The 72,089-nt window shown below is 39.6% G+C and overlaps 1 long non-coding RNA gene across 1 annotated transcript; it reads left to right on the top strand.

The window, feature by feature from the left end:
* Positions 1–3,867: 3,867 nt before the first annotated feature.
* LOC146551897 (uncharacterized) lies at positions 3,868–34,838 on the top strand. Its single transcript, XR_014889862.1, has 3 exons — positions 3,868–4,098; positions 24,474–24,588; positions 32,857–34,838. It is a non-coding gene; the product is annotated as an uncharacterized LOC146551897 (long non-coding RNA).
* Positions 34,839–72,089: the final 37,251 nt, after the last annotated feature.

The raw sequence follows: 72,089 nt of genomic DNA on the forward strand, positions 1-72,089 counted from the left end.
AGGTTCATGTTTTCTTGTCTGTTATTTCTAGTCGATTCCTGCGATCACTAGGCTTGTATTTTATCTTTAGTTTGTATCCTTCTTAGTCTTTTGTCCTTTTATTCTCCATTCTGGTTTCTGTTGGTGTTTAGAGTTTCAAGCATCCACATTAAACTTTTGTGTTCAACTCTGCAATAGCTGTTTTTCTGTTATGTTACTTCATGTTTTATTTTGAAAGTCATTTGTTTGAGAGCCTTGTTTTTAAGCTTACTCTCCCATTGCCCCTTATCGAATCTTGTTCAGCTGCATGCAGTTCCCCAGGCGTTTCCACTCGGTTCTCATTAACTAGTTTCTAACCCATGTTCTGTAGATCTGCATATTTTTCCAGTTTCTTTCTAGCAGTCCTACAAATTTTGCCTAAAATTTGTGAAAAAGGCATATCCAAAATAAATTGCATGCTGCTCTTGAACCATTTGGAGTATATGCATGGTTTTGGTCTCTTTTGAAAGGAGACAATCTGTAGTTTGTTCCTGAGGTGTCAGAATCACTTTATGTCATACTGCTATTGAGTAATAGAACTTTGAACACACTAAAAAAGAGAGAAAAAAAATCCGCCCAAGTTTTTTTTTGTAAGGAATGCATGCAGATGCCTACCTTGTGAGGTATTAGCTGGAAAACACAACAGGATCAAAGCATGAAGCCTTACCAAGCCACAATTCAAATTTGATAACAATATCTTAGAAAATGAGTGTTCTATGCAAGTTTATTTAGGTCTATGTATAGGCGCTACCCAAAAAAGGCCACTTGGAGACTCCAAATGGCCCTTTGTAACAATCAACACATAAAAGGCTGTAATTCTTGAATGCTTTTATGTACAGTCCTAATTTTGGTCTCTAATTAAAGGTTACACTCAGAGCTATTCTTACATCCAGATTTATTTTCAATACTTTACAAAATTACAGGAGCATAAACATTATACAGTGTTTTTTTTTCAATTTCGAAACAAATGTAAAGGGAAAAAAAAAGTATTATGGCATTAAAACTCACTATATATACACATTATGTATATGCATCTGTGGGTGTATAAATATATATATAGTTTTTCACACAAATGTATTTTTACAATTATATTTTTTAGAGATCATTGGCATCATGCCAGTCTTTATAACAATCTCGACTTGGCAAAAAGCACAAAGGCACATCACAGGAGGAGCACTTTACTGGTGTCTTTGCCTGGCAGTGTCTGCACCTCAGACGACCTGTGGTGCTGTGTCCACTGATATGCACAGGCTTGTGATGTGCTCTGTTTGGAGAGGGTGATGGTGCGGGCGATGGAGCAAGGCTGCCAGCTGCCGCTGCCAGCTCCTCAATAAGTGTCTCCCGAAAAGCCTTTTGGTGCATGGGTACCTCTCCTTTACCCTTTGTGATGCTCTTGTGAAGCAGGAAGGCATTCACAACAGCAATGTCCAGAAAATGATAAAAAAAATGTCTTATACCACCTCTGAGTCTTGTGGATGACTTTATAGTAGTTTATCAAGGCATCGGAGTGGTCCACCCCACCCATGCACCTGCATTGACAGAAAAAACAAGAACAAACAGAATTGAATAACAAGAACAAACAAAATTGGATTTCCAAAAAACAAAATAAATAACATAATAGTTATATAGATTGTTGAATATAAAATACATACCGATTATACTCCTTCACTGCTGGTGGAACAGAGATGTCTTTCAGCACCCAGTGTCCATCTGCATCTCTAACTCTCCTTTGAACAGTGTCCCCAGCATGGGCTGTGTGGAGGGTTGAGCACAGGAACACATCCCTTGTGTCTCGCCACTGAACGAAGAGAAGGGAGTCCTTTCGGATCCATCTTATGCTGCCACGGGGAGATTTAGAGTCCAGGCAATTTTTTTTGGTTTTTGGAAATCCAATTCTATTTGTTCGTATTGTTCCACATGCCCAGATCCTCTTCTGAAGGAGGTCACAGAAAAGGGAGGGACTACTATAAAAATTATCTACAAAAAGTTTGTATCCTGTGCCAAGCAACCGTGTATCGATAAGCTCCATCACGGATTCATAACTTAGTCCCTTGCCACTGTTTCCCTGCAGCTTCCCTTCATACACGAAAAAGTCCCATGTATATCCGTTGCTCGAATCTGCCAAAACAAAAAGTTTGTATCCCCAGCGAACAGGCTTATTTTTCATGTATTGCTTTATTCCAATACGTGCTTTGGAGGCAACCATTCGCTCGTGAATGGAAATTTCTTGGCCAGGGTTATAGTTTATTTTACAGACCTCCCTCATCTCCGTGTATAATGGTTTTATTTTGCAGAGACGGTCAAAATCTGCCGTACCTCTTCTCTGCTCATTAGCAGCATTGTCCTCCAAACTGCTTAGGTGAAGGGAGCGGCAGATCCTTTGAAACTTCTTACCAGACATTATTTTTTTAGGGAATGGAAGGCTGTACAGTTTACTACCTCGCCAGTAATCAGTGATTGCAGGGAGTTTGACCAGACCCATATAAATCACCATGGCCATAAAAGCATACATGTCCTGTAAAGTCAAGTCAATCCATGGGTTAGAGGGCTTGTGGCATGTTGATCCAAAGTCATTTGTGTTTTTAATTATTGTCAGCAACATGGAGTTTGTGAAATAAAGTTGAAAAAGCTGTAAAAGTGTGTATGAAGCTGTAGGTATGATCTGTGGTCCCGGTGATTTGATGGGCCTGAAGGTGGGCTGTGGTGGTATTATGTCTGGAGCATCTGTATCATTCCATCCCTCTTCAGATGTACTGGCTGGCATCTCAGCTTGACTGCTGCCAGTTCTCCCTCTTCCTCTTCCTCTCCCCCTCCCTCTTGGCCTTCTGCTTCCAGAAACTCTTTGGAAAGTGGAAGGATGTGGCTCCTCTTCTGACGAAATGCTGTCATCGTGTTCCTCTGTACTTGTCTTTTTACTGGCTGGCTCCCATAGTTCATCTGATTCTGATGATTGTCTGTGATATACAAAAAAACAACAACGATATAAGTTAGCAGGAACACCTCAAAACACACACTATATATATATATATATATATATATATATATATATATATATATATATATATATATATATATACACACACACACACACATTATATAAAGACACACGACGTGAGTTAGTAAGAACACAATCAAAACACAAAGATGCACACACACAAACAAACAATATAAACACAGCAGGAGTTAGTAAAAACGCATCAAACACACAGAGGAGCAGGCGCGCGCACACACACACACAAAGGCACACATACAAACAGTAATATCATTGTATGATATAATAAACACTTACATGTCGAGAGTAGCGTCTCCTCCATCCAAAAAAATATCCTCTGCTACCGAGTCAACAAAGGAAACATCACTGTCTTCTTCGGAAATATCTTCCTCCGACTGATCACTGTCACGCCGAGTGCATTGTTCGAGGACTTCTTCCAGTGAGAAGTAAGTTTTCCTCTTTGCCATTTTGTACTTACAAAGCTCCTTTGGTCGCAAGTTCTCTCAAAATGCTGTATGAACACAGACGCTGTCGTCGCTATGAAAGTTTACGCAAAAGCGCACGAGTGACAAAAACCTTTTGCGCATGCAAATTAAAGGTGGAAAACAAGTGTCCTCCCCCTTAAGCTGCATATCAATCTTCTTTAAAGATCATTGGCTATCTGATACGCCAATCATTTTGACACTCTGCCACAATTGGAAGAAGTTACTGCCCATCAAAGGGGGGCTGGCCAGACCGCTGACCACCAGCTGTGTTTGGCTATCGCTGCTTGTTCACACCTGTGTGAAGCACCCATTGGTTCAAATGAGGTGTCAATCGAAAGTGCAGAGGTCAGCGGCCATTTTGAGATCAAAATACCCGGAATATTTACATGTCAAGAGCTGCTAATGCTTCAGGAAGCACCGAAAATAGGATTATTCGCCGGCTACTTTGAAACAATACTATTACATTCAGTGGATGTTTATCAACATATAAATGTCTCAGAGACTAAATATTGGACTGATTTGGATTGCCTGGACTCTTGGCAGTCTAACTACACCGTTTTTGTTGGAATATTATGAACCAGTGGACTAACAGGTGCTTTATATGTGAGTACAGACCTTATTGTTATTGTTTTTTTTCGATGTTGGCAGCCTGACATAAACACTAATTGTACCTGCTATGTTGATTCTATCTTGAAATGCTTTACATCGTTCGAATCACGAGAATCTCAGCTTTCCAAATATATATAACATGTTTAGCTTCTTTTTTGATAAGTTTTTGTACGTAACCAATTAGTCCCCTAAACCATCCAATGTACCGTGGGCGGTACGTCCGACTGCTAACAGGTTAAAGAAGATTTTTAACTTCTCTATGAATTCCCTGTTTAGATTTTTATGGACTTCAGATCCCCACCTAAATAAAGTTTTTTAAAAATAGGCTGTTAAGTTCTACAAGAGAACCTGCTCTAACATCTGAACCATGGTCAACTCAATTTACATGTACAAAAATGGCCCTAAAAAGAGCTAGTGATACATTACCTTGTGCGAAACCTTCACCTTAACATACATGACATTGCCAAAGTGAAAATGTCATTTCAGAATGCTTAAGAATATCCCTTAACTCTATAACACGTGTAAGCACTGCCATAGCCATTTGTGCTCCCAGCCTGTTCCATGCATCCAGCATGTGTGATTCCTTTAATATTTAATATATATTTTTTTCATATTTATAATTTTACCCAGTTCCTCTTTTACAAAAGACATTCTTGCAGTTTAACTGTATCTAAATTAGATTCAAAGCTAGTCAGTGGAAGACAGCTGATTGGCCATCAACAAAGTATAAAATTCAGTTGGCCTGTAAAACGATAATGAAGGGATCATTAGCCCAACTGAATTAGAAACTAGTATGCATGCTGGCTCAAATATAAGACACTTTTTTCTATAATCTGGAACAATTTCAGTTTGACAGATGACAGTGTTTAATTGTTTATGTTACAGAAACAAAACAGGGAAACACAAGCAAAGCTTCAAAAGAAACAGGTGCTCTGCCCTCCTGCTCACTGGTGATGATGGCAGTATCATAATAATGTAAATGACTTGTATATGTCACCTTGACATATACAGAGATATGTTTCCTCTATCTTACTGCCATCTGTCTTCATTATTGCCTTTTTCCTCACTTGTTCCTTCTCTTAATTTGAAGTTGACATTACAAAACTTCTCTGGATGTTGGAATTAGAATTACCAGGAAGAGCGATGGGATGGAGAGGGAGCATTGTTTCTGATCTATTTCCAGTGTCAACTCTTCTCTCTGTTCTTCAGATGAGCCCACCTACCCCTCTCTTTTAAAAGTCGGTCATCAAGCAGCTTAAAAGGAGATTTTGAACCTTTGATGTGAGGAAACAAAAGACTGACTTTGTTCTGCCGAGAACCTTTCATGTCCCTGAAATTAACTAGATGTCGAAAGTGAGAGATGGAGAGAAGGCAGAAAGGGAGAGATGGTGCAAAAAGAAAGACTCAGATGAAGGAGACAAGTCTGCCAGGTTTATCATTTGCCAAGTTTATATGATTAGTTAGAAGCTTGGGAGAAAAGGTTTTTGAACTTGTCCACAGAATTTGGCAGTTTATGTGAAAATGCCAAAAAATTGGGGATGTTTTCTTATTTCTGGATTTGTACCAGTTCTAATATGCTTGCTAGTTTGTTTTTGTACCAACAGTTCAAACCCCTCAACCTTTTGTTGTTTATGATGAAGACAGAAAACAGCAGAAAGTTTTATAATTTTATTTGGTTGTTGTTTACTTTTCTCTGTAGGACTGCCATTTTTCATCTTCACATTACTGTTTGCCTTTAGGAACATCCCGTCTCAGAGCGATGCTGAAAATCATTCCATGCTGTCTTTTTGTTAAACAAAAAGTTAAATTAGTTAAATTAAATTAACTCTTAAGCTCCCATAAATTTTATCAGTAGATCCAATCCAAAATGTAACAGAACAGAATAATGAAACAGACAACAAGGATACAGTGGAGGGAAATAATTGCTTGCTGAATTTCTAAGTTGTCTCACTTACAAAGAAATGAATAGTCAAATTTTTAAGGGTAGCTTCATTTTAATGGAAATATATTAACAAAATATTAACAAAAAATAAATTAAATCCAGAAAAATTGTTAGTTAATATCAGTTGATATTCTGTCTTTCATTAAAATTAAACTACCATAAAACATGAGAGACTGATTATTTGTTACTTACAAAATCATCAGGGAGATTTATTTTTCTTCAATGTTTTATTTATTTATTTATTTTTGCATATAACCACTTTGCTGGTTTTCTGGAGTTTATTGCCTACTGAAGCGTATCTTCAATCAACATACGAACATTATCTGTGCAAGGATGAATGCTGCTGAAGTGAAACACAAATGTTACAATGGTTTTGAAGTCTTTTGACATTTGGCACCATCTGTGAGTGGAAATTTCTTGAACAGGTATTGAACAGCAGAAATTATTTAACTGTATTTACATGCCTACAAATGCTTGTCTTTTGAATATTTTTGGCACAGTTACCCACAGTCTCTTTAAATAGCCCGTTTCCCTTTAAACTCTGAGGGGCCGTAACTTTGGCTTCTATTGGCCAATTTGCATGATTGACCCCTCTTTTTAATAATTTAAGCCAATAGAATCACACGAACATAACCTTGTTTACATTAGTTCCACTAGTTGGAAGGTACAAAGTGAGAAAGTGCTGCTAAATTTATGTCACTCCCTCCTCCAGTCACGTGTCCACTACTGGGCTGAAAATGTCGAGATTTGGAAGCTTTTGTGGATACCATACATGCCTGTATTTACATAAAAGACCTGACTTCAAATGGTGAAACTGCATTTTGCCCCCAGTATAGGGGGTACCCGGCTTCTATCTAAATGGCACCAGATGGTGATAGCTATGGTTACAAAAAGACTTTATAAGTACATCTCTGTTAACATATTATTGTAAAAGAGCACTTTGATCTCAGAATGCATGCTTACTTGTGGGCCATAGAAATTTAAAAACTGGAATAGGAGAGTATTCAAGTATCAGGGTTCAGGAGACAGACACTGTCTCAAGTTATACAGCTGGGATCAGCTCTAGCGTATGCTGCTAAAAGCAAGCCACAATGCAGAATGGCTCTGTGGGAATAAAAATAAAATTAAAGCAAGCAAACAAACAAAAAACACCAACAAAGTGCATCCACTCTACCCCAAAAAGAACAGTGTTTTAACTTTAAGCACCTTTTATTAGATCTGAGATGCTGGCGAGTGATCATAAAATAAAATTGTATTCATGAAATGTCAAGATTTGATTAAAAATCTCTGAAAACTTTATTTAAGGAAAGTCAATCTTATTGATTGTAAAAAAAAAAAAAAAAAAAAAAAAAAAAAGCCCTTTTTTAGCTCAGTGCAAGAACGTGTGTTGATGTTGGTACATGTAGTGCAGGGTTTCCTGTTTTCTTCCTGTAATTGCCTTCCTTACATTTGCTGTGAAATTTTTTCATTTATTTCCTCACTGATTAATTGTTTCAGCAAATGAGACAAAAATTAAAGTGCAATAGGTGTCCAGAAATATTAACATGAAAATTTTGTTAGCAAAGATCTTCCTGTTGTTTTCCCATTATGTATATTTTCTCCATACCCTCATTTTTCACGGTCTGTCTTCTCCTTCTCTTGCCTCTTTGTGCGCTTTGTTATTGGCAACACAACAGAATAACTTTGCATGTGGTACAAGTCAGAGTTATATTTGAACATATCCTCCCGTGCAATCAAACACACATGCAAACAGACACTTTTATAATTGCATGCCATTTATGTGACATTTCTGTAATTGCATCGTGCAACGTGTTTTGTCTCACTGTTCCTCCATTGGACACATCATAAAAACATGTGTGGTCTCTGATATAAAGACACATGTGTATGCGTTTTCTGTTCCCGTGTGTGTGTGTGTGTGTGTGTGCGCGCGCGTGTAATGACATTGACACAAGGACAGAGCCAGTAGGTGATTTATCACAGATGCTTCTATTTCTCTCTTAATGTTCATTTCACAGTTAATTTGCCTCACAAATCAGAAAACCACAAAAGAAAATGAACAGGGATTTCCAGTGTCCCAATGAAACAAAATACGTACATGGCATCTTTCAAGTCCAGAAATAAAAGATAAAATGGAGGATTTACAAAACACAGTGTCTGGAAACGTCACATAACATGCCGGTAACTGAAATGTCTTCTAGAATATAAGATGACTTGAACAAAATGTTATTGTCCCTCGTGCACAAACATTGCTTCCTTGCATGTGTTTTTAAAATTGATGCCAGTGTCCCCTTTTTCTATATCAATAGCAGGTTGGATGTCAAGTTGGCAGTGTAATTTTTCTATTAGAGGTTTAGAGCAGTCATTTAAAATAACATAGGCTGACCTGTCGCTGCAAAGATGAATTTATGCTGAAATGCTTATACCCGTGGTGACTGACTAATTAAAACATCTCATATTGTAGTGGAAAGTGTGGACTCAAAATGCAGACTCGGATGATGGCTTCAATCAACAAGAATAAGACTTTATTTTGGTGTAGAAGTCCAATGAGCTCACAGGCAGCCATACAGGAAACAAACAAACACTAATACAACACAACTAGAAACAATACAAAGGCTTTAACAGCTGAGGAAATACAACCATAAAAATATCAAAGTAAAACAGGAAATATAATGAAAAAACCCAAAAAGAGATGAATTCTACGTTTATTTTCCGAAAAGCAGAGAACTACATTTATTACTATAAAACCTAAAGATTAAACACAATACCAAACACACAACATTGTAACTTGTGGAAAGTACGCGTAGGTAAAAAATTGTAAGTAATCTCAATGTTATAAATGATAAATACGTTTTATGTAGTAGCAACATAAAAGACATGAAAGATTATTTTTGTAAGGTATAAAAATCAGGTATAATGCAACCTCAGTTCAACAACAACCTAATTGACAAAATTCAGAAGCACCGTGTGAAAAACCAAGTACATCTCATGATTCAGTACCTTCTAGAATCACCTTTAAACAACAGCAACTCCAAGTGATTTGAATTGTATTCTGTATGACTCACTCTCACATCGTTGCTTCAGTTCAGTGATGTTTGAAAGCGTTCAGTAATGCTCAGCTCTCTTAAGGTCCGGCCGCAGCATCACGGATGAGTCAGGTTCAGGACTGGACTTTTACTGAGCTGTTGCCAGATCTTGATCCTGTTGTTTTTCAGGGATTCTGATGTGCTTAAGATCTTGAGTTGTTTTTTGTTGTTGTTGGATAACCTAATTTTGACCAGCCTCACTCATTTGAATAATGTGGTGGTGGTTCTTGTTCTTGTCATTTCATCATCATCATCATCTCTGGGTGTACACCTATTTTTAAGACCTGTAGGGACTAGCCATTTGTTTGGAAGTAAAATCTTAGCATTTAAATACGTTGTTCTGCCTTTTTACCATGACTGTACACTTATGTGGGGGAACAAGCTGACTTTAATCCCAACCCATAGGCCTCTAGCTTTTAGAAAACAAACAGCTCTGAACAAATTACAACTGGCATGTTATTTGTTTGAATAATTGGAATACAAACCATACGATGCATCTGTTTAAGGATTAAACAATGTTCAATTCATGTTTCTTATGATGCATTTCTTCATCTGTAATGTTGATTCCAAAATTCCTCCTCCTCAAGTAGTTTGAGGTCATGATTATTTGTTCATCACGGCTCGTTAGTTTTCATTTTTTGCTTTGCTATGAGTGCGACGCTGAAAAGGCTGCTGAGCATGCCGGGGGTGACACAGAAAACATTATAGTGCAGGATTGTCTCTCCCTGGCGTATAAGTCACAGACTGTTCTACAGCAGTGTGAAGATTTTCTATCCTATATTTAAGCTGTATCTCATTAACACTCTGTTAATGTAATTCTTCTTGAAGCGGATAATGAACTGTCCCTATCACACCCTGACTTTGAAGATTAAGCTCACTCTCTCCATTTCAAACCTGCAGTCATGGTGGAGATTTGTGTGGATGAGGATCTGTCCATATGAAGACACGTGAAGTTTCTCCCCTGGGACTTTAAGTGGCTGTTTCTGTATCGGGTCATGGATGATAAATCATCTCTGCTCTGGCTCTGTGTGACAAGGCCAGTGCAGAGTGCAGCATGGTGAAGTACACTGTTATCGTGATTACTGATGCTGCAAACCCTGCGACAGCGTAGCGTTAGATTTTAAAAATGGACATGTTTGTTCTGCCCAAAAGTACAATGAATAATTGCATGTATGTGACAGCAGTGCGTGAAAATGAGAAGCGACCTCATCAGGAAGGTGGACAAACTCAGTTATGAGACCCAGTGTGTCACACTGGGTCCAATTTTAATGAATTGCTACATTTTAAGGAGCTGTTAGTTCTGTTCATATCAAATATATATGAGTGCAATTAAACCTGCTGCTTGTATCAGTTCTAAACTATAAATCACTGTCAAATGTTTATTTTCCATTACCAAGGATAACTTAAGTTAAAAAAAAAAAAAAAAAAAAAAAGAATAAAAAAAAAAAAAAAAAAATGGTTGACATGATTAATGGTTTGGATTGTTCACCAGTGGTAGTCTGTTTATTTTTATTGATTTAGAATAAACTTAAAAACTTGTATTCACTTTAATATATTGGCACTTTTGTCATTAAATTTCTATCATTTATTTAAATGACAGTTTTATGGAAAATATTCAACAGCCGTCCTACTTTATTCCATAAATTAACAGCTATAAAGCGATCCAGCAGAGTTCAAGTTTGGGATTTAGTATATATTACAAAGTGAAAGTTAGCAGATATAATGCTCTCAGTAATGGTATTTGACTGTTTCACAGTTGAGATTTCTCGTGATGAACTGTCATGCCAGCTCAATCTTATAGCAAAACTTGTCATATCATGAAAATGCAAGTTGTTTGTGTTTATGGACACAATCCAATGATTCCAACCTGCAAATGTGGACTTTTAAGCGATAAAGTGGAAGGTGTGTCACTCAGTACCTACATTGCATTTTTCCATTTTGGCTAATAGACATGGCCAGGATGGCCTGGGGAAGGTTGTGCAATTGTGATTGAGTACATCTGTGAAGGTTCTCAGTCATCCAGGTCAACGTAGTCTAAGTGTAGCGAGGAATGCCCAGACCTCTACATTGGAGAGACCAAACAGCCACTTCACAAGTGGATGGCACAACATAGAAGAGCCACCTCCACAGGACAAGACTCAGCAGTCCATCTGCATCTAAAGGACAAAGGTCACTCTTTCAAAGATGCCAATGTTCACTTTTTGGACAGAGAAGATGGATGGTTTGAAAGAGGAGTGAAAGAAGCCATTTAGGTCCACTGTGAGCGACCATCTTTGAACAGAGGCGGTGGCTTACGACACCAACTGTCTACCATCTATAATCCACTTTTGAGATCCCCTCCCAGACGCCTTAACGTCCATTCACACCTGGGTCATCTGACCTCAGGAAATCACATGATAGGGTGGGGCCAGGTTTCACAATGAGCTCACCCGAAACCCTGGCTGATTGTGACCCATACCCGTTTTCACACCTAAATCTGGGACTCTCCACCATTTGAACCTTAGAACTGAAGAAGCTTCTCGGATGAGAGGTGAAACATCTTCAAGCAACTGTATGTCACCATCATGTCAATACCAACGAAAGTCTCGGAAATGATTCCAAAACATTATCGACTCTATACCAAGAATTAAAGCAGTTCTAAAGCAGAAGATGTTCCAACTCATTACTAGAAACGTGTACTTAATGAAGTGGTCAGTGACTGTAAATGAGTACATCAAAGAGGGGTAAGATGAAAAATTAAGTTCAGGAACATGCAATGTGTGAAAATTGACGTCCAGAAAAACAAATCAATAAATGAAAAGTTGTGACTATTTCACAAAGTGCTGAGACTGTTGAGCGTGCACAAAAGAAAGAGCAGATGATTAGACCAGCTGGAAGTTTTCCTAGATTCGTATCACTCTTCATTTTCCAGAGTCTCTAGAACAGAGGAAAGGTTTTCCACAGAAATGTTATTTGTGGCTGTAAGGCAGGGAGTTGTGCCTGTCTGTATGTGTTCCACTCCAGGAAAAGGAAAATAAAGTGAGGGGGATAAATAATCTTGTTTCGATAAAATCAAAAGAAACAGATCAACAAAGCCAGAGTGCTGGTTCTTAAAAAAAAAAGAAAAAGTTAAAATCACAGAATTACCAAAATAAAATTAATACTCCCCCGTTAGCTGGAGAACATAACTACTGCCTAGCAGCTCAACACAGCGCTGAAGCTGGCCCACTGGGGCTGGTTGACTCCTCTCCTCAGCTTTTCTACTCAGTGCTGATTACTGAGTGGAGTCAGCTGTGCACTGTCTCCACAGGAGAAATGAGGTGGCAGCTGAGTTAGGAAAACCAGGACACACCCATGCAGAAAAACACAGTAGGCCTGCTAGGGCTGAAACAATGTGCATGTGCACAAGGAGCCACATCCATGATTTCTTAGAATCAAGGATTGATGGATAACACTGTATGAAAGCTACTCCTCTGCAGATATGTGTAGGCTCGCTTTATGACAAGTAAACCAGTGGGTCTCTCATTACACGGTTAAAACTTCAGACTCAGTGTCTTCGAGAGCAGCTGGTGATTATAGTCCTTGTCTTGCTCTGCAGCCTCAGTGTGTGTGGCACACTGGCACATGAAGCTCTCCGTCTGCTTTCATGGTAGCCACATCAGGTAGACAAACACCAGGATTCTCCTTTAATTAGAAATGATTGAAGATCGATTATCCTAATATAAAAACGCACTGATGTCTATTAACTTATACATTAATTATCAAGACTTGACATAAAAAACCAAGACTCTGATGCCACAGTTGATTGGTGATAACAGAGACATGTTCTTCACAAACCTTGAGAAAGTGATTGATGGATTTTATCTAATTTTCCATGACTGAATGGAATAACTTTGAAATACTGAATAACAAGGAACACAATGAACACAGGAAATGTGCTCTGCTTGGGTTAGGGCACTGCTGCAGAAAGAAATGAGATAAATCTGTGTGAGTTACATAAATTTATCCTTGAGCTGGAGAGTTCATTAATCAAAGGAAGCAGACTCTTGTAGGAGTTAAAGCAGAGAGGATGAGGATGTGGCTGTCTGTCTTTGTTTCCTCCCATCCTTTCTCCCTTTTAATCTGAAAATGTGCACCACAGTTCTCTTCAGTAAAGACTATTAAAAATAGAGCTATAAACAAATAAAACAAGAAAAAGGATGCTGCTGCCTTCACTTACATGCAGTCACTGCGCAGGTTGTTAGCATTACACAACCTATACAGGGTGGGCCATTTATATACACTCAACAAAAATATAAACGCAACACCTTTGTTACTGCTCCCATTCCCCATGGGATGGACGTAGAGACCTAAAATTCATTCCAGATACACAATATAACCATCCCTCCCAAACAGTGGTCACAAATCAGTCCAAATGTGTGGTAGTGGGCACATCTGCTATATTGAGATAATCCATCCCACCTCACAGGTGTGCCACATCAGGATGCTGATCTGACATCATGAGTAGTGCACAGGTGTACCTCAGACTGCCCACAACAAAAGACCACCCTGGAATGTGCAGTTTTTTGCGCTATTGGGGGTCTGGGGACCCAGAACCGGTCAGTATCTGGTGTGACCACCATTTGCCTCATGCAGTGCAACACATCGTCGCATGGAGTCTATCAGATTGTCAATTGTGGCCTGTGGAATGTTGGTCCACTCCACTTCAATGGCTGTGCGAGGTTGTTGGATATTCGTGGGAACTGGTACACGCTGTCGTATACGCCGGTCAAGCACATCCCGAACATGCTCAATGGGTGACATGTCCGGTGAGTATGCTGGCCATGCAAGAACTGGGACATTCTCAGCTGCCATCTGCCCTGAACAATGTGAACCATGATTCATCCGTGAAGCGCACACCTCTCCAACGTGCCAGACGCCATCGAATGTGAGCATTTGCCCACACAAGTCTGTTACGGCGACGAGCTGGAGTCAGGTCAAGACCCCGATGAGGACGACGGGCATGCAGTTCAGTTCCTGTGCTCAGATAGCCGATTCTGAGAACTCACGACTGCATCGCTCAGTGATGTTATTCTGAGTGAACTTCTTTTAGTCCATGTACTATTTCAGCAGCATATAAATTAGTGTCTAATTCCCCTCTTTAAGTTCCTGAAACTTCTTCTATTTTTTCAACTGCAATTTTGTGAAAAATATGGTTCAGGGCCCAGAACTGGCCAGTTAAACATGTCACTAGCCTCCAAAAGTAACCCTCTGCCTCCCCTGCAAAAAAAGCAATAAAAGGTTTAGCAGTGTTTCTAAACGTGCTAAAGGACGCACACCTATGTTTTCTTAAAAACATGAATAAATCATACTTTGTGACAATTAGTCATATTGTCAGCTGTAATTTTGATGGACTGAGTTTTCTGCTCAGCAGCCTCAGCTAACAGTGTAGCAGCACATGAACCATTTCTCAGATAGTTACACCCAACAAAGATTGTTTCAAATCTTTAAAAACAAACTCTTCTTTGTAACTCTGTTTTGCATGCTTCTGTGTCAAAGAGCCGGAAGGAAGGATAAAAGCAGATAACTGAAAATTAGCATTCTAAATGGGTAATCTGACGCTTCAACCACAGAGAAAAGAGAAACTAGAAATCAACCCTTCTTGACTAAGTGAATTTACTTCCTGTTTAGAGCTGCAGATCAATTGGGCACATCAATCACTGGCCCAAAAACCCAAAAATCTGATCTGGTGAAGTTTTTTGTGGTAAACAGCTCTACACAGCATAGTTGTATTTAAGTACATGTGACAGGCACATAATCAGTTTTCAGGTTCTGGAGGTAAGCTGTATGTGCAGCCCTTTCTGTGCCACGGAAAACCAGCTTTGCACTGAGTTAGTCAGCATGTGATGCCAGTTTGCAGACTTGCCAACTTTAAGGCTTAAGATACAAAACCTCAAAGCGAAGTCACTTTAAACTTATGAAACCAGAGAGTTTTAAATCCTCCAGGGATTCTCTCGCAACTTCCTGGAACTTAACCTGAATGTTAATAATCCTCATTATTATGCACAACAAGACCACCTCCATTTCACTTTTTGCAGAATCCTATTTTGACAGGATCCTGGTCTGTTTTACATGCATGTTAATGATTTAGGTTTGAGGATTTCTGGAGCTCAGACAGGATAACAATCCCAAGAACAATCCAATTTTGAATCAGAAACAGAAGAGTTTAGTCAATACAAGAGCTGTGTAGACACAGCAGGTCAATAATCATTTGAGTTTACTGGATTTACTGAACAAACCACAGGCAACATGGGTACACAGCACCTTTGATGCATATTGTTGCCTAACAAAGAAATGACTTGAAAATATTTAGAGTAAACAATATTGAATATGAGGTCATACTTGGCTCGATATTAGCTATATTTTCATTTTTGACAAAAACCATGTGGGGAATGGGTATTTGCTGCAGAAGCACCCAAAACTATGTTTGTTTGTCTGAAAGCATTTAGATGACCTGTTTGATTTTTCAGTCCAGTTCCAACAACACTGGTAAACAAATTTAAATGAGCTAATTTTAGATGTGCAGTTAGTGAAGGGTATGGCAAATCAGCAGTGTAATGTTGACAGTTCATTTCACAAACAGTGCCATTTTCCTCTCAGTATAATAAGAACTATACCCCGGAGGTATGCTCTGGCGCTGAAGGATAAAACAGACTCAACTGTACTGTCACTTTCCCTAATTTAGGAAACGTGTACCTCGAGGGCTAAAGCTGGTAAGCTGTGGAGGTACAGTAGGGGTAAAAGACATTATTATACAGTGACAGAAACCTAGTAGGTTTTTTTTTTAGCTCTCATAGGTGAATTGTTCTAAAAGCACTGAAAGGGTGCCTGAGGTAATTATATTTTGAGATTAAATTGTTTTGCTAAAGGACTATTGGCAACATTTTGTGGAGAAATAATTGTGTGCTTGCTCTAATTGGAGCGCCTCAGAGCACATCAAGCACAAGAATCCCTAATCAGCAAGCTCCAAGTTAAATGTCATTGTCTCAGTAAAGGGCAGTAGTACTAGGATTTATATCAACCAGCATGCTGGGCTGTTAATATGGAGCCTAGTTATATTGTGTGTTGTGTTTTTCTTCTTCCTTGGAATAGACTTGGACTAGACACTCAACCCAAGTTTTAAGACTAGGTCTTCTCACATAACTTCACACAACTTTTGACTACTAGCGTTGTACACAAGCACTAAGGTTGGTAATTTATGACGTGCAACAACACAAAGATGATGGTCTGCAAAGCTGTGCATATGCTGGTGCGTTTACTTGCTCAAGTGAAATCTCTTGCTAGAGGATGATCTTTTGCATTTTTGTTGTTGTGGCTATTTTGATACAGAAAGGAAAGTTATGAATCACATGTGAAGTAAAGAAAAGGATGTGTGTAAATAGTTAACGAATGACTGACTTCTGTTCAGCTCCTTCACTTTCTGGGTCCTGCTAATGCTCATGCTGCCACTCTGTCTAGATGAGGGCGCTTGAACACGAGTTACTGTTAATTAGGAACAGATGTGCTTTTCCATAAATTAAGCCATCCTTCTCTCTTCCTGCAGTCTCACTGGTCACACACAGATTCAGAATCCTGGAGCAGTGACAGGTACAACTCACTATAAGTCTGACTTTGCTTTGCAGCATCGTGTCCCTTGCTGGGTTTGACTGTTTCACAAAACACCCGCCACTTAGTTCATTTTATTATGAATTGATTTGCCAATAATTACATAGTCAATCAGTTATTTATGAAGTCTTAGTGAAATGTTGAAATTTTGTGAGAAGTTGAAATACTCATTAAAATGTTCTACAGGTTAAAGTGGCCTTATTTGTGACAAACAACTTAAAAATAAAAGATAATTGGAATGGCTCTATGACTATAATTTATACTACATGGTGGTAGCCTGGCACAATAAGTTATGTTAATTTCCTTGTAAACTAATACTTTTTGTTAGTAGTGCTATGGCACATAGGAACATTCTGCTGGTCACAGAAAAAACACATCTTATCAGTTGAGAGGATATTACTGTATGTGGTCACATACTGCACACAACCCTCAAGTCTTTAACTTTCATGTTGTGCTTGAAACCTGCACAAACTCTTCCAGTTTGGGAGTTACAGCTCCTAATTCTCCTTTTACCCCGGGACACTTTGGACTTTACCTTCCACATCTGTTGTATCTTCAGCCCCTGGTACTTTTCTATTTTCTATTGCTCCTTTTTCCCGATGTTGCAATCAGCTGGTATCGCTACATCTATAACAACTGAGGTCTTCTGTTCCTTGTCAGCTACTACTTTGTCTGGTTGGTTTCCCAGCAGCTGTGTCTCTCACAGACCCTGGACCGGATAAGCAGAAGAAAATGGATGGATAACCACAGAATGAAGAAATTAGAGTGGTGGCAGCTGTAGCCTCAAAATCATTAAATGGTTTAAACACATGCAAAAAAATACTCGATCTACAGTTTCTATTGAGTAAAACTAGACATTTGCCCATTGCCATTTGCAGAATGAGACTGCATTAATGAACCAGCGTTAATTAAACTGAGCCTTGCTGATTGATCCTGAACATACATGATTTCACAATTTAAAAATTGTCCTGTCATGTCATTATTATGGTCATTTAATGGTCTAAATAGTACGGTTTGATGACATATTGCAACATATCAGCTTGGTTTCCAGATCACATCTCTTTGCGTTATTTTACTCTTTTGTTTCGTGTTTAAGTTTTTAATTGGAATGCACTTGGACACTCATTCCATTGTTGCTAATGTTGAATGGCACATTCTTTCATTTTTTATGAAGTGTGCCTCAACCCCTAAGGTGGTGGAATCCTTTAATATTCATGTCCGAAAGTTAGAATGACAGCAAAGTTGTGGCTTTCCCACAACAATGCTCTGATGTGCCCTCGGCTCATGAACTTTCTGTCTTCTTCACTTCTCCTGTTTCCTGCTCTTTATTCTCGGATAAGTGTTACCCACATGGCTGCAGGTTGTGAATTAATGAGCAGGGGCAAAAACACAAAAAGAGGGAGTGGAAAAAAGGGGAAGAAATGAGAACAATGTGAAGACAAAGGGTGTAAATCAAGTCTTTACGATGTACTTTAGAGGGATGCAGAGGGGGAGTCACCAAAACAGCAACAGCCTTGGAGGTGCAGAGCTTGCATGGGTGCCACGGAAAACCTCTGAGAGAAATATGGGTGACTGTTATGGCTCACAGATATACCTGCAGCAGAATAAAATATACTGGTCAGCAGAGTGTAGGTTTCATTCAGCAACGACAAATAGTGTGTGCTGCTTCCAAGCTTCTGCAAGGCGTAAAAACATAAAGTATGTCCACATTGTACAATCTGGAAGCAGAAATACTGAAAAACAAAACATGCCATGAAAAATTGAATGCTTTCTTCTTCTTTCCTCTGTTTCCATGGGAGATATTTTAACATTAATGGTCAATGGTTTTATCCACTACTTTCTAAAACATAGTTAATATCGTCCATGTAGAGAAAACTTAATGGTTTGAAATACCTGAGTTTTAGCAGCAACATCCTGCATTATAATTTTGAACCCTTTCTGTTAGAATTTACATTTTTGCAACTAAATTGCACTCGAATTGCCTAAAATTGTATTAGTCAAGTTACAAATGCATTATAGGAGCGATGAATAAATGAGGGGGGTCAAACACATTTGATTTTTCACCAGAAAAATGAAGTGTGAATGTTTTTTGAGACTACTCTTAAATTTCAGTTTCAGTCATGGTTAAATTTTGGTTAAAACGCGGTGTCCAAACATTAAATGTTAGAAAATGTCTCTGTCTTTGGCTGGTAATTGGTTTAGCATAAATTTATATTGCAATATCACTTTGCAAATATGACATATTTGTTTTTTGAAGGTGGACAACACTTTTGCATATTTTATGTCTAACCATAGGAAGCACACAGGAACATTTTGATTTTGGAAGGTACCTTCCAACGAGTTTGAGGAAATACAGTGTGACAAATCGAGTTTCCCCAGCTGTTTTCATACAGTCAAACTTTTTTTTTGTTATAGCTAAAAATCCTTAATTAACTTGAAGAAACCCAATCCAGTGTGAGGGGGGGAAAGTAAATCAGAACAGTCATGAGGTACTGTGCACATTAATTTTGCCTGAGGTCCACTTAGAAATGTACAGAAACACACAGTTTCCATTATCTCTCCCAACCAGCTGTTAGATAGCCCACCAACTGGGTAAGTTGCTGTGGGCATCAACAGCTTTCAGTGGCCTGCAGTGCTTTAGATAGTCCCTACTGGACACTGTAATAGTACTTTAAATGACCTTCTGCATGTACAAAAGTGTGTGAAAGTGTATCCAATTTATATCTCCTTCACTATATATATACATACATACAGTGGGGCAAAAAAGTATTTAGTCAGCCACCGATTGTGCAAGTTCCCCCACTTAAAATGATGACAGAGGTCAATAATTTGCACCAGAGGTACACTTCAACTGTGAGAGACAGAATGTGAAAAAAAAATCCATGAATTCACATGGTAGGATTTGTAAATAATTTATTCGTAAATCAGGGTGGAAAATAAGTATTTGGTCACCTCAAACAAGGAAAATCTCTGGCTCTCACAGACCTGTAACGTCTTCTGTAAGAAGCTTTTCTGTCCCCCACTCGTTACCTGTATGAATGGCACCTATCCTTCAAGCTCGGGTCCTCTACCAGATGCCTGGGAGCTTGAGGGTCCTGCGCAGTATCTTAGCTGTTCCCAGGACTGCGCTCTTCTGGACAGAGATCTCCGATGTCATTCCCGGGATCTTCTGGAGCCACTTGCCTAGCTTGGGAGTCACCGCACCTAGTGCTCCGATTACCACGGGGACCACCGTTACCTTCACCCTCCACATCCTCTCGAGCTCTTCTCTGAGCCCTTGGTATTTCTCCAGCTTCTCGTGTTCCTTCTTCCTGATATTGCTGTCATTCGGAACCGCTACATCGATCACTACGGCCGTCTTCTTCTGTTTGTCTACCACCACTATGTCCGGTTGGTCAGCCACCACCATTTTGTCCGTCTGTATCTGGAAGTCCCACAGGATCTTAGCTCGGTCATTCTCCACCACCCTTGGGGGCATCTCCCATTTTGACCTCGGGACTTCCAGGTTATACTCATAGTGTATGTTCCTGTACACTATGCCGGCCACTTGGTTATGGCGTTCCATGTATGCCTTGCCTGCTAGCATCTTGCACCCTGCTGTTATGTGCTGGATTGTCTCTGGGGGCATCTTTACACAGCCTGCACCTGGGGTCTTGCCTGGTGTGATAGATCCAGCCTCTATGGATCTTGTACTCAGAGCTTGTTCTTGTGCTGCCATGATTAGTGCCTCTGTGCTGTCTTTCAGTCCAGCTTTGTCCAGCCACTGGTAGGATTTCTGGATATCAGTCGCCTCCTCTATCTGCCGGTGGTACATACCGTGCAGGGGCCTGTCCTTCCATGATGGTTCCTCGCCTTCCTCCTCTTTCTTGGGTTTCTGCTGCCTGAGGTATTCACTGAGCACTCGGTCGGTATATTTCTGCCTGATTTGTAGCTTTTGCTGAAACAGTAATGGTTGTTTTCCCACATCTGGAAATGATATGGTCTTCACTGCCATCTTGAGTATGATTACAGTCATATTTTACACTTTTATGAATTATGTAAGCTACCATGGAGTCTAATCCATTCATCCAGGATCCAAGAAGCTCCCAGACACAGGAAACTTTTCTCAGCCTCGAATTAACCAAGCAAGTGTAAAAGTGGCCGAGCCATTCAAAGGTTTCAGTGTAACCTCAGGCGAAAATATTTGTGAAACATAGCAGTGGTGGCCTAAAATCCTCGGCATAAAATTAAGACAAGCAATGTGTGGGCTTAAAGAAACAAAGCAAAAATGAAAATAGCATGCCTCTGATACTAGGAGAGGTCTCTGTTTACCACTCAGTATATGTCATGTGTCAATCATCACATCTGCTACAACAGAGAGCACCTTCAGATGAAAACCAAGGTTGTTGCCCTTTATTCTTTTGTGTTTTTTTGATCTCATAACTTCACCTTTGTCCTTTTTCCAACGTGAAAGAGCAGAGGTGCCACAGCAGGCCAAACAATTATCCCGAATAATCTGCTTACATTCGGGTGTATGTATGTGGTCGGTTTTAAACTGAACATCTGTAACGTCTGAACATCAGACAAGGAGAAACCAAAGCTCAAGCGGTGGAGTATAATAATTATTGACAATCCTGCATATTATTTTGTAGTTTTGATGTCTTAAGCAGTGTACTGATTACTGTGGACTCACTCTAAGGTGTACAATCCCAGTTTTGTAATCCACTGCCCTTGTCTGCTCCAAGCCTTTCTATTCCATTTCATTCTGTTTATTGAAGAAGCAGAGAGAAATGAGAGTGTCAGCTTAAGTTCTCTATTCCTCATCTTAGCCCTTTTAGAAAATTTTACATTTCCGTTTTTAGATAAGGCTGAGAGGGATGGATTCTTGTTTTTCATACAAATTGAATACATTTTCTGTGAGGAGAAAAAAAATGTCTGAGTGTATCTGGAATCCTTAACAGTGACAAATGTAAAAAATACTGTTGTGAAGGTGGAACATAAAAACACGATGAAATAAGTCTGTAATGTAAATTATAGAGTGACACATTGCAAGAAAGAAAACGTGCTCTGTTAGTCAGTGTGAAAGAAATTACTTTTCTGCTTTATCCAGGAGACAGAATTTGTGTAACCGTCCCCTCGTCCTCTCAGGTTCAGATCTGCTCTCTCTCTTATGCCCGCTCTATCTCTCCCGCTCTGTTGTATGCATATGTGTGTGGGTGTATTTGAGTTAGTGATGTCTATCTCCTCCCAGAAGTAGGTGTGGGTGCCCCAGATTTCACTGGCATGCCTGGTGTTCATCTACAATCACCAACAATTCTTAATCCTTACTTATATATACTTCTAAAGAAACACTCAAGGCTGTGGTGAAACAGAGTACCCTTACCTGCATCTCTGCCTGTGCAAAGCAATGAACATTCACCCATAACCTCCCCTGTAAAAGCAATATCTGATTACCTGAACCCACAACGCATTGGAACAAAGGTAACGCTCACTGATGCATGTGGGAAGCGAAGGTAAGTCTCAAAGTGTTCAGCAAAACCTTTTAATGATTTTTCAGTGGGTCCTGTCCTTGAGTTTTTTTGCATGAACCATTAAAAGTTGACAACTCAAACTTTCATCACTGTAGATTTACTATAGAAGGGAGTTACGGAGGCAAATTGATTGAGCCCCTATTTATTAATAAATACAGGCTATATGGGCTTTTAAAGCACCAGACTTGATGTACTAGAACAAGTTATTAAGAGCACAACCACTTGACATACTTATAACCTTGCCTTACTCATTATAGCTTTTTTTCAGCGATTGCATTTTAAATATCTTTGAAGGTTAATGAAGTGATCATTACAATGCCCATTTAAATTGTTACTTTTACTCTCCTAGCTTTACCTTACTTGACCCTCAACTGAATCCAGCAGGATTTAAAGTGAAAATGACATCACATTGTCATTGTCCTTTTATTTATTTATTTTTAAACTTTTTGCAATTTAAATTCGGATTGGAAAAAAGGCCAGGGAAAATGAGAAAGAAAACTGTAAGAGCCTTCAGGTATCTGGTATTAAAGAAAATACCAAAGCTTGGAAGACATACTGTTATAGACGTGTGTGTATATTTTTCTTGCCTTTGTGAGGACCATTTTGAGTCTTTGACCTTGAGAAGAAGGCAATTCACCCTTACTTTTTTACATACCTTGAAATGACAGAGGTCTGACTTCGTCTCAGGTTAGGGTTATGGCTGGATATTTATTGGTGATGATTTGTGTTAGGGTAACGGGATACGTAATGAAATAAACTTTGTGGTTACAAAGAATACACATGAAAGAAGTACAAATATGTGTCAGACAAGTTAAGGGCAGGTGATGTTCCAGGGAGAGCGGATCCTGCCAGTCAAACTATAGCCAGCAGACAGGTAGTAAAAAATTGAGAGACCTAAAACTGACCTATAGCTCAGAGCAAACCAGCAGGTGTTCTGTCTGCATCCACCTTTACTTTTCTCCTCTAATTTGCTGTGTTTTTTTTTTTTTCCTAATTCAGCTTCCTTTTCTGGCCATCTCTCTCTGACACAGACGCTAGAAATAGATAGTGCTAACCAGAAAAACGAAGCTCTTACAAACTAATGAGACCCCCTTTACCAAGGGGTAAAGTCTGGATTGTCTGTATTCTGTTCTCATCTTCCTTCGCTTGTCATGACGTTGAATCCTCAGTGGAGCAACAGTCACAGGAGCTGAACTGTTTCTATATTGTTAGTGAAGCTCTGAAAACTACAACATCATCTCAGCTCAATACATACTGTAAATGTTCTTCATCATTTTTTTTTAAAACTCTGCTTCTTGATATTCAAAAGAAAGTACAAAAAAGCAAATTCAATGAAATGTGTCTGATTGTTACTGTCTGATGTGGTTTAAACTGGGAACCACTCCTCCAACTTCAGAATCCTGTAACTATTTGGGAGTCAAACAGCCAATTTACAGTGAAGTGCCTTGAAACTACATGCAACAGTGTTTCTGTGGCAAAAAAATTAAATCAGGAAAAGTTGATATTTTGCATTAAATTGAACCACATGTTGACTATAGGACACATTTGCCCTATTCTCTATAGTTAACACCAGCAGCAGCCATTTACAAACAATTGGGGAAGACCACAGATGGCTATTCAGAATCTCTCGATAATTTTTTGTTGTAGTTAAAAATATATGTTCCTTTTTTTCTCCTAACTAACAATGACACGAATCATTAAAATAATGTGATTACTGCAATAACCAGGCTGACAAAGTAGTGGCTATACATAGATGCAGGTCTTTTAATTTGGGAAATTTCGAGTCCAGATATACTAGAGAAAGTTGAACTATACCCTCCAGAAGTATTTGAATTTACTCTTGCAATGGCAAAACTATATTTGTACACAATTTGAGGTGATATAACTATCTAGAAAAAAATCACATTGTTTTTCAGTTATGATGATAAGTAGCTATTGAATTTATTATGTTTGTATCACACCGTAATTGCACATATTGAAGAAATAAAAATGAACTCAATTAAAAAACTCCCTTGAAGAGCTTCCACACAACATCTGTGATTTAGGAATTAGTTTGATCTGTGTGGTGTTTATTTAAAAGACAGCTAAATGTTCAGTACAGTCAAAGTAACAGTTTTCTTTCACCAGTTTGGATTTGGTGTCAGTTTTACACATTTATTGTTATTCTTTCAACTTGAAATTAAAGCTTTCTTTCGTTATGTTTACATTTAGCGCTATGTATCCTTGAGGCACAGCAGATGCCTCTGGAATACCAGAGAAGACAAGCAAGGCAAGATTTCTGTGATCTTCCACATCAGTTAACCAAGTCAAGAATACTGCTGAGAAGGTTAGTGGTCCTGTGACTTTCAAAGTCAACAATCAAGAGATACCTTCATGTATGGAAATACAGAGGGTTTACAGCAAGGTGCAAATAACTGGTTGCATTCAAGAACAGGAAGGACAGACAACATTTTCCCAGAAAAAAAAAACAGCTAATGATCAGCAGCATGTCACATCATCTGTCAAATATGGTGGAGGCAATGGGACAGACATGTGTGTCTGTCACTGGAACAGGGTTACTAGTGTTTATTGATGATGTGACTACTACTGATATAAGTAGCAGAAGTTTCTGTGACCAAGTTAGTTAACTGATCTCAACAAGATAGAGCATGGTTTTCAGATACCGAAAGCAGAGCGACTCCAAATTAGCTGCAACTAAACGTGGCTGCAGTAACGGCCTGGGAGAGCATCTCAATAGATGGAACAACGCATTTACATTTAAGTATTAAAAATGGAAATAAATAGGAAATATTTATAGAAATGGCTGCAATGTTTAAATTTTGCTTTTGTGAACTAAACATCTTGAACTAAAGCTGAAAGTGTGCAGACCAGTCACGTCTGTACCAACTAATCAGACAGCAAGTGTCCTACTTAGATTATGACTTATTTTTGTTGAACTAACTTATTTTTGTCTAGTCTGTAATCTTATTGCTATTTCATGCATTTGGCACTGAATGTTTCAAGCTATGTTTTTTTTTTTTTATATTTTATATATTGTTCACCAAGCGCTAAGCTAAAAAAAATAAAAATAAAAGAGAATAATACGTTTTTGATGTTTGGTGAAAGGCCCACGAGTGTTTTTGTACAAGCAGAAGGCAGCTGAGAGAACATTCAACATTCTCACTTTCTTTGTTCTGACGGATTGTCAGAAAAGTGAGTGCAAATTTATAATTAGAATATCATAATGTCAAATTTTTTTTTTTTAATATAAAGGTTATTTTGATATCACACTCACAAAACCCTGAGCAGGGACAAGCAATCACAGTGTGCTAAAGAATGAAACTGATTATAAAGTCGGTACAAAACTCGAAAGTGGGAAATCCGTCATAATATTTGGAGGTGTTGTGGTATTTTACATATGCTTGTTTAACATTTTGTTACAGCCTGATTGTGATTACAGACGGTCCTGAATGCTGCTGCAAAGCTTCTCACCAGTTCCTCTAAAGGTCCCACGTGATCCCAGCTCTGTCCTCTTTACACTGGCTCCCCATGATGTTTACAGTTCAATATAAGATTATGGTAAAGGCTTTAGAGCTGTTTGTGGTCAGATGTCTCCACGTATTAGAGAACTTCTACATCCATTCGTGATTCCGAGGTCTTTGAGGTCAATCGATTAATACTTGCTGGTGGTACCTTAGTCCAGGTTAAAGACAAAAAGGGGATTGTGCTTCGAAGGTTGTGGACACTGTTGATACCTCAAAAAGAAGCTTAAATCCTATCTGTGCTGGCTTTCTTTTACTTATATCTATTTATACCATTTTAATTGTTGTGTCTTATTTTATATTGTAAAGCACATTAGGAACATTACACATTAGGAAGTATACATTTATTTACACTACTTCATTTCTATTCAAGAGTGTCTATATGCAGCTGGTTGCTGAGGGAAACTAATAGCTCTAATATTATATTTTAGCTAATATTATCATAGAAGTGATTTTTTTGTCATGCAGGAACAGAATGCTTTTGTTGCAGATTTGTTACTTAATGCCATATTTAGCATTTTTAATGGTAATGTCACTAATGTTGGACATTTGATTATGGGCAATAGAAGTTAGCAGGCAAAATACATTTAAAAATGTTGCCTGAATTTTAGCTTGTGTATTATGAAAACTCAAATGGAAATATTATTGTTGTAAAATGTCAGTATAGTATCTTTTCTTCTATGTTTTATTAGCTAGGCAGAGAAAAAAAATGTAATTTAAAAGGCTTCTTTGGTCTTTAAGCAGCAAGTGGTTACTCCCTGCTGCCTAACAGCATCTATTCTGGTACCCTTGAAGTTAATACATAACCTCTTATGCCACACTGCCAGCTGGATCAAGATTCTGTCTCCTTACAAAATATTTTCTCTTAAGAAAATAAATATTCCACTTTCTCAACCACGTGCTAATGCTCTTTTTTTTTATTCAAATGGAAAATCTATGTGGATATTACACTTGCCTGTTTCACACACTTTGTGTTGTACTATTGCTTCTTCACAATTCACAGAATTACAGTAATTTTTCATTGCTTCCTGTCTCCTTGTGGTACGTGTGGCTGTGAGGAACTTCACAGTCTGTACAGCAGCTGTGCAAGACAACACAACAAAACTACACTTCAAAATTAACAGCTTAACTTGGCATGCATAATACCAAATAACAATCAAAGCCTTTGGGGCCATACTGCACAATAGAGTTTGAGATGTTGGTGAGAATTTCTTGATACATATTTTAAGCTTTATGACTGGCAGCTTCCACAGGTGAAATATACCACTTAAAATTTGGAGATAAAAAATATTCACTTAGTCTATAATGTAGCTGTTTCAGGCTTTAAAGGTTAACAGGAGCAGCCAGCAGTTATCACTGAACAAATGTGTAATCTTTAGATTGAATTATAGTAGCAGCCATTTATGAGGAACAAAGCTGAAAAGGTTTCTGAAGAATTTACATTATTCTTTAGCAAGGCCTGGACAAGGACAGACGTTTCTCTATGTGCCCCTTAGATGTTTCTGCAGAAATGAGAAAACAGTGATGGGCTGAAGAAACTTGGTGAAATTTGGTGAATTTCCTTTCCTTTAAAAACTTTCCATGAGCTCAGAGGCAGCAGAAAATATCAGGACACCAGAGAAAGCTGGTCAGAAGTGGACTTTAAAAAAAGATGTGCAGCTATAAAGCAATTCATATTAAAGAGCAGCAAAGCTTAAGGACTTACCTGACAGAATAAAATCTAGTTAGGGCTGGATCTGATGACCCTGAACCACCCCATAGTTATGCTGCTATAGGCTCAGCCTGCAGGGGGAATTTTTTAATGCACCGAGCACATCTACTCTTTTCCTTCACTCCCCTTATATTTATATGCCACTATTTCACGCCTTTAACCTCTTCGTCCTCTCTTGGTCCATATCAGCAGTTCCTAACCCCAGCAACCTGGACCTTTCAGCATCCTCTTCTTTCCCCTCTGCTTTCCCCTCACCCCAACTAATCTACAACTAATCAGAGCAGATGGCTATCCATTCCTTAGCATGTCTCTGATAGAGATTTCTTCCTCCTTTTTTTGCTATGCAACCATGGAATAAAAACCCAGATATAACTGTTATTGTAAACTGGTGTTATATAAAAAATATTCAACTGAAGTGAAATGGGGGTCACAAAACAGCAAATGTTCTGGACACAACATTACAACATTAAATATTTGGCTCTAAGAGCAGGCATTCGTTGAATAAGAGCGAGGCGAGGTGTGCATGCTAAAGTGACACATGCTTCAGGTTCTTCGCATGTTTGGGATTGCATTTAAGCAATATGAGTCAGGGTTTTGGACAGGATAATCAATACAAAGCACCCAAACATTAAGCCAGAGACATGAAGAATTATTTGCAGCCTTAAGAAGATCAAACAGCCTGCTCTTATATCCTGTCTTGATCCAAGCAGTGTTTTACTATATATAAGAGAGTTGTAAATTAGGAATAGAGCCTGTACTCTTTAAATCTTTCTTTGGTGTTGCATATCAGCTGACACATCTAGCATAAGAGGAAACGGTGGCAAAAAAAATCATTTACATGCCATACCAGATGAGTTTGTTCCCAAACAGTAGCATACAATTCTCCCTGTGAAAGAACAAACCATTAGAACTGGACGATCATATGTTTTACATTCAGTTCAGTTTTATTTATACAGCACAAATCACAACAACAATTGCCTCAAGGTGCTTTATATTGTAAGGTAGATCCTACAATAATACATACAGAGAAAAAACCCAATAATCATATGACCCCATATGAGCAAGCACTTTGGCGACAGTGGGAAGGAAAAACTCCCTTTTAACTGGAAGAAACCTCCAGCAGAACCATGCTCAGGAAGAGTCTGGGGAGAGAGAAGGAAGACAGGATAAAAGAGAGCCAGAGATTAATAATAATGCAGAGAGGTCTTTTAACACATAGTGAGTGAGAAAGGTGACTGAAGAAGAAATACTCAGTGTATCATGGGAATCCCCCGGCAGCCTACACCTATTGCAGCATAACTAAGAGAGAATTCATGGTCACCTGGTCCAGCCCTAACTATGCGCTTTAGCAAAAAGGAAAGTTTTAAGTCTAATCTTAAAAGTAGAGATAATGTCTGTCTCCTGAATCCAAACTGGAAACTGGTTCTATCGAAGAGGACCCTGAAAACTGAAGGCCCTCCCCCCCATTCTTTCAAATACTCTACAGGGAGTGCAGAATTATTAGGCAAGTTGTATTTTTGAGGAATAATTTTATTATTGAACAACAACCATGTTCTCAATGAACCCAAAAAACTCATTAATATCAAAGCTGAATGTTTTTGGAAGAAGTTTTTAGTTTGTTTTTAGTTTTAGCTATTTTAGGGGGATATCTGTGTGTGCAGGTGACTATTACTGTGCATAATTATTAGGCAACTTAACAAAAAACAAATATATACCCATTTCAATTATTTATTTTTACCAGTGAAACCAATATAACATCTCCACATTCACAAATATACATTTCTGACATTCAAAAACAAAACAAAAACAAATCAGCGACCAATATAGCCACCTTTCTTTGCAAGGACACTCAAAAGCCTGCCATTCATGGATTCTGTCAGTGTTTTGATCTGTTCACCATCAACATTGCGTGCAGCAGCAACCACAGCCTCCCAGACACTGTTCAGAGAGGTGTACTGTTTTCCCTCCTTGTAAATCTCACATTTGATGATGGACCACAGGTTCTCAATGGGGTTCAGATCAGGTGAACAAGGAGGCCATGTCATTAGTTTTTCTTCTTTTATACCCTTTCTTGCCCGCCACGCTGTGGAGTACTTGGACGCGTGTGATGGAGCATTGTCCTGCATGAAAATCGTGTTTTTCTTGAAGGATGCAGACTTCTTCCTGTACCACTGCTTGAAGAAGGTGTCTTCCAGAAACCGGCAGTAGGACTGGGAGTTGAGCTTGACTCCATCCTCAACCCGAAAAGGCCCCACAAGCTCATCTTTGATGATACCAGCCCAAACCAGTACTCCACCTCCACCTTGCTGGCGTCTGAGTCGGACTGGAGCTCTCTGCCCTTTACCAATCCAGCCACGGGCCCATCCATCTGGCCCATCAAGACTCACTCTCATATCATCAGTCCATAAAACCTTAGAAAAATCAGTCTTGAGATATTTCTTGGCCCAGTCTTGACGTTTCAGCTTGTGTGTCTTGTTCAGTGGTGGTCATCTTTCAGCCTTTCTTACCTTGGCCATGTCTCTGAGTATTGCACACCTTGTGCTTTTGGGCACTCCAGTGATGTTGCAGCTCTGAAATATGGCCAAACTGGTGGCAAGTGGCATCTTGGCAGCTGCACGCTTGACTTTTCTCAGTTCATGGGCAGTTATTTGGCGCCTTGGTTTTTCCACACGCTTCTTGCGACCCTGTTGACTATTTTGAATGAAAGGCTTGATTGTTCGATGATCACGCTTCAGAAGCTTTGCAATTTTGAGACTGCTGCATCCCTCTGCAAGATATCTCACTATTTTTGACTTTTCTGAGCCTGTCAAGTCCTTCTTTTGACCCATTTTGCCAAAGGAAAGGACGTTGCCTAATAATTATGCACAGCTGATATAGGGTGTTGATGTCATTAGACCACACCCCTTCTCATTACAGAGATGCACATCACCTAATATGCTTAATTGGTAGTAGGCTTTCGAGCCTATACAGCTTGGAGTAAGACAACATGCATGAAGAGGATGATGTGGACAAAATACTCATTTGCCTAATAATTCTGCACTCCCTGTAGAAACAACAAGTAAGCCAGCAGCGCAAAAGCGAAGAACTCTAATGGGGTGATATGGTACTTGTCACGGCTAGCGAGGCAAGCTGCGTTGAGTGAGAGAAGGACCCAAAAAATGCAGGCACTGACTTAGATGAGAAGGGTGAGCTTTATTGACACAAGGTGAAATACAGAGTGACACAGAGGTGGCGAGGACAGGAATTAAGAAATAACCTAACTGGGAAGAACTCACTAAAGAAACCTGATACCATGACTTCCGGGGTGATATGCAGGATAACGCCTGGGTGAGACACGGAATAACAGAGGGAGGTAACATAGACAGACCAGTGACGAGCACAAGAGAACACACACTATAAATACACATAGGGAAATGAGGAAACTGCACACAGGAGGGAGACACGGCTGAACCTAATTGACATGATGAGACAGAGAGGATGCAAACTAAATACACTGACATAAGACATGGACCTTCACAATAAGACAGGAAACTCAACGCACATGCAAAGACACGGGCTTTACACAGAGACCTGACTAAACTGGAACAGAGGGAAAACACAGGCAGGGATGACTACACACAGAAGGAGGAGCACAGATTAACACGAGGGGCAAGGGGACCAAAACCTAGGATCTGGAAATACAAAACCAAAACATAGACAGCAATAATGCACAAATAAATAATAAACAACTCAACTCAACACACTGGGTCACAGACCCAGGACCGTGACAATAAAGGTCATTAAAATAAGATCGGGCCTGATTGTTTAAGACCTTGTATGTGAGAAGCAAGATTTTGAATTCAATTCTGGATTTAACAGGAAGTCAATGAAGGGAAGCCAAAATAGGAGAAATATGCTCTCACCTTTTTGTCCCTGTCAGCTTTCACGGAAATTTTAGGACATTTTTGTGAGGTTTTAACATGTGTTTTAACATTTCTCTTCTACTTGATCTCAAGTATTTCCTCCTGAAAGTGTATTTCTAAACCAGAATGTCAAGAAACCTGGTCATGACAACACTTTTATAAAAACACTGAACTCTTCCCGACCTTCATTTTATACTTCCTAGAATTTCTGGATTCTACACCAGACACAGAAAAAAAAAACATCACAAGAAGTTTCTGTGTGGGAAAGTCAACTCTGTGTGTCTGTTTGTGTGAATATTTACAGCTTTCCTACTTTTTGGGGGTTTCAGACAATTCAAACCTCAAACATGAAAATGTATACAGTGTCAAACAATAATATTTTAAGGTTTTGTTGTTGGCTTTGTTTTGCAGTCAAAAATAAGAGAGAAAAATAGTAATAATAACAAATAAAATAAAAACCAGCAGGGAGAGATCAGTCACTCTCCCACCCCTACAGTGACAGCACAGATGGGTACTGAAGTGGTGGGCGAGAAGTTCACAGGTAGAAGCATCTGAGTCAGATCTCACAACTTTATTTAGCATTTTCTGGCTTAACGTTATGCTCATTTTAATTAACAGCATACAGACAGCTGTGTATCACTTTTCAGTTTTTGTATTTCTGGCATTTTCTCAGCATCTCAAATTAGTAAAAAAACCAAACAAACATATTTATTCACCTGACCAAGATTGCCTCTGCATGTCCTCGTGACCGATTCATGTCCTCCTAAGTCTAAAAATAATACATAAACCAACCTTCACCTTCCTCCCTTCTTCCAAACCGCCCATCTTCACTCTGTCCTCCTCTCCTAAATCCCACCCTGGCTAGCACTTTGACTCTAAAGCCTTTGAATTCTGTCTTTGTCTCAGAGCCAAATCCAGCCTGTCAATAATACTCTTGGCTTTACACACACACACACACACAACCCTGTTCTGTGACTGATAATGTGGGGGCATATTGCAACAAATAAGCCTCGCTCCTACATCAGAGTTCTATCCATGTCGGGTCGGCTGAGGTGGTGGCTAAAGCAACCTGATTTATAAAGAGAAGTAACACATACTTTCTGTGAAAGTGGGCAAATTCATGATTTTGTGTCCACCAATGTTGAGCTATATTCTAATAGATTCTTACATGCTGACGACTAAGCAGTGACGAAAAATAAAGCTTCAAATTAAGTTCCTCAAATAGCTACTCGAGTCTTTCTCCAAACGTCAGTCAGTCCTCATAGAATCATATTTTAAACTTTCACTTTTACACCAGAAAGAAATCATCTTGACAGCTTGCAGCTGTAGTTATTGGTTTATTCTAGGCGATGGTATTTATTTCTCTGTCCAAAATTGGAGAATGGAAGATACTGTGACCTCTGACAACAAGACAAATTCACCCAGATGACTGTGCTCACTGAACCTTTTCTCTTTTTCAGATCATTCTCTGTAAACCCTACAGATGCTTGTGTGGAGCAATTCCAGTAGATCAGCAAGCTCTGAAGTCCTCAGCCCGTCTTGGCACCAACAACCATGTGACATATGAGGTCTTCCTCCTCTTCTTTGCATCCTCTTAGTGTGCAGCAAGCATATTTCAGTTCCTAAATTCTACCAAACACCAGATTTGACATTTAAGAATAGTAATATCACTAAACTAACTACATGTTTTAAAACTACAAATTTTGACATTTTACTCCAGATGAGGAGAGTACATCAGGTTCTACCTTGAGGCTCTTATCATCACAGTGGAGCTTGTGCTTTAGTGGAGTATACATATCAAACAAATTTTCAAAAAGTAAGCCTGCGGCTTTCGTGGTCCCTGGAGTCCTGTTGCCGTGGGCACGTTGCCAGCTTTGCCAGGTTGATAATCCTGCCTTACATGGGTCTCCCCACCGCACACATCCTCATTAAGTCTAAACAGCAGGTCAGAGCAGAGCATCTTTAATAAACTTGGTTCAAATAAATTCAGCAAGACTGAAAATGTAAAGTTTTAATAATGCTAGATATGGTGTAGTTTGTGGGTGGGATCACCCGTGTGTACACCTGTGAGCATGGACGCGCTTGTTTTTTGTTTTTTAAAAGGTTCCTTCATGTAATAATCTGCTAGAGGGTGTGGGGGGGCCACAGCCCCGTCCTCCAGGGCGTGAAGCAGGTGTGGAGGAGATCAAAACTCCAGACATCCAGAGGCCCCCAGAACACAAGAGACCAAGGAAGACCAACAGAGGGGCAGCTGCGCCACTGTTCCAGTAAGAGCTGAGGAGAGTCCCAGATGAGGGCTCACTCAGCAGCCGCGGAGCAGAAGCCAGGGGGAGTTGCAGTGACGCGCCCGTGAGCTCCGCCGGCAGCCAGCTGCGCCTGAGTGACCGAGCCCCAGGCCGAGAGGCCGGGGGCACCCCACCTCCGAAGTGGCCCGAGCGAGCCCCAGGCTCCAGGCCCCGATAAGCGGCCGCCAAGGAGTGAGCTGGTGTGTACCTGGACGCCCATCCCCGGACACAAAGAACCACCAACGCACCGATGTCTGAGGGGGTCCGCCACTGGCAGGGGAAGTGGTGGTAGGGGGAGATAGGCCTCCAAACCTTGGAGGGCCTGAGATGTCCCCAGAGAGGTGGTGCCTGACACCCAACCTGACATATAGACACAGACATACAGGCACACACAGATACAAACATCCATTCCCACCCTCATGCTCTCATATGCACTTACTCCACACTCAACCAACGTGGAGACAGACATAAAGAGACGTTGTACACATGATCACACTCCCCAAGCGTACTCTACAAACCGGGTCTAGGTGCCCCCGCCCCTGGAGGGGGGAACTGCACCCAGACCCAGGTGGTGTTTCCCTTTTCCCTGCGGTGGGGGGAGGCAGACCGCCCCGACTCCGCAGCAGCAGGAAGGCTCCACACTCCAGACCGCAGTCGGACGGCCAACTCCTCCTCCTAGTCCTAGCCCCCCTGCTCCAGCAGGTCGCAGAGAATGGGGGTGAGAGAAGACTCCAAACCTCCCTCCACCCGCTCATTGTAATGTTGATGCATGTGTGTTCTAAGGTGCATTTAAAACCCAGGAGGGCTTGGAGCTACCTGCCAGAGAGCAGCAGGTAAGCGCATGGTCCCTCCTGCTAGCCCTCAATGTCTACGTGTATTTAAAATTGAGAGGTGGGCAACGATGCCAGGGGTGGGGTGTACAGCCTGATGGTACTTTGGACTCCGTGTATCGTGCCCACCCCCAAGATCCTATATGTATGTGTAATGAGAGTGTGAGTAATGTGAATGTCTAAGTTGTGGGATAAAATTGAGGCAGAGGCAGCCAGAAGGGGACGGGGGGGGTAGCCTCCTCTGCACCCTGGTGACATACCCCTACTCCAAGGCCCTGCATGTGTGGGTGGCTGTGGTGGAGCGGGAAGAGGGAGGCAGCTGGAGATGGGGAGGGAAGGAAGGGAGGGGCAAGTGACCCCTCCCTGGGGCCAGCTCCCCCGCTGACCCCAGTAGGCACCCCCATACTCCGCGACCCGCCAGGGAAAGGGGGCCCAGGCCCATCCAGACCGGGCCCAGTGCAGCAGCGCCGCCCGGCCCCACAGAGCCCGGGACAGTCCACCCAACCCCACCACAGAGAAAACTGCACCCACCCCACCATCCACTCATCTTCCAGACTACATAAGACAATAAACACCCAGGCTGAGATCTTCCTCCACCTCTCCTGTATCTCCCCCTCCTGCAGAGGGAGCTCCTGAGGAGAGGAAAGCTCCTGCAAGATGTGACAATCTCCCCCACCAGTTGAAGAGCCCCCCAGGTGGCTCGACGCACCGGCGGCACCCTGCTCCAGGGCTGGGCCCCCATGCACCCACCCGCCCACAACCCCGGCAACACACCAACCAGGACCCAAGCCCCCGAGGCCCGGTCCGGGTCCCAGCCCAGAGACGGAGCGCCCCCAGAACCTCACGCCCATCCCGGACCCACCCAGGGGCAGCCAGGCTACCAGGTCAGTAACCCACGTCCGTCAGCACAGACCCTCCCCTAGCCCCGCTGCACGCAGCCGCGAGGAAACAGTCACCTGAGAGCCAACAGAGCCCCTAAACGGACATGACCGCTACCCCGGGTTGAGCCCCCCAAGGAAGATGCCTCCGGGGAACCCCCCGATGCCCTAAGCCTGTCCCTACCCCCACACCAATCACAACAGTGAAGGCGGGACCAAACTATGACCCCCCACCCCCACTAGGTGATGGAGCTGATCAAAGGAGCCCATGGCTCCTACCTCAAAGCACACTGTGTTCTGTTGATCTTATGTGCTGCACAATAATGTTTAACATTTAGTATTTACTGTCATATTCCCATATATCATTGTGATGTTGTTTATTCTATTACTCTTGTTCTCTTCTGCTTGCTTTCTTTTTTCTTTCTCAGCAGGTGATCCAGGTGATTGATATATGCATTTTTTTTTTCTCTGCCCGTTCTGTTGGTTTTTGTCTTTTGCCCTTCTCCCCCGTCCCTCTTCTCAGCTGTTTCTCTTTCCCTCTTTCTTTCTCCCCTTCTTTCCCCCAGTCAAGTCTGTCCCGTATTCAGTAAGTGAAAATAAAATAAACAATAAAAGGTGAATCAAATGGACCATTACGGCAAGGCTGGGATGGTCAGTTTGGTAAAGTAAATCCGTTGGGCATCTTTCTTTGCCTTTAGACAACAATTCTGATGGCAAAAGAGCCAAACGGGATAGGCCAAAAAAAAAAAAAAAAAAAAATGCTAGATATGAAATTGATGCAATTTATGACTTTTTTTTAATTTCAAGCAGCAATTTCCCAAGTCTTGAATCATGTTAGTAGAAACAGAAGCAATAAGAATGTTTTGCAACAGAGAAAATGGAAATATCAAGTTACACCGTGGACAGTCCACCAGGCTGTTGTAGGGCTAACACAAAGAGAGAGACAACCATTCATGTCACATTGGCACCTCCCCTTTGACTTGCAGGTTAAAATTCAAAGCTTTAGAGCAACAATGAACACCTTTACAGGCCTGTACCTCTGAATATTAGCTTCTCCTAGCTGATGCTAATAGTATTAATGTTACAAATAAAAAATTGGTACAAACTCACCCATTTTATTATCTTAAGGCTCATGCAAAAAGTAGCAGATATGTGATGCAATTTGAAGGCCTTGATACCGGAGTTAGTATCAGAAGATGACTCTTCCTTCTTCTTCAAATATGGTCATGTCTGTCTTGGGACAAAAAGAAAAGAGTATTGATATACAGTCTGTGCAGGCGTAAACTGAAAACCACCTGCGACTATCAGTACAGAGTCTATAAATAATAAGTTGAACTCAAGGTAAGACACCTAGACTTCGATCCAAAACATGGTCTTCTGGCTTATGTCTTATATTCCAGGAAATTTGATTTCTTTGTCACTGTTGTCTTACCTGAATAATTTATAAATGCTGTGCAACTCCCTGGGGGTGTCACACAATCTGAGCACAGCCTCACCCACAGTACAGTGGCTACATTCCCAGGAGATTTAAAGCCCTATAAATGATCATTCTTAATATCTGACTTAGGATGTGGTCATTTGTAGATTTGTCTGGACCCGGATTATAAGGTATTTTGAAATTCTTCTTCTTAAACAAATTTGAATGCATTGAAAACAAAAACAACAAATTGCCCAGATTTGGAGACTTAAATAGTATAAATATGACAAAATAGCAGATCCCCAAAGAGAAGACTAAAACTTGCACTTTTCCCAAGAAAGCAATTAATTGAAATGAATGCATTGCTTTAAACTAATATGTTGAACTTTGAGAGTTATTTAAACAGCATCAGATGCAACTTAGGAAAGCAGGAAACTTGCTAAAAGGTTTAATCATAAATACATAAAGCAAAAAATAATTAGTCAGTGGTTATGTGCAGGGACCATTTATGTATAAGATTCTGTTACAGGGAGAAAATAATGACAGACAAATCTTACTGGAAGGGCTAATAAATTATTCATCTGCTTGTGTAGTTGCTTTCTCACAAACACACACACACAAATGGGGATGTAGAGTCTATGCTCAGACACATTTGTGGTCGAGAATAAACAGCATCCCAGATTAAATAAGCTGAGTGCAGGATGACGACATGTCTGAAGCTGTCTTTTTATTTATTCACAATTTTACACTAAAGGAACACATTAAGGATGCAATAAAATGTCACTTTGACATTTTTATATAAAGTTCTTCACAAAAAACGGCTTCCATATTGTGCCGTCAGTCAAAGAGAGTGATTCAACAAAGAAACATTTAATAGATTTTTTGTCTCTTATATGCACTCTTCTCTTCACCCGTAGTGACACCTAGAAAAGCTTAAAACACTTTAAAAAATTTTTTTACAACACAAAACAAGTTCTGTGTAAAGAGCAGTCTACCCTAATTCTAGTAAAGGTAGCAGAGGAAAAATAAATAAATTCATTATCACTCCATTAAATGACTAAGCCTGGCTCATTTAATGGAGACCACAGTATATCAACAGCACACTGACATTTCAAATAGATTTTGCACCACTCACGGAAACACAAAGCATCGAGTTAGACATCCAGGCCATCATAAAGGATCTTATGATAAAAAATAAATACAGTAAGATTATTAAAAGGACTTGTGGCAGCTGGGTAGGATGTGCAGCAGGTCAGAGTAATGGAGTAAAGGAAGAGATGGAAATGTACTAACAAGTGAAGAGAATGTGTTGAGAAGATGGAAAGAGTATTTTGAGGAGCTAATAAATGTGGAAAGTCAAAGAGCGAAAGAGGAGGGATGGATGTAGTACAGTTGGCAAGGAGCTATGAATAAGATGAGTGGACTGCCTGTTGATATATGAAGGTGGACTTTTAAACCTGGTTATTTAACCTAATGTTAGAGAGTGGGAGGAAGCCAGAGGAATGGAGATGAAGTCTACTGATACTGATTGTCAAGAGCAAAGGTGATGTGCAAAACTGTAGTAACTACAGGGGGATACATTTGATGAGCCATATTATAAAAATACGGGAAAGAGTTTCTCTAGCTACATTAAGGGAGAAAATAATGACAGACAAATCTTGTTGGAAGGTCAATGAGCAGCAGTGTGGCTTCGTGCCGCGAAAGAGCTCTACAAACACAATGTTTGCTTTGAGAGTGTTGATGCAGATGTGTAGAAAAGGTCAGGAGTTGCACTGAGTCTTTGTGGATCTAGAGAAAGCATATGATAGGATGCCAAGAGAGGAACAATGCTGAAAAAGTCAGGATTGTGAGAAAAGTATGTGAGGGTGGTGCCGGATATGTACATGCATGTGGACAACTAGACAGTGGCGAGGTGTGCAGTAGCAATGACAGATGGGCTCAACATGTGTGTGGGATTACATAAGGCATCTGCTCTGAGCTTCTTGTTTGCAGTGGTGATGGGCAGGCTGATAGATTAGGTCAGGCGGGAGTGTTTGTGGACTATGAGATGGAGACATTGTGATTTACTGTGAGAGTAAGAAGCAGGTGGAAGAGAGCCTAGAGAGGTGGAGGTATGCACTGGAGAGAAAAGAAATGAAAATCAGTAGAAGTAACACAGGCTACATGTGTGTGACTGAGAAGGAGACAGTTGTAACAGTAAAGCTGCAAGAAGGTGGTGAGTTTAAATACCTGGAATCAACTATCCAGAGCAAAGGACGGTGCAGAAGAGAGGGAAAGACACATGGATTGTAGTAAGAGTGAAAGAGAAGGTTTAAAAGATTGCAGTAAGACGGGGTGTCCAACTCCAGGCCTCGAGGGCCAGTGTCCTGCAGGTTTAAGATCTCACCCTGGGTCAACACACCTGAATCAAATATCTTAAAAGTTTATTTTGTGACCCAGAAAGAGTAATATTTCAAACTCCGCCACTCTGTGTTCCTCCGCCACTGCCTCGTTTGAGTTTTGGACGAAATGGATTCTGGGATATTGCATTTCGTCATTTCGAGCTGATTGGAGACCAAAACAGCCAATCAGATTTTTTTTGCATCCAAGTCCGTGATTGGCTGGTTTTGTGGCACAAATATAACGGTGTACAGAAAGAGTTGAGCGCGCACAGGCAGAAATGTTGAGAGCACGAGCAACACATTGCGAGCGAGCGCAAATGCAAAAACTGAGTGACAGGGGCTGCTATCAGTGTTGGGAAGGTTACTTTTAAAATGTATTGCATTACAGAATACAGAATACATGCCCCAAAATGTATTCTGTAACGTATTCCGTTACGTTACTCAATGACAGTAACGTATTCTGAATACTTTGGATTACTTAACATATTATCATGCTTTTTACAACAACGTGAATGTACTATTGCTGTGATTTATTACTATTACTGAAGGTCCGCGACTCTGAACCGTAGTAAAGGGACCTCTGACTAATACGGCGGGGTCCCTGTCGGGCTCGTAGCCGAAAAATAGCTTTACTTTGTTGTGTGGGTCAACTTTGCTAGTGAGAGACAGAGAGAGGCGTTGAAAGGCTGCTGCAACGGAACTTATTGTTTCGGAGGAAAACACGAACACGGTGTACAGTCGAGTCTTAATAGCTTACTTACAACTGGGCTCGTCAGGCACTCTTCTTGGCTGAAGTGGTTATTATTATATTTACATGCTTCCAGCTCCCGTTTTTCCTCGATGACATCTCGTACTTTTCCACTCCCCTTTTTCTCCCTCCTAGCGCTCACAGACCCATAACGTGTGGCAGTCCATTCTCCCTGCAACACGGACTACACTGCCCATCAGGCTACATTCTTTAGAGCTATGCTTGTAGCATTCTGCCTCTTAGCTTAGCACAACAACAACAACGAAAAGGCGCTCTCTCACCCAGGAAAGACACAGTCGCAGAGAGAGAGAGAGAGCGTCGCCCTGTAACCATGGCAACCGTAACGCTGCCACCTGGAACAACAGAACGTAGCTGTCAAACAAAACCCAAACAGTCCTGACCCGCGACAATATGAAACAGGAAAGTACCGCTGTGTAATCCATTTATTTCAACAAAGTAACTGTATTCTGAATACCACCTTTTTAAACGGTAACTGTAACGGAATACAGTTACTCATATTTTGTATTTTAAATACGTAACGGCGGTACATGTATTCCGTTACTCCCCAACACTGGCTGCTATTGTGTGTGTGTGTGTGTGTGTGTGTGTGTGTGTGTGTGTGTGTGTGTGTGTAATAGCAAACACTGAAATACATTTTTTGCATGCAGCAATGAATTTTGTTCACTCAAATTAGCTTTTCTTCGCTCAAAATAAACTCTTGCACCTGCATTTTTTTTTTTACGTGCGCTCAATTTTTTTTTTACATGTGCTCAGAATAGTGGAACAAAAATAACGCCATACATCTCTACCACACTGTCTCACCATTAATTAACACCCATATTAATTGGAAATTATGTTTCGGAATTTCAGGAGCGGGACCACGCCTCCAAACACGCTCTGATATAGGTTCCCCCCAGTTCTGCAAACTGTTCATTCTCGTTTACGTGCCTCACCCTCCCTCCCTCCTTGCTCTCAATTCTTTAACTCGTTGCCAGTCCCCTTCGAGGCCTTCCCCAAACCGCAGCTCAATTCATGTCCAAGCATTCACCTTTACTTACTAAAACTTTCCTCCCACTGTCCAAAGACATGCAGCTTGTGGGGATAGGTTAATTGGATAATCCAAATTGTCACTAGGTGTGAATGTGAGTGCGAATGGTTGTCTGTCCCTGTGTGTTGGCCCTGCGACAGACTGGCGACCTGTCCAGGGTGTACCCTGCCTCTCGCCCTATGACAGCTGGGATAGGCTCCAGCGCCCCCCGCGACCCTGAAAAGGATAAGCGGAAGCGAATGGATGGATGGATGGATTTAAAAATAATTGTAACAAATGTGAAAATTTGCCAAGACATGGTTCATTTAAAAAGTTTCAGTCAGGATATCAAAGCAGAGAAACAGCATTAGTGAAGTCTGATGATGCTTTCATGGCCTCTGATCCAGGATTCCAAGTGATACTTTTCATGTTATATATGCTTCCTATAAGCAATGCAATTAGAAGATATGTTTCCATTCATGTGTAGATATTACCCAGTTCTTTTTATCCTTGATACCACATAACATAACTGGTTAAAGTAAAGGCATGTCCTAAAGACATGAAGCCTGAAATTTAATAAAGTAATATCTGTCTCTCATATTTTGCCCCCTACCCTTCATTTAGAATTGAATTTTAAATCCCCTTTTTTCACATACAAAGTCCTTAATGATCAGAACTTATACCTTACCAAAGTATGCCAAAAGAGGATTTTTCTTTTAGAGCACACAAATTATACATTTTATAGTATATAAGCATCTGTTATGCAGTGTTATTTAAAAAGAAAATCTAAAAGTTTTCTACTTTTTAAGGATTAAATTTAATCTATTTGATCCTGAAAACCACTGAAAGATTGTGTCTAACATGAAGTTTACTCTGGATGGGCATTACTTTACCTGCAGCACTGCAGGAACATTGGAGGCCGTTTTGACCAGGATGTGCACTTTTATTCTGACATTAAAAATATTTTTGGGCTCTTTTTTTGTATAATATTGCCAAAATGAGGAACATCTTCCCTCAGAGTGTAGCTGAAAACAAAAAAAGAAATACTTCGAAATACTTTTACTTCGAGCCTCAGTCATTGTTGCTCTATCATCAGGTTACCTAAAAGAACCTTGAAGCAACTGCTGCTGTGGTTTGGTGCTGTTTAAATAAAATTGCATTGGATTGAATAAAACAAGCTTTTAGTTGATCTAAAACACCATTAACTGTGACTCGAACGACAGCAAATTTCAGTTAAATTAAAAATGAAATTTATATACAAAATCCTGAATAATCAGGTTCCATCATAATTTAAAGACATAAGTCATAATACCATATTATCCCTATAGACAACTTTCTCCAAATGCCTGCTTACCTTTGGTTCCTAGAGTTTCAGAAATTAAAATGAGAGAGAATTTACTTTTGGTTATGTAGCTTTACGCTTCTCCGTCACCTCTCAGTAACAGTAGCAGTCAGATTTCACTAAAACTGGATCACTTTGTCTTGGATATGAATGCGAGCTTTCTTGAACTGAGTTTACAGCCAACCAGTGACAACAACACTTTCAATTTCCTTTCTGTCCATCACACATTAGAATAACCTGTGTGTGAGCTGTGAGTTGATGTCCAAATATTGTGGTTGCACATGTAAATGATAATCCTTTAGTAAAAACATTTAAATTTCCATTAAATTGCCTTGAGACTCAAGTGTTCAAATGTGTAATTATCGTAACTTCACTAAGTAGTTCTTAAATTTATTTGATCTGTTTTCTTTTCACAGAATTGAACAGAAGTAAAACATATAAGGATACATGTTTTAATTTGACCTTATAAATTACTGGAAGTGATTCTGTCACTGGAGCTCTGGAGACTATAAGCGTTGGCAGTGTCAGACACATCCACCACACATGAACTGTCTACACTCAGTAAACAAGCACACCCTCTTTGCACGTAAATAGGCAATGGAAGTGTTTCAGGCAGGCTTACAGCTCAGGCTTGGTAAGAAAATTCTGTGAACAGATTACATGGTTCTATGGTTTGTGACAAATTCTCTGACCTGCGGGTGCATAAAACCGCCTTCAAAGCCACTGGATGAACTCCAAAATGCATGGTGGTCAGGCTAAAACCAACACTGTTTTGTTTAGATACTGAAATCCAGCAGAGATTATGTAGAATATACTGTCAGCACACTGTTCTCACTAAAAATCCATTGTTCTTTATTATCTCTATACTGAACACACTGAGACATCTCTCAACAGTGCAGGAAACTTTTCCAGCAGATCTTTAGAGTTGGGTTCAGGTTTATATGTGCACATGTTTTCAGACTCACCATAACAAGGAATATAAGGGAAGGTGTAGATTATTTTATAACATCAATACATCAATCATATCCTGAATTTTTAATGCTTCACGTGTCATGTTGCATAAATTACTTTTAAGAGCTCACTCTGAACTATGGAAAATGTTTATGGATATTTTTTTTTCCACAATTTATGACGATTAATAAGTTGAATTTAAAAACAACTGATAGTTATAGTCCTAGTGCTCAGTTTGGACTCTGTATTTATTGAGGGATAATTTAAAATTAATATTTCTTTCAAAACACTTATCATGGTCATTTTCTTGTGTTAACTATGCTAAATACAAAATGTCAAATGTCTATATATTGTGACAGGTTCAAGTTATTTAACTGGAGAACACATTAAAAATAATAAACTGTTACTGGGGTGTTTTATGGGATATTTACTCTAGTGACAGACTCTCATTCAGCTCCAACAAATTGAGTAAAGCACGTGAAGTGATCTTAGTTTTGCAGTAGGAAATTTCAGTAGCAAATTTTTCACAGCTTTCATTTTCCCCATATCTTTTAAAAGTGGAATAACTAACTCTTATTTTATGGTAATTGTCCTGCCTAGAGAGGATGTTTCAAAAGTGGCACACTTGGAAAGTAGTAGAAAGAAAGCGATCTACAAAAGATGTCCAAGTTCTACATTACAGGGCTTTTGTAATATTGTGCACACTTAATGGTCTTTGCTGAAGAGCCGTGCTTCAGTTCTACATGTATCACTCTCTTATCACACTGTGTGTCTGCCAGAGCTTTGCAATTTTGAGAAAAAAAGGAGGATACACCCCACATAAATGCCCTTTATTGCTTTGGTTTCACCTCATTCCATAGCAAATCTGGCCGATGAAGCTGCCAGTGGTGTTTGTTCAAGAATATCTCAGGAAGTCCATGAAAACATAAGCTTAACTTACATTTTTATTCTGTTATATTAGAAATTAATTCACATAAGTCCACTAGAGAAGGGATTATGCAGAGACTGTGTTTGAGAGAAGCATGATAATTACAGTGAGATTTTAAAGTGTGTGTGTGAGAGAGAAGCCGGTTATATATGAATGCTCACAATCTAACCTCAAGCCCTGATCTTGTCGTTTAAGCACTGGATATCCACAGGTTTATATCTTTTTCATATCCCACTGACACTAAAATTGCATTGATTTTGTACAGGCACCACCCAGGTTACATATGCTATGAAAACAGAATTCCTTAAGGAAGTGGTCACTTTAACTTAAAGATAACTTGGATTTTATTTTGTTTACGTACCACTGTTAAAAACAAACAAACAAACAAACAAACAAAATAAAAACATAATCATATGTCAGCATTGTTGGTGCTGTAAAGCTGAATTTTTCCATTCACTTGAGACAAGAAAAACTAGGGAACTGCAGAAACCTAAAGATATTTTAACATCAGACTATCATTACAAAAAGACATCACTTCTAACTTAAGTTGCAGATAATCTAAAAAGTTGGGGATTTTTTGATATTAGTTCAATCTACTATCTCTTATTTTGCAAAAATTGGCTGGAGTGTATAACATCATACAAACAAGCAAAGGCACAAAAGAATGAAGTTGATTTATTATTATTTCCTGATTTTATTTTTTGGCAGTACAATGTTATATATACATTTTAAGAACTGACGCTCCTAGTTTTAGCGTTACTCGGACCCATAAATATAACATTAACAGTTTATCAATAAACCTTGTTCTTATAGAACCATGGAGTGCTGAATCTGATCTAGTAGAACAATCTAGCTGATTTCAGAAGTTTTGAAAATTCAGGCTTCAGTTAAACTTTTGGTCTCAAATTTGTATTCTACTACAGCATTAGCATTAAGGTCACTAATTTTAACCGGGACTTCCCCATGAGAAATCCTGAGAAATCTCAGGGGTGAAGGTCAGTTTATTTCAGCATATCAGTCATTAATAAGCCAAACATATGTTCAGGTTGCACATGCTGTTAAAATGAATTCATCTACCTGCATTAAAACTAACTGAAGAACGATGATTTTCTGAATTCCTTCCCTTTTTATCTTTGAACTATACATGCTGGAATTAAAAGCTTCACTGAGACTGGATAAGGAATTGATCTTGAACTCCAACCATAACTTTGCTCTGAAGTTGGAAACTTTTATAAAAGCAATGGCAGTTTTGCCTTTGTATTACTGTTGTACAACATTTGAATCAAAAGTAAAACCACGCATGACAATGCCAAAACAATCCAAAACGAAACATTTACTATAATGTTTGAACATTTACTATAATGTTTGAACAGATTCTTGTCCATTGGATTAAGGACCAAACTGAGAGTGATGGAGTCAATTTTAGAAGGCCTTGGATCTGCAACAGCTTCAATACGTCTATTTGTGTGGACTTAATTAGTAACACACTGCCATTCTGTCAGGAAGAATATATCGAACCCATCATATCAAAATTAAAAAGACAGCTGACAAACAAAATGTTGTTTAGTATGTCTTGCTGTGTACTGGCCTTGTATTCCTTTACACACATGGATAACAGGCCTCTGAGCGATAGCAAGCAATTCAAGTAACACAAGGGGAAACAAATGGGTCTTCACTGCTTCACATTATTTTGTCCTTTGCAGACATTTAATGCATTTAGTGCAGTATGTACTGTATACACTCCTAAGAGCATCACTATGAAGGAAAAAGCTGCACTTTACTTTGGCTATAATAACTGGGCGATAGCACTGTTTCACAGCTTCAGCCTGCATAATTTCAACCTTGACACTACTCATGTTCACACTTACCTAGGTGATGTTTGGATTTCTAAGCAAACCGCAGGAGTGAAACATATTCTCAAACACCAAGTTAGGAGACACAGTGGAATTTGGGAATCCAAATGCAAACAAAATAGTAATTAATATGATTTTTCTGTCAAAATGACAAATCTTCATCTCATCTCAATGTCATGATCTGCGGAGGCAGACCGTGCGGAAATGTGTGTGGTGGACCCAGGTGCGAACACAAGCGAAGATACAGGAGTGGATTAAACAAAAGCGAGCCTTTTATTATGGCTGATGAAAAGGAACAAACCAGAGTGAGGGCAGCATAAGAGTATAACTCAACAGAAACCTAAACTGGACATAAACTATGGAAAGGCTATGGCTGGAGATACGGAACACAGGGGGTGGGAACACAGACGACGCGACCCAGACTGTATGAAACACAGAGACTAAATACACATGAGGGATGATCAGGGGAAGTGGCCACACATGGGAACACAGCTGACACACATGAACTTAATGACAGGACAGGAGGAGTGAAACTGAATACACTGACAGTGAATACAGGCTTTCAAAGTAAAACAGGAAACATGGAGATTAGACATGACACATGACCCGGGAGACGTAGTACAGGGGAGATGACATAACTGACAGCATGACCTTGACAATACAAGACACACAGACATAAACACACGAAGGGCAAGGGAGACTTAATATATACAACTGGCTGGACTACCTAGTGAACCTAAACAAACCATAAACGATAATCATTAAAATTAGGTTAAACACAAAACACTGGGTCGCACGACCCAGGACCATGACACTCAAGGTATTGGAGGAAAAGTCAGCGTAATACCTCCATCCTCTTGAGTATCATGATTTGATCAAAGTTTTGTATCATAGATGTTGAGATATTTCACAGGATCATAAATGCTTTTGTTATGTTGTTATGCTGTTATTACATTAGTAGTTAGAGCATAATAGTCATTAGGATTAATCCTGCGAACAAAATAAATGTCTGTGTAAAATCTCAATACAATACAATTTGTAAACACATGGCAAAAGTCACACTTTGAAGGACAGAGAAGTTAAAAAAACTAATGATTAAATGCGGAGTGTATAAACACAGTAAGTTAAAAAAAAAAAAAAAGGTGAGTAAAGAAACATCCTGGGAAGCGCCCAGCACATTGCAGCGTAACTAAGGGAGGATTCTAGGTCACCTGATCCAGCTATATGCTGTAGGATTAAAACTTTCTTTTTTGATAATCTTTGAAGTAGAGATTGACTTTCAAAACCGGGAGCTGGTTCCACACAGGAGGGGCCTGAAAGTTGAAGGCTCTGCCTCCCATTCTACTTTTAAATATCCCAGGAACCACAAATAAGCCTGCAGTGTGAGAGCGAAGGGTGACACGGTACTCAGAATCAGAATCCGAATACTTTATTAATCCCTGAGGAAATTATGTGGGTTACAGTTGCTCCAACACAGTAACAGTAACAGACTAAAGTATTAAAACAATACAATATGTTACAGATTTTACACATTGTGGACTTCGGGAGGTCCAGAGAAGGCCCACTGCCGGTTCAAATAGAGGGGGAGGAGGTGGAGGTGGTCAACAAGTACAAGTACCTCGGGCTGTGGGTGGACAACAAACTGGACTGGTCATGCAACACAGAGCACCTGTATAAAAAAAGCCCAAAGCCGACTGTACTTCCTCAGGAGGCTGAGGTCTTTTAACATCTGCAGGAAGATCCTGAGGATGTTTTACCAGTCAGTAGTTGGTGGAATACTTTTGGGGGAGCAGCACAGCAAAGGAGGACTCATCCAGACTGAAAAAACTGATCAGGAAGGCTGGCTCTGTTGTCGGCATGAAGCTGGACACTCTGGTGACAGTGGCAGAGAAAAGGACACTAAAGAAAATTGCTGGACATTATGGACAATGCTGGGCATCCTCTGCACACGGCCACAAACAACCAGAAGAGTCTGTTCAGTGACAGGTTGCTTCTCCCAAAGACAAGAACCAACAGACTTATAAACTTAAAAACGCCATCAAACTGTTTAACTCCTCTCTGGAGGGGAAAGAGAGGGGAAACAGGAGGACAAAGGAGGGGGAACAACTAAGCTGTAGTGCCTCTTCTCTTCACTTCACTGTGCAATACTTTTTGTTAATAGTCAACGGTGCAATAGACCTCAATACTTGAAATGTGCAATTCCCTTGTATTCTTATTCCTATTTATTCTATTTATCCCTTTCGTATATTTTATTTATATATGTCTCTGTATGTGTGTATATATATAATATTCTGCTCACGTTCTATAACTTCTGTCAGTGCTGTGCTTTTGGAAACCAAATTTCCCAGAGGAACCCACATCCGAGGGATTAATAAAGTTTTATCTTATCTTATTTAAGAAGTAGCACTAATATATACAAATCACTCAATTATAAATATCAAAAATCAACAGAGGAGATTCAAGAATGATTCAAATATCAAGAACATTGACAAGAATATTACAGAGTAGAAAAGAGCATGTGCCAAAAGGTGTAACTATGGCAGTGTTTACAGTGTATTAGATGCAGGAGTTGTACTGTGGGGTCTTTAAGCTGAGATGAGCCCTGATTATTCAAGACCTTGTATGTCAGTGTGTCTGGATTTAAAATGATGAAGAGAAGCCAATATGGGAGAAATGCTCTCTCTTTCTAGTCCCTGTCAGTACTCTCACTGCAGCATTTTGGATGAAGTGAAGGCTTTTCGGGGAGTTTTTAGGACATCCTGATGATAATGATTTACAGTAGTCCAGCCTAGAAGTTATACATGCATGAACTAGTTTCAGCGTCAGTCTGAGACAGGATGTTGTTAATTTTACAGATACTGCAAACATGCAAGAAAGCATCTTACATATTTGTTTAATATACACATTAGAGGACATATTTGGTCAAAAACGACTCCAAGATTCCTCACAGTGTTACTGGAGGCCAAGATGATGCCATCCAGAGTACGTGTCTGGTTAGACCCCATATTTCTAACAGTTTTAATACAGAGTACAATATCCTCAGTTTTAGCTGAATTCAGAAGCTGGAAATTGAAGGTCACCCAGGTCTTTTAAGTCTTTAATGGAGCAGAAGGACATTGAAAGAAACACTATGTGAGAATAGTACTATAGTGGGAAAACTAAACTACCCTCAATAACATCTCCTGTTAGATTGTGGTGTTAAAGTAACACAGCCTCGATTAAGTGCGTTACAGACATTTTTCTGTTATAGCCATGCAGCAAACTCCACACCTGCATGCCGCAGACACTGAATCACAGATGCAATCTCCTCTTTCAGAAATTAAATTATGTTAGACTTGTTTTAATGAATCTATCCTCTAATACTCCATTTACACAAATGATCACTCTCTGCAGTGTAGCATTTCTGACATTCACTAAAACTAAACCTTTGTACCTCTAATCCAAATATAACTAGTAATAGATGAAACTTCTCCTTTTAGAACCCTGCAAAGTATTTGTCTTAAAAGGTAAATAGAAGCATAACAAATGCATTTCCTAGTTTTAACAGCAGATGATATTAGTGGCACTGCTGAAAAGTGTTAATCAAAACACAAGTTTTTCACAGTTGACACTATAATAGTTCTGAGGGGAAATTAACTCTGCAGGATGCACAGCTTTGTAAATGCTAGTGTTAAATCAGCTCTGATAATTAAACGAAAAGAGATGATATGGCGCCTGTGATTTTAAGAGCTGAAGCATCATGTGGAAATAATCATAAAAATGTCTATGACTTAAGAATATTTGTGTGCGCGCAGGTGCCAATTACAGATTATTATTAGACATTTAAACCTGAACACTTAGATCATAAACAAATGCTCGTTTAAAGAAAAAAAAAACTAATTGTAGACCCAGTAATTCTGGAGTGCTTGGATTGATGAAGCAAATCAGTTACGAGCCAGTTTTAAGTAGCTTGTTAATTTAATGTTAGGACAGCTACGAAAGAAAAAAAAGTCAAAATCCTCTGTGGTGGGGAAAAACCTTGGTGCCAGTTACAGATGAGTAGTCATGCTGTTCACTCAGCCCTTTAAGATTTAGCTCTCTAACCAATTCAGTCAGCTAAGCGTCAGGTGCTGGCTTCATTTCACACGCTGCTGCTCGTCTCTGCTTTGCACATTTGATTCATTCAGTGTAGCTCCACATGAGCATCTAGTTGTTTGTAGGCTAGTTTCTTAAGCTTGTCCTATAAGTGCTATTTCACAATGAAGTCTAGTGGGTTGGGCAGCTACTGCAATATATGAATACTGCAAAATCTATGCCGTAAGCATGATAAAGGATGGGAACAGCAACGAATAAGATGCTAATTGACACACATACATGGTACCCCATTTTGAATAATTAAAGGGGTTTAAGAGCACTTGACTTATCCCAGTCAGAAAAAGGGTGTAGAGAGACTAGGCAGGGTAATCCAGACAGAAAGAAAAAAGGTTGGTGATGGCTCAAGGGAAGAGATTTGAAGCAGAAGGAGCAAACCACAGGTAGGTCTACAGATAAAGACAGCTGAAATCTTAAGGAGAATTTAGTGTTAAATAAAAACTAGACAGCCATCTAATGAAGAGTGGTTGGATGAACCAGTGGAGAGTGATTGATCTGCATGTGCAAACCAGCAAGTCAGGTGAGACCAGACAAAGCCTCTATGCACACTACGTGTCACGTATACTGGAAGGAGTAGACTCAAGAGCAGGACTCAGATGAATCAGAGTACAACGTATTTAGTTCAATGGTCACCAAAACATGCTATTTACAACATGCAAGGGGAATGGGCCTCCAGGGATTCAACTCTCTTCAGCTCAATACACTCTCTCACAACTCAGTCAGGCTCCAGGGAGGGAATCCAGGAATGCTCTGTACAAAGAAAAACACATGGTAAGTATTCGAAGCAAAACACAAGTAGAAAGAGCCAGGGCTTCACTAACAAGGTGGTTCAACAAAGTTCAGAGAAGTAGTGGCTCCTGATGAGATCACTGGAGACAGGTGGGGTGGTTTCCTCAGGCGGGTAGAGGCAAGTGTGGGAACCCAGAACGAGTCCCGCCCAGACAACAACAAATGATCACCAGTAAGGGAAGAGAAAACCTGATGACGTCAGCCAGGGAGAGCTGAGGAACCATGACACTACTGTATGTACATGTCATCTTCAAAGAGTTAAAGTTCATGTAGAGTAAGAAATAAACAACAGGAAAAGAATACAATAAATTAAAACATTTGCCTAAAGATCAGTTCATTATTTCACTTTCTTCAAATTTTGCAGCTGAAATAAATTAAAACAGTTTTTTCCGTATCAGATGTGTCATGACAAATCCATCAGTGAGACATCCAGATGTTTAGAAATGTCGAGATATGTACATTTCCAAACCATCCTTACCTACCACTGTTAGTCACTACTCACCAGTGAAGTAGCGCTCATTAAAACCTATGCAATCAGTGCTACCTCAAGGGTATTTCAAAACTCCTCTTAGAACGATGACTTGTCTGCAATCAAACATTCAAAAACAGTCACATCTGTTATTCGAATTTTCATGTCTTATGGTTAAATTATTTTAATGATTTTTCCTGCTTGCAGAAAAGTTTAGTTTTGGATGTTTTTGCATTTTCGTCTGTTTAAAAATGAAGAAATGTTGGTTACACCGTTGTTGTCTTTTATGTGCTGCTATAGGTATTGTCATGCACATCATGTGAGCTTTGTGCGGCTTATAAACATTGGCATTATTCTAATATAATGTGTGTCTCTGTGTTTGCACATGTAGTGATGTGAGAAACAGTTTGGCTCTTGTGAAAATTTCAGGCCTAGTTGGTGATAATTGAATCAGATAAGAGTCACCATTGAACACTGGCATGCTTTTGTACTGTCAAAAGCCAAAGGTGCTTTAAATCAGGATGTAAACACATGAGTAACACTTGAGTGTACAAGTCATTGACTCACTTTGTAGTGAGCTCAGCAACTAATATTCACTTGTTTATATGATGTTATATAAAGGTGAGGGACTGATGCTTTAATGGTCAAAGAAAAGACATGTTTGAGTATTTCTCTCAGTGAGTATTAAAGATAATTGTATTAATCACTCCAAGTTTGGAAAGAGTTTAGCATTTCAGAATTTCTTAGTCTTGAAAGTCTTGAATTGTGTACAGTACATTGTGTATTGGCATGAACAAAATTTCTGGACCTACCTTAGAGATATTTAAAGTCTTGAGTGAGTCAATAAAATAATATTCCTATATTGATGTGATGAAAAATGCTGATGTTTTTATTTTTTATTTAATTTTTGCGCTTTTATGTTTTATCCTGATGTATTTAATTGGTTTTTGACAAGCATTTAAACCTCTGACCTAAATCTGAATAAAAAAGAACTAATATAAGACAGATTTAGTTTAAAGTATGTGTGTGTCTTACTGTAGTGCTCATAGCATGCTACCATTGCCAGATCAGCTGTCCACATCCCACTAAATCACTGACATCAAAACGTGGTTCTGTGTTGAGAAAAGCAGTCTATGGGGAGCTTATGAAACATTATTCACGCTCCTATAAACGTCTGTATGCAAAACGGGTTTTGTAGGTGTTTCACTGGTTAAGAAAATGTAATCCCCTGTCTTCCTGTTAATCCAATTGGTTCCAGGAGGATCCTTTCATTCTCTACAGGGAAGTTTGAACTCAGGGTCATGTTGTTATGCGATGCAGTGAATTCTCCCAGAAATATTGAAAGTCAGGGCCCGCAAGCCAAATCTGTCACCGTGAACTGATATGAATCATATATTTTAATTGCTTTCTTGTGACTTTTTCTTTGGCCAGACTGCAGCGTTAAAAAAAACAAGAGAAAAAAAAAAAGAAAATCAGGCCAGGTATTACATTAAACTGAACCAAGAGGTTCTTATAACAAATTAGGGTCTGAAATGTCCTCAGTTTACTTTTTTATTAACTGTGCATTTTGTCAAATTAATGATTTGAGTCAACAGCTTCAGTATTAACTGCAGATTTGATTTGGAGATCAAACTTAATGTTAATGGACATGCAGAAACATATAAATGAACCCAGTGCTTGCTTACAAATGCTATATGTCTTGGTTTATTGGTTTTGCTGTAGTTTAATTTTGTCTCTTTGTCTCTTCCCCTTCTTGTCTCTAACATAGTAACTAGTCGTCCTTTGTTCCCACTTCCTGCTGTATTTGAGTAATTCTTTTTTCTTTTGTGTCTTACTTAATTTAATCCATTCTTTTGTTTCTTTTATTTCCTCCTGTGACTCCTTGATTGTTTTCACCTTGCCTTGTTTCTACGATAGATGAGAGTGTGTGTGTGTGTGTGTGTGTGTGTGTGTGCGTGCGTGCGTGCGTGCGTGCGTGCGCAGTCCCAGTGTACCAACTTACACACTTTGAAGTGCACTCCTTCAGAGACCTTGAGGGCTTAGGGCTGTCCTAATGTCAAATGACATTTGGAGGCCTGTATATAAACTTGCCATGCCCAAGGGAGTTATTCACACTTTACAGCATTGTGATGTTAAACACAAAGTTACAGAAGGATGAAAATATTAGGAGAAAATGTAATTAATGCAGATTCTAACAAAACAAAATTCATTAGTTAATAATTACTTGTTGGCACCTCTGTAGGACAATAACCTGGTAGGCAGTCCCTTAGTGTATCTTTGCAGTGTTTGAAGAAAAATACCCTCAAAATAAAATTAAATAAACTGTTCCAAAACCACAATGCATGAAACAAAGTCAATGACCAGGTCCTTTTGGAGCAACACATATGCAGGCATAAGATTTTAAATACATTTTCTTGAATAACAAACAAATACACTGCAAGTGCACTAAAAAATGAAATATGTAAATAAAAGAAAGCTAAGCAAGATCAAATCTGATGGGAATTCAAATGAAACATTTAACAAAGCATCAAGAAAAGCATGCTAAACAAACTTACATAACAAGACCTCCAGTGAACCCACTGTATTCTTCTGAAAAAGTTTTCTTTTGGCTGCTAATGTGGATATTACCACTTTACTCGTGCACATATAGGATAGATTGCATTTAAAACACCACCAATTAAAGAAAAAGTTGCATGCACAGCATCTACACATGTGTCATCCTGTGTTGTGTTACAGGAATTACTGTGCAATTTTATTCAAGTATTGATTGTGTTATAGACAAACCCTTACTACAGCCAAAATAAGTTAAAACCACTAAGTCAAATCTGTGCAAGTATCCATTCTTGAACTCGAGCTTTCAAGGGTTAATTCACTGTTTCCAAGCTGACCCCAACCAAAAAGGTTGCGTCTATTGTAGTATTAAATGGGTTACATGCAAGCTCTTGTGATATTGGATCCATCTACAGCAGAATTATTATCTTCACAAGCCACAGTTGCACAAGAAATTAGCTTCAGCTGTTCAGAGCCAAGTGAGGCGGTGGTGCAGCTGTATGTTTCACTTGGAAGCATTTAGATACCATTTTCTCTTGTAAAATAATACATTTTCTCCTGTGGTTCAGCTCAGGAGTATGTTCTGCTTGTCTGCTCTGCTTTGTCAGCTGACTCTGCCATGTTGTTTAATGCAACAGCTGTGAATGACTGCACTGTGCTGGCTGACAACCACCTCATGGCCCAGGGTCCTTTACTATATTTATGCTCCGGTTAAGAGAGCTGCTTAATTAGGTCTATAGTGAATGTAAAAAAACAAAACAAAAAGAATATAGGCAAACTATTGACATTATTGGTCTTCTTCAATTAGCATCATATTATAAATTATCAATATGAAGAACATTTCAGTCTCTGGTAAGCATGAGCTTATGATGTTTATCTTTTGGGCATTCATGTAGAAAGCAGAGATAGGTATAAATAACATGTTAGCTCCCGATAATACCTTCTAATGCTATACCGACCAAAAACTCAGAAGAGGTTATTTGAATTTACAGGAATGTGGGAATGGAAACTGTACCACTAATAATGTAGACTTCCTTATAGCGAGATTATTGTCAATTTCAAATGTATTCAAATGCCATCAAAGAAAAATCTTCAGTAAGAAACCATTTAAAATACAAGAGTTGATTTCTTGAAATATTAATAATTGATTTGTTTGCCAACAAATACTGTATTTCCTGTGCTATTAAAAGCTGTTTACTTCAAATCCATTGTATTGTCACTACAGTGGTCCCTTGTTTATCGCGGGAGTTACGTTCAAAAAATAACCCGCGATAGGTGAAATCCATTAAGTAGCCAGCTTCATTTTTTTTTTTTTTTTTTTTTTTATAATTATTATAGATGTTTTAAGGCTACACACTTTATACACTTTCCTCAGACAGGCATGGACATTTTCATACTTTTCTCTCTTGTTTAACACCCTCAAAGTTCAATTCAATTCAATTCTTTATTTATTTGTCACATGTACTTATAGCTGGTACAACATACAGTGAAATGTTTTTCCTGGCTAAAAAAGTACTCCCCCCGACTGTGCAGACATGCTAAAAAGGATTTTACATAAACTAAAAAATAGTTTATGTAACCGTCCATAAAGAAGACCAGAGTCCAGCATCTTAGAGTGGCGTCTAGGTTTCAGTGGTTGTTTACCCTTTTTCAGCTTCAGCTGAATTGAGACTGTTCGCAAAGTTGCATTGCCATATAGCGCATTTATAAATATTTTTTATAAATGTACTTCATGGAAAAATAAGTTCAGTATTATCGAATGAAACAAAAGATCAAACCCTGTTTTCAGGTCCAGAACATGGAAACAGACAAGCTGACTGTTTGGTTTCACTTAATGCGCCTTATAATCCGAAAAATACGGTAACTTCTACCCTCCCTCCTCTAGCATGTCCAGATGTCCAACTTTTTGTGCGATGTTAGCATCTTCCTCCATCTTTTGGGTGCTACCTTTGACAGTGCAAAATGTTACGTCGACACTGTTGTGTTTGTTGGTGAGAAAACTTACAAACATACAGTTCAGCACTTCAGAGTCACACTGCTAGCAATTGAAGCTTTATTTAAATTTGACAAGCTGAACGCATTTTGTACTGTACAGGAGACACAGCACGGAGGAGATTGATTGACAATGGCCTACAGCCAATCAGGATGCAGAATACAATGCACTGTAAAAAACCAAAAACAAACAAACAAAAAAGCATGTAAAATTCCACAAAAAAAAATTCTCAGAAACAGCGAGGCCGTGAAAAGTGAACCGTGTTATAGCGAGGAACCACTGTATTGAACATTTACCAAACAGGCATTTGCTCTTGTCTCTACAATCCAACTGTCCCGCGGAGCTAGAACTGCAGATTTCATGTCCTCTGTTGACTTGTTTGATCGGAAAAAGTAGTCTAAAAAGTGCAACATGTACAGCATATCTACATTAATAAACACTTCTAATGGTAACGTGCCAAAACGTATGCATATGCTTAGAGACACTTATAATGGACAACGTTTTTCTTTAACCATAATTAAGCCATCCATCCACTTTTTAACACGTATCTGGAAACAAGTTATAAAAGCAAACTGTTGGATATTGATGCATCCTCAACTTACCCAAGTTATATTCTTTCCAGCATGTCCTTATTCCGCCTCACATTCTTCTCAGAGTTGGACATGCGCTAAACACCTCAACCCTAAGACACCAAAACTAGCTCCAGCAGTTCTGCCCCATCTCTAAGGCACAGACACCCTTTACAGAGAGTCTATCCACAATCTTATTCTTTCCATCAAAATCCACAGTTCATAGCCACAGATACACAATTCGACAGCTTTGACTTCACCACAATAGACCAAAACAACATTTGTACCTCTGGAGACTCTGTGCCAGTGTATTAAAGTTACTTATGTCTGTGAAGGTTCTCAGTTAAAGTTACTTGCACTTATATTTGGGATAGTCTGCCTGTTTTTACAACTTTTCACTTTCTTACTCCAAACCTCTAATAAAATTGTGGTAAATAAAAATCTCATTAATGGGAGGTTTGTGAAAAAAGCTACACCCCTTCCTTACACTCAGGCCTTATAGTTTACAGTCTTAGTTTTTGGAAAGACTTTGTGACAGTAACAGAAAGGTCCCGCCCTCCTTTGAAAACTTAAAATTTGTATTCATCCAATTACTAAGTCATCCCCAACTGGCATTTAAGATTTAACTGTGAACAATGGAAGAAACAAAAGTGAAATTTCTTTCCTCTCCCATCCTGTATTAACTATTGATCTCTCTTCTTTCTGACATGCCAGGTTGTGGAGTTCCGTCTCCTACTGTTTCAGAGTTGCTTGCAACTTGTCATATATGTTAAATGGCAGGAAGCAAAACGATGCAGGGCAAAGAGGATGGCACGAAGGAGGAGATTAAAATCAAAGAAAAAAAATCTAATTTTACACAGCTGTCTGGAGGAAGCAAACTCTTTCTGCTTTGTTTCATCTTGTTTCCTTCACATGCGATGGTATGTCACGTAGAATTGTTCTCACACTCCTCCCATGTGAAGTGACAATGCCTTTGATGACTAGTTCTACTTTGGTTTCATCTGACAACATGACATTCTCCCAATCCTCTGCTGTATCATCCATGTGCTCTCTGGCAAACTTCAGACGGGCCTGGACATGCACTGGCTTCAGCAGCGGAACACGTCTGGCACTGTGGGATTTGATTCCCTGCCGTTGTAGTGTGTTACTGATGGTGACCTTTGTTACTTTGGTCCCAGCTCTCTGCAGGTCATTCACCAGGTCCCCCCCGTGTGGTTCTGGGATCTTTGCTCACCGTTCTCATGATCATTTTGACCCCACGGGATGAGATCTTGCGTGGAGCCCCAGATCGAGGGAGATTATCAGTGGTCTTGTATGTCTTCCATTTTCTGATGATTGCTCCCACAGTTGATTTTTTCACACCAAGCTGCTTGCCTATTGTAGATTCACTCTTCCCAGTCTGGTGCAGGTCTACAATACTTTTCCTGGTGTCCTTCGAAAGCTCTTTGGTCTTGGCCATGGCGGAGTTTGGAGTCTGACTGTTTGAGGCTGTGGACAGGTGTCTTTTATACAGATGATGAGTTCAAACAGGTGCCATTCATACAGGTAACGAGTGGGGGACAGAAAAGCTTCTTACAGAAGACGTTACAGGTCTGTGAGAGCCAGAGATTTTCCTTGTTTGAGGTGACCAAATACTTATTTTCCACCTTAATTTACGAATAAATTCTTTACAAATCCTACCATGTGAATTCATGGATTTTTTTTTCACATTCTGTCTCTCACAGTTGAAGTGTACCTCTGGTGCAAATTACTGACCTCTGTCATCATTTTAAGTGGGGGAACTTGCACAATTGGTGGCTGACTAAATACTTTTTTGCCCCACTGTAGATAAAAAAAACCCCACTAAGACAGGTTATAGTTAACGTTAATTAAACTGTATGCCTGTTAAATCTTAACTTAGTAGCATGAAAAAGGCAGTCCTACATTGTGCATTTCTGAGTATAAATCAACCTTTTTGAATCTGAATTTGATTAATCTCAAGTGAAAGACTTGGTTGTTCGTGCTTTAGTCACTATGGAAAACCAAGTTAGTCTGCTGTCAGTTTTGGTCAAGTTTGCAATTCTGTACAGTCTTTTTTTGATAATATGGAGATAAAGAAATGTGATATATAAATAAAAATCATTCCTGTTGATGTTTACATGTTCAAAGGTATTTATTCAGGTGTAGCCTGACTCTTAATTTTGGTTCCCTTTAAGCTTTGAGGTTTTCAGCATCACATCATGGCTCTCCAAATTGCCCAGAGTGGAGTGTTAATATAATTTAGGAAATGCATTTAGAAAATTGCATTGCAGAAGTTATACATTAATTTGCAACCAATCAGTATCCTACAGTTGACTGCAATGTGTTACAAACTGGATGACAATTTTTTGCAAACCTTCACCGAGTCAGGCTGCAAATTTTTGGAGACAGTTTGGCTCCCACCAGGCAACCTCTGCAATCTCTCTGTGATCAAAAGAGGTTGTCGCAACTACTTGCTATCAGGTGCAGATAGCAATAACATGCAATGCAAACACTCCACATCAAATGATTTTTCCTAGTCACAAGGAGCCTGCCATCCTAGTTTTGCTCGAGTGTAACAAAAGCATCAAATAAACCATACATCATGCCCTCGTTCTAAAACTCATGAAGCCTTCTCTGGTCAGTGTTTTCTCTGCCTAATAGATCGCTCATGTTACACTGTTAAATACCAGTGACATAATTATAGTGCTGGCTGAAGATGCTGGACTTGTGATTACTTTTATATATGATCCTGTCTTTATACATATCAGCATAAATATGTAAGGTGATGTGATACTTTTGATTAGAAAGATGTGTGTGCACTAAAACATGTAATCACGTGATTAAATCATGTGAGTTCTTCTGTTAATGTGCAAATAACTGAGATAAATATGGATTTTTGCTTCTGCTTCTACTCTTAGCTTTTTATTTGATCTGAAAAAGAAATGACAAACATAAAAAACTTCCCTTTGACTTAAGATGGGAAAAAAGAATGATATCCAACATTAATCTTTAAAATAAACACACACAAATAGATATGTTTAATGTATAAAATTTAATGACTTCAAAGTTTTCATTCCCTCTTGTTTTAATGCACCCGACAAGCTTCTTAAATGTTCAATTCCCTGTCATGGTGATGGCGACACAGTAGTGCTCATCATGTCTGAGAACTAAAATAGCTGAGCTGTGTTTATGCTTACACTGCTTTTGTATTTCATTTGGTTTGTGACGACTAAGAAAAGGCAGAGAGAGAACACGACTCCCCCACAGATACAAACTTTATATCTATCTTTTCCATATGGGAGATCTTAATATCTTGAGATCTTTATTGTTGAGTTGGGATTTTCAGAGTGAGACCTTTGGGCCCTCTTTTCATGCAGGCACCCTGTGCCAGGGACTGCTTTGTGCCAGTAAAGCAAAAGTTTCTTGATGAGCAGCGATATTTTCAAAACGCTGAACAGCTTGTGCCTTTTTGGTGGGTGGTTGATTTGACCTGGGCAAATGTGCGGCACGTGACGTACTGCATTGGTTGCATGCTGGTGGCAAAGGGACAAAAAAATCTTACCTATACAATCTCAAGATGCTGGCAGTGTTACCTCTTGCTAACATGCATGTTTCTCTGTGATAACTGGCTATCCGTCCACGTGGTAAGCTATTAAGAACCACGCGGTGATCACACCAGAAGCGACTGGTTATGCCTTGTGTGTTAGACAAAGCATGTGGCAGTTCACACTTTTCACAGGCCTGTGACACTCATTAAAAATGGAAAAGGTAAATAGAGTGAATACTGTGAAATGATAAAATGATAAAGAAATTAATCCAGCGAATGAAACCATTTGGGGGTAAAAGGAGAAAAAAAATTCAAAACATAGGTGAGGTAAGGTACTCTACCGGGCTAAAGATTATGCTAAGACATTTTTTAGATCGGGTTTGATAGTTTAGGATGTGACAAGAAGAGGGAGCCAATAAGGAAATACTAATATAAGTGAAATAAGGTTGTTTTTTTTAAACTTGAAAAACAGTGAATAGCAGGCAGATCTGCTACTGTATCAACTTCACAGTTTGGTAATTTTCATAATGGGGTTAGGAGGGATCAACTTATGTCCAGCTCTGCCCTGCTTTACTGTATTGTACTTGCTGAGCCCAAGTGTGAGACAAAGAAACAAAAATGAAGCTGGTTTACTACAGGCACAGATTGTAAACACTCAAAGGTTGGGAAAGAAGCTTGTATGGTATCTTCTTCCATAACAGGGAGGGTAGTCGAAAGGGAAATTTTCCTCCAAACCAGTTTCTCTTATACAGGTTAACTTGATTCTGCAGGTCTCCCACCCCAGGGTTTTCCAAGGCCTCTGGTATCTGCACAGTGGAGAGCTGGGAAAACAAAACAGGTTTCCACACAGAAACAAGAGCACAGAGCAGATAAGCCAAAATACACTAACATTTAGCAATGCAACAATATCATGTTAACTGAGGGAAATCCTTAAGGAGCTTCTGGTAATCAACAGGCTCGACACAGGTGAGTAATTAATTCGTGAATAAGAGCGAGGGGGTGGCGGTCCGGAGTACATGGGAACCATGGCAACACTGGTGGAAATCTAGACACTGTAAATAATAGTCATGGCGGTGTCCAAGTTGGCAAAGTTTCTTGCTTTAACTATATGAAAAGCATAAAGTGGGCGAGGCTAGTTTAACGTGCTTTATAGATGACTAACAAACTCATAGTAAGACAGAACAAACAGTAGTAAAACCAAATACAGTAAAAAACGAGAAGCTATCACAGATATACCATTTACAGTAGTCTAAGAAATCCTCATCAAAAGTAACAAATTGACAATTAAGTGTAAGGTCTGTAAAGAATGTTGAGAAGACAGAAACCGTACAAACCACCAATTACTCCTGCTGGCTCACTTCTACCCTCACCCGAGCCCTCATCTGCACCATGCTGTTAGATCAGTTTACCCTCATTACCCTCAGGGATTTGGCTGACCCCTCAAATCGGAGAATCAATTGTCCTGAGGGTGTGAAACAGTGGGAGACTTTCCCTTTTCTTTTTCTCCAGTGCTGTGGGACAAGCAGTCCAGTAATGTCAGAAATGCTGAGTCAGTGCTTCAGTTTAAAAAGTTTGAAAGTCCTAATATTTTATTGTTGCATAGATTGACAATTGTAATGTTGTTATTCTCAGAGTGTAAATTAACCTTTTTATTTACTGTCAGAATATACTTCCCAAGGAGCAAATCTTTATAAATTTGTAAAAATAATGTTTCCGTTATTGCACGTGAAAAGACTACTTCATCGTTTTTCCAAAATATGCGATAATGAACAAAAGAGAACAAGAAAAGTATGGAAGGTAACAACCGACTTTATGGAATAAAAAATTTTGCTGTCAAAAATAATTTATACAGCAGGTAGAAAGAGTCCCTCCATCCCTTCGCCTGGCTCCATGTGCACACATACACACCCAACACACGTATGCACAGACTGAACACCCATCATGTTCAAGCACTCCCCACACCACCCACACCGCATGCACACACACACACACACACACACACACACACACACACACACACACACACACACACACGCCAGTGTTTTCTGATGAATACAAAATGACATTTCAATTTGGCTTTTCCCTGTTGTGATGTTGTTGCACTTGCATACCAAATCAGCTCCTTCATTTATTTCCCAAATCTGCTCCTTTTTTTCTTTTCATCTCTTAAAATGAAGAAATGCAAATTGTAGTGAAAAAAAAACAAATAACAAATGTTTCTAAATGCTAAATGTGAATGCGGGCATGTTATATAGCAAAAAGGTCTGCAGGGGAGATGATCTGCCAATCATCTGTGTATTTAGTTGCGGGCAAAAACAGCATTTTTATTTTTTTATTTTTATTTTATCATCCTACAGAAATCATTAGAAAAAAAAATGCCCATTGGAAACTTGAATAAAAGTCAGAATGCACTATTCATATGTGTATCAACAGGGATTACATACAGGATTCATCGATACACCTGAAACACCTGAGGTCTGCAAAAGTGTTTCCTCCTGTCTGATTTCTTTTTTTTTTAAAGCATATTTTTCACAGTTATCATTTTGTATTTACTCAAGTTATCTATGTTCTAATATTAAAATGTGCTTGATGACCTAGTATATTTAAGTGTAGCAAAACTAAGACATCAGGAAGAGAGTAAATACTTTTTCACAGGACTGCACATCTGAATAAATCAGACTCATTTTGGAGGCAAATGCTGTGGATAATTTAAATTCAGCTCTTTGGTCGCCAAACCTGAGGAGTAAAAATAGTATTGGAAACTTTAATTATTGAGATGAAAATATTCTGTTTTGGGAAAGTGTGACAGTGTGTATCACACGGAAGGATTAATGAATTCATTCCACTAATTTTCATCTAAAATTTCATGCGTTAAGTTAATAAGCGAATAGATTTTTTTGCCACTGTGAGCCAATGCAGTGACTTTGAATGACTCTTGAATAGCATGGATGCATGACTTTACTCTCCCCAGGCAAGAGCATCATTAAAAAAGTATTCGGTTACATCTTAAAAAAGGTGAGTATCTGCCTCCAAGACACTGAAATATTTCATGAATTGAAATGAACTCTGAGATCTGCTGAATATTACTAAATGAAGAAACACTGTTAGATGGTTATAAATAGTGTAGGCTGTGACAAAGCAGGGTTACTAAATATTACTAAATATTTGCACACACTTGTTTGTTCTTAGTCTATTAACATTTCTTTAAACACATAGTTGCAATGTCTACAAACTTAAATTTGCATACAAGCTAATACCTACTTAATCAAACAGTTGCTGGCTCTTTTGAGACAAGAATATTTATGCTTATTAAATTTAATAGAAGATAATATTTTAATTTTTTTTTCCTTTACATTTTCATACATTTAAAGCTAAGTTGGAAGAACTTTTTTCTTAACCCTGTGTGTGCGCAAATGGATTGGCTATACAAACTCTGTGTGTGTGTGTGTGTGTGTGTGTGTGTGTGTGTGTGTGTGTGTGTGTGTGTGTGTGTGTGTGTGTGTGTGTGTATTTATTTCTCAGCCTGCCCAAAATCAGTACCGGTATCAGCACCCTCACCAATCACTGCCTGTTGTTCAGGGTAAAAAGTCGAACCAGTAAGTGTCCACCATTTACAATAAAATAGCAGCCAATCAGAGTAGGTTTTTGTATGAAATGGCATCCAGATGACTCAGCTGGAACATCTGAATGGGAAATCATAAAAAGACACAGGACTTCAGGTCTAAATCCTTTGTTAGTCAAGCATGATTCAATCAGTGAACCAGTCATATTATTATTCAGACTATTCTTTCCTATAGTATGAATTATTAATTTGCATCCCAAAATTACTAATTCCTTCACTCTGTTACCTACAAAGCATTTTCTTGTGGCTATATGAGTGATTTTACCTGCGGATAGTTTCTATAACGTCAGTTTTTTGTAAGATAATATATATACGTAACACTATGAAAACACCACTACACACACAACTGTATTCATGTGCATAAAAGTAAATTACTATGCAGAAAAATGTTCCCCATCAGCTTTAAAAGGATCCATTTCACTGCTGCAGATCAATGACCGTTTTCTGCAGTCAGTCAGTTTTGCTCATTTTAAATACTTTATACACTGTTTTATGTCCAGATTATATTCCATAAATTATATGCTTGTAGTAGCTTTCCTGTGGAGACCACATATCTCTGAAAATGCTTTTGTTCATGAGCTTAGAAACATGCAGCTACATCTTGACTTTTAAAAATAACATATTAAAATAAATCAATAACAAATGATGTCATGTCTTTATATCTTACTGGGAAAATATGCAAATAGAAATAGAAACAGAAAACAGTGTCTATATGATTCTTGCTTAAAAATGAAGCCGCTGCCAATAAGATGCTTTTTACCTACTTTTGTTCACATATGTTTTTATAACCTATATATTAAATGGAATGACTGGCAAGCCAAAAAAAAAAAAAAAAGAGAAAGCCATCAAATCGTAAAGTTTTGGTTGACAGTTATTTATATGTTTAGAGCACTGGCATTCAATCTGTCAGTCTCACCACCATCCAGTTGTGTCTAAATCGTTTACCCAGCCAGTCAGTCCTTCACAGAGCTACTCAATTAGAGGACCAGCCAGCTGCTGAGTCAGTGACTCAGCCAAACAGTTGCCTCAGATAGTCAACCAACCAGTCAGTCAATTACACATTAAAGCACAGGGCTATGGTGCGTAAGTATGTGTGTGATATAGTGATTCTATAGATGCCCTGCTTAATTTAGCAAGTCCAATAAATTCCATGCTTCACCGACTGCAAAGTGAAAGCCTTGAAGGCATATATATCCACGTACACAGTTTTCAAAGGTCATCATAAAGAATGAATCTCCATGCAGTCCACTGCTCACACATAATCTGTTAATACATGGGTGTAACAAATTGAAATTATACTCGATGTTATAGATACAAAGCTGTTTGGTATTCAGAGGCCAATGCACTCAGGCAAAATAAAGGTTGATTACATTCACTTGGTGTGCCGGTACCTGATTGAATTGCAAAAATATAATCCAGCACGACTTTGAATCCTGAGAAACATTAAAGATAAGCTACTCAACATTAACGTCATCTACTTCGTCTCGGAACTGAGGACGCCATCATCTACCTGCTCAATCGTGTCTACACCCATCTGGACCAGCCGGCGAGCACTGTGAGGGTCATGTTTTTTGACTTTTCCAGTGCTTTCAACACCATCAGGCCGACCCTCCTGGGTGATAAGTTAGCAGCGATGCAGGTGGATGCTTCTCTGGTGTCCTGGATTGTTGATTACCTGACAGGAAGACCACAATATTTACGTCTCCCACAGTGTGTGTCTGACAAGGTGATTAGCAACACAGGGGCACCACAGGGGACTGTCCTCTCCCCCTTCCTCTTCACCCTCTACACCACAGACTTCAGCCACTGCACAGAGACCTGCCATCTTCAGAAGTTTTCTGATGACTCTGCGGTGGTTGGATGCATCAGCAGGGATGATGAGACAGAGTACCGGGCTGTGGTCGACTCCTTTGTCACGTGGTGTGAGCAGAATCATCTGCAGCTCAACGTGGCAAAGACCAAGGAACTGATCGTGGACTTCAGGAAGACCAGGAAACACTTGACCCCTGTTTCAATTCAGGGGGTCAGTGTTGACATTGTGGAGGACTATAAATACCTTGGAGTACACATTGACAATAAACTGGACTGGGCTAAAAACACCACAGCACTTTACAGGAAGGGCCAGAGTCGTCTCTATTTTTTGAGGCGACTGAGGTCCTTCAACATCTGCCAGAAAATGCTGAGGATTTTCTATGAGTCTGTGGTGGCCAGTGCGATCCTCTATGCTGTTGCATGCTGGGGGAGCAGGCTGAGGGTCGCAGATGCCAACAGACTTAATAAACTAATCCGTAAGGCCAGCAATGTTGTGGGGATGGAGCTGGACTCCCTCAAGGTGGTGTCGGAGAGGCGGATGCTGTCCAAGATAAAGACAATGTTGGATAACACCTCCCACCCACTCCATGACATGTTGGTCAGTCACAGGAGCTCGTTCAGTGAGAGACTGAGATTACCGAAAAGCACCACTGAACGACACAGGAAATCATTCCTGCCTGTGGCCATCTCCCTGTACAACGCATCCACTTAACACACTGTTTGCTGCTACAGCTACACATGTTTCTTTTCCAAATATTTATTTATAAGTGACTTATGTATGTATGTATGTATGTATGTATGTATGTATGTATGTATGTATGTATGTATGTATGTATGTATGTATATATTGTACTATTCTTAGTTAGTGTATTGTCTGTCTTGTCTTAATGTTGGTTTAAAATGGAGCACTGTAACAAAAAATAATTTCCCCCAGGGATCAATAAAGTATTCTGATTCTGATTATTAGTGCAGTTTGATTTCTAGTTATTGTTACACTTGCTGTCTGGCCAAATGCAAATGAAGTTTGCAACATGAGATGCTGTTGCAGTGGGTTTCTACTCTGATTCTATTAGACTTTAATAACCATAGTCTTTAATCTCCCTTTTCATTATTTGTTTCAAAGGGTAGAGAATGTCTCCAAAGAAGACATGGGCAAGAAGAGAGATTGAAAATCTCCTGCAACATGTTTTTGTAGTACATATCCTAATCTAAATCACACATGCAGTTTTTGTTTCTGCTTTGGTGCTCGGTTTATAATCCCACCACTACCCTCTGGACAGCTCCAAGGCCAACTTTTCTTGGACTTGGCACAACTGTGCTCTCGAAATTCAGGTCTTGGGTTCCTGTAGTAGTATTTTTCCAAATTTTCCCTTTGACACTTCATGTCTTCTCTGAATATATCAACCATTTGCTCAGCTTTCTGTAGGTTCAACTGGCTCTTTTCAAAATGCAGTATTTACTGTTAAATTTCTGCAAGTGCAAGAAAAGACCATATACTTTGCATGCAGCATGATCTTTTACATTGGAAAACAGGTCCTCAGAATCGTATTGTAGTTGGAACCAGTGGTTTTAGAGAGATTGTGTTTTTGCACACATTGAACCAGGTGACTTCCTTCGGCAGATTTCTGATAAATGTTCTACAAAATGATATCACTAAAGTGACATGAAGTTACGACATGCGGGACTGTTTTCAGTGACATCACGCGTCATCACATTTATGCCACAGCTTTGCCAGTGGACATAATATGCTCCTGGCATTTGAGCCTGCAAACCTGTTTGAATACTGGGCACATTCGACAAACCATCATAGCACTATCCCCTGCTTTTGTTGTGCCAGTGGGACTCTCATCAGGACCTCTATTAACAGCTGTTGCTTTCAATGTTTTGTAAAATCTTTTTTCAGTGGATTTATTGGATTTTTGCATGTTGTATCTCATAGTTATATAATGTATTTGATACTAAGTGTTTTCTCTTGAAGACATTATTATTATTTACAGTGCCACCCCTCTCTGCTTTGTGTTCCCTGCTACTCTCCCAACTGAACATCATAAAGATAACAAAAAAATGAATGTTGCTCCGTACCTCATACATCTGGCCTGAAGGTGAACTATGCTGTGACACAGCCAAGACGTTAGAGATGCATAGAGATACTGCGTGAAGTGGAAAAGGGCCACTTTAAAATCCCGTTATACCAAAATCTGTGACCTACATGCTGACATTCAACCAGACTGTACGTACGCACACACGGCAAGCTGAAAAGAGCAATGCGAAACAGAGAGGTGGGCCAGTAATTGTTTGACCTTTATGTTGGCAGTCAGGTTGAAACTGTGGACAAAGGCAAGCTTATCCTGACTGGGGAGAAGTTAAGCCTGACGATACATGCAGGCTCAGTGGCAGAAAACCTCAAGTCCCCAGAGTAGCAGTGTGTTTTTAATTTTCAAGTGTTTGCCCGGCTCAAAAAGTCAAACGAGCTACAGCGTTTTATCTTTACTTTTTGCTTTCCATATATTAAAGTGCAATCAGGTAGAGGTCATTTATAGAACATATTTATAACAACAAAACAGAGCTGATTAAAGAGAAAAATAGACTAAGTTCTGTATAGGAAACGATCACTATCGACAACAGTGAGAATGCATCAATAATGTAAGCTGTGGCTTATTTTTAACTAGGATAAAAAATTTGACGTCTTAGCTCAAGACTGGATTCTACAGAAGGTTGAAGTTCTAGGACTTTAAAACTTGAAAATATTTTGGGAGCTCTGACATGAAGCAGTAGACTGTTCCAAAGCTTAGAGGCGGCAACTGAAAAAGCATGAATCCTCTTTATTTTACCTCAGATTTATGAACCATCGGGAGCAGGTAATTTACCTGGTCAGACAGTTCAGTTCATTTTTATTTCAAACATTTCAAATATGTGCCTTCACAATCATTACAAAATATCACTCCATTATTTGTTTGAAAAGGAGTAGGCTGAAGTATTTACTTATTTGTCCCTATCCCCTCAAGTTTTACCTCTCATTGACAGTCTGGGTGATCTGGCTCGAACATAGAAGTCAAGGAGCCCTAGAAGATACAGTGGGGCAAAAAAGTATTTAGTCAGCCACTGATTGTGCAAGTTCCCCCACTTAAAATGATGACAGAGGTCAGTAATTTGCACCAGAGGTACACTTCAACTGTGAGAGACAGAATGTAAAAAAAAAAAAAATCCATGAATTCACATGGTAGGATTTGTAAAGAATTTATTCGTAAATTAGGGTGGAAAATAAGTATTTGGTCACCTCAAACAAGGAAAATCTCTGGCTCTCACAGACCTGTAACGTCTTCTGTAAGAAGCTTTTCTGTCCCCCACTCGTTACCTGTATGAATGGCACCTGTTTGAACTCATCATCTGTATAAAAGACACCTGTCCACAGCCTCAAACAGTCAGACTCCAAACTCCGCCATGGCCAAGACCAAAGAGCTTTCGAAGGACACCAGGAAAAGTATTGTAGACCTGCACCAGACTGGGAAGAGTGAATCTACAATAGGCAAGCAGCTTGGTGTGAAAAAATCAACTGTGGGAGCAATCATCAGAAAATAGAAGACATACAAGACCACTGATAATCTCCCTCGATCTGGGGCTCCACGCAAGATCTCATCCCGTGGGGTCAAAATGATCATGAGAACGGTGAGCAAAGATCCCAGAACCACACGGGGGGACCTGGTGAATGACCTGCAGAGAGCTGGGACCAAAGTAACAAAGGTCACCATCAGTAACACACTACAACGGCAGGGAATCAAATCCCGCAGTGCCAGACGTGTTCCGCTGCTGAAGCCAGTGCATGTCCAGGCCCGTCTGAAGTTTGCCAGAGAGCACATGGATGATACAGCAGAGGATTGGGAGAATGTCATGTGGTCAGATGAAACCAAAGTAGAACTTTTTGGTATAAACTCAACTCGTCGTGTTTGGAGGAAGAAGAATACTGAGTTGCATCCCAAGAACACCATACCTACTGTGAAGCATGGGGGTGGAAACATCATGCTATGGGGCTGTTTTTCTGCCAAGGGGACAGGACGACTGATCCGTGTTAAGGACAGAATGAATGGGGCCATGTATCGTGAGATTTTGAGCCAAAACCTCCTTCCATCAGTGAGAACTTTGAAGATGAAACGAGGCTGGGTCTTCCAACATGACAATGATCCAAAACACACCGCCCGGGCAACAAAGGAGTGGCTCCTTAAGAAGCATTTGAAAGTCCTGGAGTGGCCTAGCCAGTCTCCAGACCTCAACCCCATAGAAAATCTGTGGCGGGAGTTGAAAGTCCGTGTTGCTCGGCGACAGCCCCAAAACATCACTGCTCTCGAGAAGATCTGCATGGAGGAATGGGCCAAAATACCAGCTACTGTGTGTGCAAACCTGGTAAAGACCTATAGTAAACGTTTGACCTCTGTTATTGCCAACAAAGGTTATGTTACAAAGTATTGAGTTGTATTTTTGTTATTGACCAAATACTTATTTTCCACCCTGATTTACGAATAAATTCTTTACAAATCCTACCATGTGAATTCATGGATTTTTTTTTCACATTCTGTCTCTCACAGTTGAAGTGTACCTCTGGTGCAAATTACTGACCTCTGTCATCATTTTAGGTGGGGGAACTTGCACAATCGGTGGCTGACTAAATACTTTTTTGCCCCACTGTATGAAGGAGCTTCCCTGTTTAAGGGTATGATAATAAAACAAACAGATTTAACGAGAGAGGAATTCAGATCTCCAAACATGAACTCTGCCATGATCACACTTAGAGATATGTTTTCATCCATTAACTGAAGTAAATCAGCAGTTCTGCCTCTAAATTGTAATTTTCATAACACTACCCCTTCTCCACTAAAGTCTGGGAACATTAGATAACTAGGTATAAAATTTTTCACCAAGCTCTCAGAGTTGAATCATGGTTGAATCATATTCCTTTATTAAAAACAGTAGACAATGATCTCACATGTTGGAGAACTTTACCACTTTATCACTTATGGGAAGAGTTTCCATCATTAAAATGATGATTCTACTGAAAATAAACTGCTTATTTTCAGTAATCCCTAATGAACCCTCTCTTACTTGGTGTAGATTGCTAAACTCTAGCATTTCAAATTTGTTATGGAAAAATAAACTGTAAATTGTTGCTGGTTTGGGGCAGCATCTGCTCGTAACAAGGCGGGAAAGGGAGGGTTCAGGGTGTGCACATGTGTCTTTGTCTTTCTGTGTGTCACTGCTGGGTGGGTGAGAGTGAGTATACAAATGGTGTCTGGGTCTGGGGCTTGCTGGGGCTTGGCCCTGGTGGGACATGTTACTGCTCCTGGCTGGACGCTTCTGCCCCTCCCTGGGACGTGGGTGCTTGTTGGTCTCGGGGTGTGTGACTGGATGTGGATTGTTCATTTCTATTTGTTTCTATCCCCCCATTTCTGCCTGTCTTGTCTTTGTCATACTATTCCACTTGTAATGTAAAATCTGCAATATCACAAAAAGAAATGAATAAATAAACAGATAAAAGGTTCGCATGAACAAGAGGAGCCTATCTGGTTCTTAAGTGATGACGTATGAACCCTACTTCTGGGTCCAAACCATTTTGCGTTTATTAAAGCTGTTGTGTTTTGAACATGTATTAATGCTTTCCATCTTGTTCCATTTAATCTGAACAAGCAAAATGTGTTTGTCACCATCATGTATTCAGATCAGAATTCTGAATGCTAAAGCTGCCAGACAGGACAGGTTATGAAGCAATCATAAAAAGCACTAAACTAGCCTTGATAAGTTAGGTGATCTCTAGTTGTCTCAGGTTCCATGAACAAACTCACAACCAGATATTTTAAAAATAAATATTTAATGATGTTAAAGGTTCACGATTCAAAACAAGAGTACAGACATATTCAGTGTAAATGAAAAAGTTGGTTTTCTTAAGCAAAGGCTGCCAAAGAGCATGTTAAAGGCCCCGGGGACATTTCTTAAGCCAAGACTGCTAATAGTTATTGGCTCAATTGTGTCAAATGCTCTTTAACAAGCTGTGGTGGTAAAGTGTCCAGTGTAAATTAAGTTTTATTTTTAGGGCCATATCCTTCAGAGTGTTTACTTCTAAATGGAACAACAGAATTCAACAGAGAAACAAAGTCTATCGATCATTGGCATGAAATGGTACATGTGGCACAGAGCAGGGAGTTAGAGGCACAGAATGAGTCCAGAGAGGATGTTGCAGATGAACTTGCTGGATTAGTCTCTGGCACAGGTGGGAGATACTAATCGGCTTTAATGCAACTTCTAGTGATTCCTGAATGCTAAGAAGCAGTGTCAGGGAGACGAATGAAAAGTGACGTAGACAGGAAAACAATAAAAATCCAACAGAGCACAGGTAGGTGGTGTACAGGTAGCAGCTGAAATACTGTTCACACTGATGCCATCAAAGTTTTAGGACTGGATGAATCATGATGTACTAATAACTGAAGCTATTATAAAGGTGTCACATGTCACAACAGTTGAAAGTGGAGAGTGACTTGACCCAAGCGCAAGACCAGAAACCCAAGACATGAAACCTGGACCATGA

Source organism: Mchenga conophoros, linkage group LG19, assembly GCF_057382185.1.
Source record: "Mchenga conophoros isolate Kocher_MC1m ecotype Shallow Benthic linkage group LG19, M_conophoros_male_GT1.1, whole genome shotgun sequence".
Taxonomy (NCBI): Eukaryota; Metazoa; Chordata; class Actinopteri; order Cichliformes; family Cichlidae; genus Mchenga; species Mchenga conophoros.